Source organism: Haliotis rufescens, unplaced genomic scaffold, assembly GCF_023055435.1.
Source record: "Haliotis rufescens isolate VD_foot unplaced genomic scaffold, xgHalRufe1.0.p SCAF_10, whole genome shotgun sequence".
Classification (NCBI taxonomy): domain Eukaryota; kingdom Metazoa; phylum Mollusca; class Gastropoda; order Lepetellida; family Haliotidae; genus Haliotis; species Haliotis rufescens.
In genome coordinates, this window is record NW_025963780.1 from 9,114,302 (window position 1) to 9,186,390 (window position 72,089).

General features: G+C 38.5%; 3 protein-coding genes and 1 long non-coding RNA gene across 4 annotated transcripts; 1 reads left to right on the forward strand and 3 right to left on the reverse strand.

Annotated features, from left to right (window-relative positions):
* Nucleotides 1-1,913: 1,913 nt before the first annotated feature.
* On the reverse strand, nt 1,914-3,534 carry LOC124116212 (FMRFamide receptor-like). The gene has a single exon (XM_048391648.1). It carries the CDS (start codon nt 3,532-3,534, stop codon nt 2,566-2,568), a length of 969 nt encoding a protein of 322 aa, XP_048247605.1. The 3' UTR covers nt 1,914-2,565.
* Nucleotides 3,535-3,619: 85 nt separating this feature from the next.
* On the reverse strand, nt 3,620-26,065 carry LOC124116216. The gene is made up of 3 exons (XR_006858088.2): nt 26,001-26,065; nt 8,115-8,167; nt 3,620-3,687 (listed from the first exon to the last, which is right to left on the reverse strand). It is a non-coding gene; the product is annotated as an uncharacterized LOC124116216 (long non-coding RNA).
* Nucleotides 26,066-33,479: 7,414 nt separating this feature from the next.
* On the forward strand, nt 33,480-35,521 carry LOC124116215 (spidroin-1-like). Its single transcript, XM_046477472.2, has 3 exons — nt 33,480-33,519; nt 33,827-33,889; nt 34,328-35,521. The coding sequence occupies exons 2-3, from the start codon at nt 33,838-33,840 to the stop codon at nt 35,179-35,181; spliced, it is 906 nt and encodes a 301-aa protein (XP_046333428.2). The 5' UTR covers nt 33,480-33,519; nt 33,827-33,837; the 3' UTR covers nt 35,182-35,521.
* A 32,517-nt stretch (nt 35,522-68,038) lies between these two features.
* Nucleotides 68,039-70,197, reverse strand: LOC124116217 (spidroin-1-like). The gene is made up of 3 exons (XM_046477474.2): nt 70,153-70,197; nt 69,782-69,838; nt 68,039-69,177 (listed from the first exon to the last, which is right to left on the reverse strand). The coding sequence occupies exons 1-3, from the start codon at nt 70,166-70,168 to the stop codon at nt 68,363-68,365; spliced, it is 888 nt and encodes a 295-aa protein (XP_046333430.2). The 5' UTR covers nt 70,169-70,197; the 3' UTR covers nt 68,039-68,362.
* Nucleotides 70,198-72,089: the final 1,892 nt, after the last annotated feature.

The window sequence follows — 72,089 nt, forward strand, 5'->3', positions numbered from 1 at the left end:
GTTTAAGATTACGTAAGAGCACACCCACTAACAAGCTATATGGCGAGACAGGTCGCCTACCACTCGATATTATTGTTAACAAACGAGTATTGGCCTGTTGGTGCAACCTGATATTGTCACAAAATGTAAATAAGCTCTCTGTTGTTATGTATAAGACTTTATATCAAAAACACTGTAATAACATTTTTCATTCACCTTGGTTGTTATATGATCATACAGTAAACAGTAAAGAGTTATTATTAAATCTAGTTGAACACAGATTAAAGGACCATTTTATTCAAAATTGGCACAGTGCCCAAACGGCATCATCAAAAGGTTTATTTTATAGTTGTATAAAACCCAACTTTAGTCTAGAACAATACTTAGATTATAGTGTAAATATCTCCATTCCCTTGCTAAAATTTCGAACAACTAATCATTTTCTACCTGTAGAAACAGGGAGGTGGAAAAATATACCATTTAGAAGACGACTATGTCATTTATGCAATTCCTCTGTGGGAGATGAATACCACTACCTGCTCAAATGTCCATATTTTACTATTGAACGAGAACAATATCTCCAAAAATATTACTATAATACTTATCCAAACTATTATAAGCTCCAACAGTTAATGACTTGCCCAAAGATTTCAACTGTAAGAAAATTGAGTAAATTTATCCGTTGTTTATTTAATGGTGTAAACATATATCAACAGCCTCTGTAACATATTTGCTACATATTGTAACTGTACACCATGTACCGCTGTGAGCGGTCTTATTGGAATAAAAGATGATGATGAGATGATGAACAATGAGTAGCTGGGTGTTATTGTAACAATGAGTAGTTGGGTATTGTAACAATGTGCAGCTGGATGTTGTAACAATAAGCACCTGAATGTTGTTGTAACAATGTGTAGCTGGGTGTTGTTGTAATAACGAGTAGCTGGATGTTGTAACAATGAGCAGCTGGATGTTATTGTAACAATTTGTAGCTGGGTGTTGTTACAATGACAAGCTGGGTGTTATTGTAACAATGAGCAACTGAATGTTGTAACAATGAGTAGCTGGGTGTTGTTGTACCAATGTGTAGCTGGGTGTTGTACCAATGCGTAGCTTCATGTTGTCACAATGAGTAGCTTGGTGTTGTAACAACGAGTAGCTGGGTGTTATTGTAACAATGAGAAGCTAGGTGTTATTGTAACAATGAGAAGCTAGGTGTTGTAACAATGAGTAGCTTAGTGTTGTAAAAATGAGTATCGGGGTGTTGTAACGATGAGAAGCTAGATGTTATTGTAACAATGAGCAACTGGCTGTTGTAAAAATGTGTAGCTGGGTGTTGTAACAATGAGTAGCTGGGTGTTGTAACAATGAGTATCTGGGTGTTGTAACAATGAGTATCTGGGTGTTGTAACAATGAGAAGCTGGGTGTTATTGTAACAATGAGAAGCAGGATGTTGTAACAATGAACAGCTGGATGTTGTTGTAACGACGAGTAGATGGGTATTGTCGAAACAACGAGTAGATAGGTGTTATTGTAACAATGAGTAGCTGGGTGTTGTAACAATGAGTATCTGGGTGTTTTTACAATGAGTAGCTGGATGTTGTAACAATGAGCAGCTGGATGTTGTAACAATGAGTAGCTGGGTGTTATCGTAACAATGTGTAGCTGGGTGTTGTAACAGTGTGCAGCTGGGTGTTGTAACAATGAGTATCTGGGTGTTGTAACAATGAGCAGCTGGGTGTTGTAACAATGAGCAGCTGGATGTTGTTGTAACAAGGACTACTAGAAGTTCCTGTGGTTGTGGAACAGCTGTAAATACATTATCTATAGTATACTAAAGGTGAATTCGAAGCCATATTCTATTTAATGATCAAGAGACACAAAAACCATTTCCAAATTTAACTGCAGTTATCATTTATTTCTTGTCCTTTATCGAAACACATCAACATGAGTGAAAACCATCAAACGCACCCGCAAGCACGAGCTACGTTCTTGGGGCTTGTTAAATCAAGACAAGGGCTGAAACGATTCACTGAAATCAATAGTGCTTAAATCATAGTACGATTAGGTCCTATTTCGACATGTGACGATACTATGTGTGTGAGTGAGTGAGTGAGTCAGCGAGTGGCAATGATGTCATGCCGTTTTTGGAAATACCTCATCCACATGACGACAGAGGATACTATGAATAGGCTTCAGATAATGTACTCATCAGTGCCTTATAGAGAGGACATGAATATAATGTCATATTGAATGGAATTATTCTTAGTAATAGTATACAGTTTTTTAACAGAACAAGTATTTAAAATTCTTTGAATTCGACCGTATAAATGTAGCATAACGACCAGACTACTGATATATAATGAAACACCTTTAAACCGAACAGTTATGCTTCCCGCGAACAAAAGCTTTTCCCTGCTTAAGGAGTTATGGTTACGAGATATATTCTTTCATTTTTGAATATTCATGGATGTTTCAATCTGGCATCGTCCTGAAGACAGAGGGTCCGAACTAAGGACATATGTGTATTGACAAAGCGAAACGTTACAGTCCAAATCTGGATTCCATCGCGTTATTAATTGCATTTATCTTCTAGAGCAGGACAGAAACTTCTTTGCGAAGACCCCACGGAACTTCCGTCCAAAAAAACAGAAGAGAAGAAAATTGATAGATGAGTTGGTGACAACTGCCAATTGTCCGATTCCGCTTATGTAACCACAGATCTCCGAACACTCTTCCAAAACCATTGCCGAGTTGACTTCATACATGATCAGCTCCAGACAGGCTGCTGCGAGTGACACCAGGAAGACTACCACCACTGCCAGAACCATTGCTGTGAAACGTTCCTTCTCACTTCCTTTCCGCTCCTGTTTCTGAAGGTTAGGCTTTGTACGGTAGAGCTTGCGGACCATGACCGTGTTAAGGGTGACCAATAGGACTCCAGGGATGACAAATTTGACGATGACGTTGATGTAGACCAAGTAGACTGTCATGTACCAATAGTTGTAGGACATATCAGAGATGCCCACTACTAACATGGTTTGGTTGAACTCGGGTACCCAGTCCCATTTGAGATACATTTCCAAATAGCGTGGAGAGGTGTATATGAGGCACATTATGAAGACGGCGATGGACGTTTTTATGGCTCGGGAGATTGTACAGAACGATGCTGCTTTGAGAGGATGGCACACGGCAATGTAACGTTCAAAGTTGACTGCAACAACGGTGTAGATGGACCCCGTATGGGAGATGTTTGTTACGGCGTACATTGTAGGGAGTGCGGGCAGCATGAAGTAATGGAAATATGTGGAGCTGTAAGCTGAATACAACAACATCCACCTTGTGTTAGCAATGAGCATATTGATTAACACACAAACATCAAACATCGCTAGAACTATCAGGAAGATGCTTGTGGAGCTTTTCATCTCAGGACTTGATAGAACTATAATCGTTACGATATTTCCTCCAATTCCTACAAAGGAAATGATACTACAAACAACCCCGCCTAGGTAATGCCAGTAGATGTATACACGATCGAGGTACTTATCTGGCATGTCAACAGGAGTTTCAGAAGGGTCATCGTCGGAGTTATTTCCCTTTGACTGGTAATTCTGCGGTCTTCCAAAAATTGACGTACTTGGGATTTCAGTCGATGAATCATTCCCAGTGCCGGTTGTATTTTGCAACATGGTGTCATCCCCCTGGGTCTGGAATACGTTAAACACATATTTTACGTCATTCTTTATCACATTGTAGAGTTGTCGACATTTGTCTACTATAATGTAGTTTTTTTACATCTGCCTTAGTCCAATGTTGAATCCTGTCATATTCTACTATTTTATCAATAAATTGTCACAGGAACATACATAATTCTTCCTTGGTATTGAAGAATGATTGAATCTGATGAGTTAATGTCTCAATTTTCTCTGATTTAAGTACTCGATTACATATAATAAATGCGATCGTATCGATTCTATGGTGAGACGATCTCATACTTCAATACACACTAGGTATATCTCCCAAATGAATATCGTGTGTAGCACAATAGATTGTTATTTTTATTCTGATTGAGACATACCTCATTTTTCAGAAAGGGTAGTCCTAAAGCACCTTGAGAAAAATGTCATTAACGCGAGTTAACTTAATTAGCATAGTGTAAGCACACTTTATTGAAAATATCTAAGGACATTATTTAAAATAGTTTGTGTGAGCGATCCCTGTGTTTCATGTTCTCATTGAGTATATGAAAAACCTTGTAATTACATATGGATAGCTGTGTCCCATGTTTTGTTTCATCAGAAAGATTGTTAACAGAACATGGCATATACTGTACTGTCAGCAGATTGGTTCTGGCCCTTCAGAAAGTCTCGGTCATCGCGATGATTCTAAGAACAGGTACTACTCTCCTGTTTTCAGGTTAATACGCGTTTTTCTTTCTTCATGAATACATGATCAGGGGGCATGGGTGTCCCCGTAGTATCTATGTAGAGAGTGTTGCGGCCCTTAGATGACGGGTATCCTTGGCGATGGGATCAAAATGCAAGATTCGGCCCAATTAGGATCCGCGGTTTGTCAGCACAGCCTACATGTTCGTTGCTTTCAACAAAGTGATAACGCCTGCTACCTGCATCCCATTTGGATGTACTCCCACATCAAGCTGACACGCCGTGATATAACTGAAATACTATTCAAAGCGGTGTTAAACCCAACTCACTCACTCACTCTCAACCACTTTCTTGAATCATTGATAGGTTTCTGTAAGAGATATAGAACTGAGATTTGAATTTGCAAGCCATTGTATATAAGTATCTATCGCCAAGATAAGTTGGTTTGTTGACATCGCTAATGGTATTTCATCTGTTAAAACAAAAAATGCCTGGTTCTTGGAAATAATGGCATAGGATATGTATAGGATATAACGTCCTTGGATATTTATAGGAAATAATGGTATATGATACACCCTTCAAAAAAGAAAGAAACGCACAAGTAGTATGTAGTTCATTGAACCTGACTACTAAAAAAATCCGGTGTATAAATTGGATATATGTGATTGGAAAATGTTGGTGGCCTGATATTGGACAAACGGTATGTCAAAACGCAGACATTGTCGATATGCAACGTCTTAAACGGCATTGTTTTAACTCTTGTTAAAAAATGCCATAGAGGAAAACAGTAAAGAAAAATTCACGTGCAAGTTATGGCATTCGTAACTGTGGTAGTGGCTATAAAAAGGCAAGCATAAGCCAATAATTTGTCATTCAATTGTCAACATTTTTCAAGTTCGAAAATCCCGAGACTCAGCGCTGCCGATCGGAACATCGCCATAGGACGTATTCAAAGAGGACAATCGCAGTCTTCTGTTGCGAGCCACTTCAACGTCCACAGCAGTACAATTTGCCGCCTTTTGTGACCGATACACACAGTTCAATTCCACTGCAGACCGTCCGAGAAAAGGCCGACCAAGAGTTATCAACCCTGCACAGGATCGCTACATTCTCCTGTTCCACCTACGTCATCGCAATGCCACAGCTACGGAGACTGCAGGACGCATCCCTGGTTTGAGGGGGACCTCGGACCAGACTGTCAGGAACCATCTTCGCGAGGCTGGAATCCGACCCAGAAGACCAGTTAGCGATCCATCGACAGAGGCGCTTGCGTTGGTGCCATATCTTACTGCCTTGGAATTTGAGAAACTGGAGACGAGCGTGGTTTAGCGATGAATCACGATTGTAAGACAACGTGTTTATCGCCGTCGAAATGAGCGTTTTGCCCCACATCGTGTACGTGAAGGTAGTGTCATGTAGTGTGTGTGTGTGTTGGGGGGGAGGGGGGGAGGGGGGGGGGGGGGGGGGGGGGGGTCATATCCTACACCACGAGATCTAGACTTTCGCCAGAGGGAGCTGTTTCAACAGGACAACGCTCCACCGCACACAGCTCGTGTCACCGTAGAGACTACTTCTATAATGCCAACATCAACGTCTTTGTTCCGTCGATATCTCCAGATCTCGACCCAATCGAACACCCCTGGGATGAACTCGATTGACGTGTACGTCAACTTCAGAACACGCCGCAGACACTCCCACAACTGGCCAACGCGTTACAAGCAGAATGGCGCAGAATTCCGCAGGGCAGAATTGGTACAATTATCTAGTCAGTGCCGAGGAGATGCAGGGCTGTGATTGCTGCCCGGGGCGGTTACACGAGATACTGAGTTCAGCGCAACCTTGTAGCCTTATGTGACATGACAATGAACAGTTTTCAATGCCTTTGTACAACGCCAACATGTGACTATTGAGCTCCAAAATTTCATATTTGTATCTATGATATTAAATAAAATATATCGACTTTATTAGGTACAATATCATAGGATATGTATTGGATATAATGGTATATGACATGTGTAGGAAATAATGTCATATGAAATTATAAGAAATAATGGTATATCATATTATAGGAAACATTGGTATATGATATGTTTAGGCAATAATGTCATAGAACATGTGTAGGGAATATTTGTAGATGATATGCATGGGAAATAATGGTATATGATATGTATTTGGACTTATGGTATTACTAATACTTCGGAACAATCGGAAACGAATTCGGAATGAAAATATGATAATTCGTTTCTTATCACTTCTCCTTTTTCACAACTGATGTCCATTTCAAACACAATAACCTTGATAGGGTATATATATATATCAAGGAAACCTAAAAAGTGGTCAAAAGATTCTGATAAAGATACTTAATCACTTGAGGGATGGATGGATTTGGGTCGTCATGTTAGCCGTAGAAACATTCCTTCCTTCATGTTCCTGCTTGCAACACCTTCCTGACCCTGTGGCGCAGAACAGTGTGCTGGGGACATACAGTGTGATTCGGTAAAATCATTATTAATTACATTCGTGCGGAGTGGTGAGGTACACTTAAAACAATATCTTTCATTGGTCAGACAGGAATAAGTTGACATGTATAAACTGTCATGGCGTATGACTTCTTGTCGACAGAGAACATGAACTGAAATCATATGACAGCGATATCTGTAGAAAAAGAATTCACTTTGTGGTAATGTGATAAGAATGTGAGTGAGTTGGGTTTTACACATCTTTGAACATTGTGTTAGTTATATCACGACATTAAAGCCTAAAGTTTTCAGGCTAGCCTCTAACACAGGATTCACAACCTCATCTGGCACACGGTGTCCCGTATATTAAACACGAAATATGGGAACGGAATGAAAGGGGGATATGTTTTTGACATTACACGTCGTATGTACCCTAAATATATATGCAGTTATTTTTAAATGATATAATATGTAGTGATACACCGGGTTCTCGGTGCCTCGTGTCCATGTAGCTGCAGTCTGCATCTGTATTGAAGGCAGCTGTAAGTTTTCTTCTTTTCATATTCACTTGACAGTATTTTCTCCATCGTGCATTTGTATTACCGATTAGTGCTGCTAACACGGCATGTAGGTTCTGCATGTTTTTTTACGAACCCGATGCATTTCCCCATCAAACAACAAGACTACCCATTTCGTACTTCGAATATGCTTTTCAATACTGTTATTCGTGCTGAACCATCACGGGTATGCTATGAAAGATGCCATGTGTGTACATGTACTTGAATTATTATATCCTATTCTTTTACTAAAATGTCGTCTGTTTACAACAAAATCAACAAAGTCTATAAACATGTCAAAAGACCTCGCATCAACAGAAGATTTTTCTCCACTGGACTTTCATCATTCATCACCAACATCTAAACGTCTCTTTAGAAAACAACAATATTTTCGCTTCGGTCCAGTAAACCATTTTCTGGACAATTCACAACAACACACGGTCCCTCTTCAAAACGTCAAGAACACTTTTCCCCCTTCGTGGAAAACGTTAACATTAAAATTTTCCTCCTCTTGTAGCACGTCAACAATCACGTCTCCCCCGTCTAGATAAATGTTATAAATAAATTACCCTCGGTGAAATAAAACAAATCATCTCCCAAGGGGCATCAGGCCAACAATAACTAACAGCCAAGTACACATAAGTGTTTGAGGAGAGGGGCAGCATTGTGGCCTGCAAGCACATTCATGTTGCCATCAGTTTCTAGGCTAACTACGACAGGTACGTGTACTCACCTTGATGGGGGAGATCAGAAGCAGAAGGAGAAACCACACAACCTTCATGTCTGCTGTTGTTGAAACAAACAAACATAGTATTAGTATTTCTTACTTCTCACGTAAACCCAAATTTGTACAATTGTCGTGCTTTCATACATATATAATTGCCTGCATATGTTCATTAGGACATCCACCTCATTATTAGTTACAAGACATTGTTGTATTAATACACGATGAAAAGGACTATTATCTGCAAAATTCAATAAATACCGCTGTGTGAATGGTGTTACCATGGTTGACGTATGTACTTGGGTAGATCACACATACGTAGAGAGATCCTAATTATTGTGATCACTAGGTTGATAACAATACGAAATGCATTACTCCAATCTGGCTGATACTCATTACGCATTTGTAGCAGACACATACACTTCAATTTTAATATTATTTCAAAATAACAAACGACTAGTTATGCATTTTTCAATGTGTATCATATACTAAGTTTCATTCTGATATAGTAATAGAGTGAGTGAGTTGGGGTTAACGCCGCTTTTAACAGTATTCCAGTTATATCACGGCGTGTCAGCTTAACGTGGGAGGAAAGCCCGAAGTGATGCAGGTCTTAGACGTTTACCACTTCGGTGAAACACACGAGCACGGATATGGTGCTGACAAATCTAGAAACATAATCGGGGCGAACCGGGACTCGAAACCACAATCATAGGTTTGTGGCGTGCCCAAGGGACGCAACCCTGCACAGCGAATTGCGGCGCCTTAGACGACTGGGCCACCCGTGCCCCTTGTAATGAGGAGATAAAAACCTTCTTCATGATTCATTAAAATATACACAATTAAACAAATAATGGTATTCATCTGCTGTGTCATTTGATAGACATAATGTACAATTCCTTTCCATGAGAGGAATGTTCTGCCATCCACCTGTTTCAACAGGTAGACGGAGACAAGAAAGTCTTAATTGAACTAAACTAGTTTTACATTTGTTAGATAAATATTGTAGATAAAATTCAATGTCAGTATTTTCTTTAATTTTCTTTTAGAATCTGCTTTTACTCGATGTTTCTCGGTCAGAGTTCAAATTTTGAATATATACGTGTAGGTCAGTAAGAGTATTTTTTTATTTTATGATGAAGCTAATCACTGTCCGGATAGAATTGGTCAGTCCAGATGTTATTATTGCCTGTCGTAATTAAAGTGTCATTAATGCCGGAAATCCATTTGTTTGGTTGACCCTACCATCTTATACGTCTTTTGGTGTGACGCGGCCAGGGATCGAAACCCGGACTTTCCGCTCTCCAGGCGGACGCTCTACCACTAGACCACGGAGGCGGTCACAACACGCATGCAATATTTTAATACATTGACCCTTAAGTTTGAAATCGAAAACTGTTTAGAAAAAACCCAGCTATCTTCGCTATCTACGCTATCTTCTGGGGATTTTGCCAGAAGGACTGTAGCGTGACAATCCAGACCAGAGGTGGCATCATCACCACTAACAGAACCACCACAATGATGTCTGGTGACAATTAATGTCTTCGCCGCCATGAAGGCAACACACTGGGGGAACTAGAAGCCAATCCGTTCACCGGGAAGATTTATCAGGTGGTATGTCATCATACCTTTTCATAATATGTCACAATCACTCGTCATTCAATAATGCTAGAAAGTAAAGAATACCTATAAAGATATATTATGTTTTGGAAATTATTTCCGTTACCACAAATTTGTTTTTGGAACATTCTTTCATTAAACTGATAATTTCCTTTATTCGTAGGTCTGATGTCTGAGTAACAAGACTTAGCCAAAGACAACCCAGCCCTGCCACGACACTGTTCTGACAGATCTACCCGAAATATACACTAACGCCACCACAGGCGATAACTCTCTATTGAAATCTGATGGAGATCAGAACAAACCCCTTATCATTGAAAAAGAGAAGAAAACCTTCACCTTCTGTCCCCAACATCATACTTTTATGGTGGAAGTGACTTTGAGCCGGCAGCTCAAAACACTATTCGTTCTTTGTTCCCTGATTCTGATCTCAAGGGCTGTGTTTTTTTTTATTTTACTCACGCTATTTGGGAAAAAAACGCCCAGTATCACCGTCTTGCCAAAGAATATTATTTCAACCCTGTTGGTCGACTTGTGCGGCGTGTCATTGCCTTAACATTGGTACCCCTGCATGTTGTGAACGATGTCTGTTTTTTGGCTCTGGAAGATGCTTCAGGTGGTGCCAACCCTGAGAGGTTTACGGACAACGTGACAAGTTACTGGGTAGTAGGTGACCATGACCGAAATGTACGGAACCACTAAGAAACAACAAACCAAGTGGAAGGGTGGCAGCGTAAACGAAGTGAGCGTAGCCCTGAATGTCATCCTAATCTGTTTAAGATGATAGACTTGTTTATGAGAGTGCAAGTTTGGGTGGAGTTCTGCTATCTTCATTTGGGAGCTAGTGCCAGACCACCAAAATGAAAACGTCAGTACATCGGGATCGTCGACATCCTTGCCACACACAAGAGACAGAATCTTCATGGGCAGACATCTCTGAAGGAATACGCGGATGGTGAGTCTCATCTCATTGTCTATTGAAATGATTGCCAAGATGTGTTATATGTTTGTGATTTGTAATGAATGAAACATAAGACATAAATGTCTGTCTTGTTTGTCTCGTTTGATACCCTGATATTATTTCACAGGGTGTCACAGGGTTTCACAGCACAGAGGGAGCTCCTTTTGTTCTTAGGGATTAAACCTTAACTTTTAACACCTTAATAATACGTGCCGGGAAGACCCCCACACGACTACCTGACATCCCAAATGATACTAGTATTTATATCCGGTATAAGGAATATATAAAGTTACCTGTCCTAAACTAAACATAAAACGTCAACGCCAGACAATAACCAGTCTCGATGTAAGCGTTTCCTGTCCTGCCGGTAACACCCGCCACTCACACAATTTGCATAAAAAGGTAAGTGTTTTGTTGCCTGACGCCTCACAGACATAGTCCATGCCAATAAGACGGCGGCCTATAAATAAATGCAGAGACCCATGGACCAGAAAATCATTTTGATAATGATACTCAAGCAGAAAGATTTTTGAATTTTGTACTTTGTGACATTTTCAGTGGAAATATGAAAAGTATATGACAACCTGTATCACGTTATGCGTCATGCGAGTTTCGAGCGGGTGATGTCAACACAGAAGATACGAATGATTGCACGGAAAAGAAACATCTAGTTATAGCACCATGTCAGTTTGTCCCTCCTGTCAAATATGTGCAACCTTCGGTGAGTCACAGCTTGAATTCCTTTTTTCACCTATACAGGGAAACACATGATCTATTGATTGATTCAGTTCTTTCCATATACTAAATGGTTATTCGTGTAGCATCTGGTGCAGGTGTCACCTAATAACAGATGTCTGCGTAACAAGGAATCCCACTGATCTGTGCGAGTGAGTTAGTGACATGGTTTAATTTACTGCTTTGAACATTATTTCCGGTGTTTCACAGCATTTCAGCATATTGTTTATTACACAGCATTTCAGCATATTGTTGGAGAACACACTGAGGTAGGCTTGGAAATTCTGTTTAAAATAATATACTCTGTTCCTTAAAATGTTAGAAGAAGAAAAGAATGTCTTAATTGTTCACAAAAAGAAATCGTTCACTGCACTATATATATTGAGATGCATTGGATCTTTTCGCCCGTTTATTTGACAGTCAGGATTCAAACTGGAAGATCCACTCGCTTTTTTATTTCTATATATTGGCTAAACGGTCCTGTTTTACAGTTCTACTAGACATAAAAATTCAGGAAAAATAAAAATAATTATACCACACTCTGAGTTATGCAATCTGTGGAGGCCTGATCTGTGTATTATATGATGGTTATGCCCTGAAACTGTATTACCGTCAAAGGTAGTTGCATATGAACAAAGAATACCTCCCATCCGTTCTTAATTGGTTTAGGGGCGGTCGGGTAGTGGTGTGGTTAAAGTATTTTAAAGTCACGAAGACGTTCGATTCCCGACATAGGTACAATATGTGACGCCCATTTCTGGTGACCCCCGCCGTGTTATTGCTGGAATATTGCTAAAAGCGGCGTAAAACAATACTCATTCACTCACTCACTCACTCTTTATTGGTTTTCGCCGTAACGGCTTTAAACCCAACTAACGCCATGGTTTCCATCAGTAAATGTTGATATAACATATCAATACTGTGATGTGTACACTCAAGATGTTGCGCCCACAGATGTACACGCACTATAACCACGTGCACGGAAAATACTACTGTTTTAATTCACTCACGCGTAGATCAGTGACTACTACTTCTACTAATAATAATAATAACGACGATGATGATGACAATAACAAGTATGCCAACATAATAACGACAACCAATGAACATTAATACCTTAAAACACCAGCACCGAGGAACACAGAAATGGTGGAATCCAAGACTCTAAGCTACACCATTAACCCTCTGGATGCCGAGGGTTTTTTTCTGACGCACATTTTCCTAAGATCGGAAAAGTAAAGGTTGCGCGAGAATTGCTCTCACGCGGCACTCGATCTACCCCTGGCCATACAATTACGCAGAGGTGGAGAATATTAAATTTCCTATTCGATGGTGTAAAGTTAACTGCAAATATTAAAACGGTTTTAAAATAAAAACACTTCTAAGTGTTGTCCGAGAATTTATTCTGCTTTGAAAAACAGTAAATTTATCGTACACCGATAAAAGTACTGTGCGACGATTTTATTTTATTTAGAAGCTTTACGGAATCTGTGAGCGAACAAAATATTGCCTAATATCTGAACGACATAACTATATATCAAATGGTATCCTCCCATCAGTCATACAGGCCATTTGTCATACAGCTTATAACAACATAGGATATGCATGACTGGACCACTAATCCTCTGCCTTCTACCTATCAATATGGACTGTTCCACACACTGTGTTTATGTTTAAGTTTGAATTATAGGGAACACCAGGATTATAATTATGAATGATCTTTTGCTAATACATTTGCAGATTGTAAGAAAACAAATTGTAAAGCAGAAAAGTAATTAATAAATTAGTATGGTTCATTCAACATAATATTATAAATATGAACCATGTTTAACAAGAATTAATACCATAATTCAACATTCAAAGCATCATAATGGCGGATAATGGCTATCCATGCTTCAATAGGTGACCTGCAGCATCAAGGAACTGAATTGGTCTTTTCCTTCCTTGGGTCAGTTGATCTTCCAGTCTCTGGAGTCTATTGTCAACCTCACGGTAGACCCGCTTTCTACTTGGTTCAGGTGCACCGAGGTTGATCTGCGCCAATTTGACCTTGTCAGCTTTCTCAATCATTCGGAAAACTTCTATCAGACGGTAGATGTTGGAGTGTTAGTGAGGAAGACTGCTATTCAGCTTGTTGTAGAAGCCTTCCAGGTTGGTGTTGGTCCTCGGACCAGTGGTGTCATGGTGTCATAGGAGAATCGGAAAGCGAGCATCATAATCTACTCAAGTCAATGCCATGTAGTCGTTGAAGGTCTCAGCTCTGGGTAGATCAGGTGTGTGCTGCATCGCTTCTAGCCAGGCGTCTTGGACATCATCTGCAGGGAGAAGCGCTAGACCTGCTGCCCGTCTAATCCACTGTTGCACTGCTGGATCTTCTTTATAGGCTACAGCCAACCCGAGGTCTTGTGTTTTCCTCCATATGGCTCGGCTGTAGTGGGAGAAGCAGCCCTTGACTTTAGCGTTGGGGAACTCCAACTGGATGGCACGGATTGCTGCTTGTTCAAAATCTGTCTGCAGGCGAGTGGGGGCAAGTTCTCTGTTCAGTCGCAGAGCCATGATTATGAATGATGTAAAAGCAATTGATGCCAAAAATAGCTTGCCGTACATGACGAAAACTGGTTTTTCTCTCTGACCTCAAAAGGCGACAAAGAGGTTACATGCGTACAAAGAAGGCACCGCTAAGCTTAGCACTAGTTTATAGCACTAATATCAATTGGTGAGAATTGGCTGTGGGTAAGGATAATATATTTCCGTAGTCTTTTGTTCACGAGGAACCAACCTATTCCAACACAAATATCGATAAAGACACTGTATACGTTTAGTTATAAAAAAAAACAAACAACATAAGAAATGATGAAATCGTACTTCACAAAAAAGAGGTAATAGAGAAATGGATGGCCCTATCTAACCTATAACTTAGTCCTTAGCTTACAACATTCTCCTGAATGTGTAAGTGTAATTTGACTAATGTTACACAATTATTAATGGAGCACTAGCCTTATCATCAAATGTAATGAAATACCAAAATAATAATACCATTCCTTTTGACGTCATGGCTGGATTTATGTCTTTGATAACGTCGGAGAAAGACGACACTGGTATTTTGATTAATATATATCTCCCCTAATTTTCGTTCATGGTATGGAACATCTCGATGTGTAAAACGGAATTTGACGCTTTTTCGACACAACATAAAATGACTGCTTTCACCAAGTAAATAATGTCTTGAATATGTAAACAATTAGATAGTTTATCGTGTATCTTAACTGGACAAGACTCGCACCTGTTTGGCATCAATGTAGGTAATGAAATACCTAAAAGAATATTTCAAAACAACCAAAATTATATTCAATATTGGACATATATTTGTTCATTATTATGTTATTATTTCTCTTCATCTCGTCTCAGAATTACACAATAAAAGATGCGAAGCTAGCTCTATAGGTATAGAATTATCAGGATAATCGTATAAGGTTGAACCAACGGAGTACCTGACATGGATTTGATTTTATACATTTTACAATTCCTTGAGAAATTAAGTAAGCAGTTTAATATCTTGTGATCACAATGTTGAAAAAAAAATGAACCCATTGATTATATAATGCAAAACGAGAGGAATAATTCGTAAATTGTTTATGACTAACGCGCACCTGGAGAATCGTTAGATATCACTGTTCTGTGTATCAAACGACATAAAAAAGACAATTCTTTCAGAAATGTGTGCATATATTTTACCGAAAAATTATTTTCCATTTTGTGAAAGTAATATATTCAGTTTGGGTTATAAAATAAAATGAAACGGCTATTCATGGACATTGCTGGTGTGAACTTATAATATTGATTATTGCACATCCCAAGAAATTCGTACATGCTGCAGTTACATTTACACTTCATCTTGTAACACTTGTCCAAAGGAAAGGAATATCGTATTCGACACTTAAAAACAATATTCAAACAAACAGGAGATTATCAAAGGTTCGTTCATACATGTTGTGGCCTATATTTACGTATGATATCATTTTGAGTATTGACAAATGTCCAAAGTGATATTAATTGTGTGAAAAAATGTATAAAAGATATGCAAAATCTACATCATAACTGAAAATGAAAACAGCATGTTACAATAATTGTGTGCACTCCAATTCAAAGACCTTCACCTCAAAGAAATTACCAAATATGTACAACAATATTGACGTATGACATCACTACCGGTGACCGACTTTTACAAAATGGCGTGTTCACTGTTAACAGTACGCGGGATTTTACGAGGGGACATTCGTTGATTCAGGGATCGTATATAGATAAATGTGAATGTAAGTAATCAGAAACATTCTGACAATCTATGTACCGTTATTTGTTGTTATAATTTTCATTGAAACCAACGGAAATAGTCAGAAATTCCGATAAATACCGTTGTCGTTTTGTGTGATTTGCGTCAGTCATGGCGTCACACAGGACAGTAACTTTGCAATGATTTGATATTTTTGTCAATGTATCTATTTTAAATTCCCTAATTCTTCCTACGATTCTCTTCCCATGCATATTATGAAAATGTCGAGCCAATATATTAAACGAATAGACGAATGGATAGCTCAAAATAGGAGAAAATGCTACACTGTGTAAAATCTGTATTCAGCTTTGTTTTACATTTCAAACAAGTGCAGTCTTTCGAGCACAGCGTTCGTTTTCACACCTAACTTATTTTGCTTGATTTCATCTAGCTACTTTATTTGGGTTGCAAAAAACATTGGTCATTCGATTCTGTAATGTATGAGGAATTCAAGGATGTGTGTATCGCAGCTAAGTTTGAAATATACGTAATGTTACAGGCGCCTCATAACCGATGTACCTGAAACGTGATTTTGTAAACACTATCCAATATGGCGTAAAGTTCACTTCGGCGTTCGTGTTTGCGTATTTTCCAAAACATTCTAAACGATTCTAGGGTTATAGGAGACGTTTTGGAATGATCATTGGTGATTTCATAAAAGACAGATACCCGTGATCACGAATTTGTTATTTTTGAAATTCATTTATCCGAGTAAATATCCGAAATTTAGATTTCAAAACATGCTGTAAATAACGCGGTGTGTGGTGATTTAGTAATGTGTAAAAAATAGCGACATTTACGAAGTAACTAATTTTCAGAGGTCATTTTCAGTACTTTTGCTTGGCCTAAAATGCCAGTGGATGATATCACAGAACAGGGAATTTCCTCCCGTAGTCACAACTGTAAAGCGTATTGGTGTCCATGATGTAATTTAAATGTTATTCGACTTCAAAGTGATGGTTGTAGAGGTGGGACATATATGTCCCTGTGGCATCCAGGGGGTTAACTGACAGCTTGGTAGCTGGGCAGGTGTATTGTAAGGCTATGAAAACTACTCTTTGTATCACACATGTCCACTTGTCTACTTAAACCAACTAATATAGCTCAAATGTAATCTCACAATATACCTTCATACATGTAATGTTTTTTTATAAGTACAGTATCATGACAGAAAAGATGGTAGGTTGTCACTCTGTGTAGAGGGATTGTCACGCATGATAAATGAGAAACACTATTAAATCTTCAAGGGCAACAACTGGGAGGGAGTCTTCGTCGACATCTTGTTTTAGTCCAACGCATATACCTTGGACTTACTTGCAAGTACACTGAAAGGCAAAAGAAACGTAACTTTGGAAAATACTGATAAAACTTAACCCCCTGCATGCCACAGGGACATATTTGTCCCTCCTCTACAACCATCACTTTGAAGTCAAATAAAATTCAAAATACATCACCCACACAAATACACTTCACAGTTTTGAATAAGGTGGGAGATTCCCTGTTCTGTGCTATCATCCACTGGCATTTTAGGCCAAGCAAAAGTACTGAAAATGACCTCTGAAAATTAGTTACTTCGTAAATGTCGCCATTTTTTACACATTACTAAATCACCACTCACGGCGTTATTTACAGCATGTTTTGAAATCTAAATTTCGGATATTTACTCGGAGAAATGAATTTCAAAAATAGCATATTAGTGATCACGAATATCTGTCTTTTATCATATCCCCAATGATCATTCCAAAACGTCTCCTATAACCCTAGAATCGTTTAGAATGTTTTGGAAAATACGCAAACACGAACGCCGAAGTGAACTTTCCGCCATATTGGGTAGTGTTTACAAAATCACGTTTCAGGTACACCGGTTATGAGGCGCCTGTAACATCACGTATATTTCAAACTTAGCTGCGATACACACATCCTTGAATTCCTCATACATTACAGAATAAAATGACCAATGGTCTTTGTCACCAATACAAAGTGGCTGGATAAAATCAAGCAAAATAAGTTAGGTGTGAATTCGAACGCTGTGCTCGAAAAACTGCTCTTGTTTGAAATGTAAACAAAGCAAAATTCAATTTTTATACAGTGTAACATTTTCTCCTATTTTGAGCTATCCATTCGTCTATTCGTTCAAGATATTGGCTAAACATTTTCAGAATATGCATGGGTAGAGAATCGTAGGAAGAATTAGGGAATTTAAAATAGATACATTGCAATGATTTTATATTTTCAACAGAAATTGTCAAAGTTACCGTCCTGTGTGACGCCATGACTCACGGAAAATCACGCACAACGACAACGGTATTTATCGGAATTTCTGACTATTTCCGTTTGTTTCAATGAAAACTATCACAACAAATAACAGAACATAGATTGTCAGAATGTTTCTGATTACTTACATGCCACATTTATGTATATACGATCCCTGAATCAGCGAAAGTCCCCTCGTAAAATCCCGCGTACTGATGACAGTGAACACGCCATTTTGTAAAAGTCGGTCACCGGTAGTGATGTCATACGTCAATATTGTTGAACATATTTGGTAATTTCTTTGAGGTGAAGGTCCTTGAATGAGAGTGCACACGATCAATTACCAAGCTGTTTTCAGTTTCAGTTATGATGAAGATTTTGCATATCTTTTATACATTTTTTCACACAAATAATTTCACTTTGGATATTTGTCAATGTTGAAAATGATATCATACGTAAATATAGGCCACAGCATGTATGAACGAACCTTTGATAATCTCCTGTTTGTTTAGATAACAATTGATAAATTTATAGTGTCAAATACGATCATATATCTTTCCTTTGGACAAGTGTTACAAGATGAAGAGTAAATGTAACTGCAGCATGTACGTATTTCTTGGGATGTGCAATAGTCAATATTATAAGTTCATATAACCAATGTCAATGAATAGCCGTTTCATTTTATTTTATAACTAAAACTGAATATATTACTTTAACACTTTAATGAATAATATTTTTCGTTAAAATATATGCACACATCTGAAAGAATTGTCTTGGTCTTGAAATCATTTTTTATGTCGTTTGATACACAGAACAGTGATATCTAACGATTCTCTAGGTGCGCGTTAGTCACAAACAATTTACGAATTATTCCTCTCGTTTTGCATTATTTAATCAATGGGTTCATTCTTTTTTTCAATATTGTGATCACAAGATATTAAACTGTTTACTTTATTTCTCCAGCAATTGTAAAAAAGTATTAAAACAAAACCCATGCCAGGTACTCCGTTGGTTCAACCTTATACGATTATCCTGATAATTCTATACCTATAGAGCTAGCTTCGCATCTTTTATTGTGTAATTCTGAGACGAGATGAAGAGAAATAATAACATAATAATGAACAAATATATGTCCAATATTGAATATAATTTTGGTTGTTTTGAAATATGCTTTTGGGTATTTCATTACGTAAATTGACGCCAAACAGGTACGTGTCTTGTCCAATTAAGATACACGATAAACTATCTGATTGTTTACTTATTCAAAACACTCTTTACTTGGTGAAAGCAGTCATTTTATGTTGTGTCGAAAAAGCGTCAAATTCCGTTTTACACATCGAGATGTTCCATACCATGAACGGAAAATACCATATTAATCAAAATACCAGTGTCGTCCTTCTCCGACGTTATCAAAGATATAAAACCAGCCATGGCGTCAAAAGTAATTGTGTTATTTTTGTGGTATTTCATTACATTTGATGATAAGGCTAGTGCTCCAATAATAATGGTGCAACATCAGTCAAATTATACTAACACAATAAGGGAATGTTGGAATCTAATTAGGACTAAGTTATAGGTTAGATAGGGCCACCCATTGCTCTATTACCTCTTTTTTATGAAGTGCGATTTCATAATTTCTTATTGTTGTTTTTAATAACTAAACGTATACAGTTTCAATATGGATATTTGTGTTGGAATAGTTTGGTTCCTCGTGAACAAAACACCACGAAAATATATTGTCCTTACACACAGCTAATTCTCGCCAATTGACATGAGTAACAATAAACTAGTGCTAAGCATAGCGGAGTTATGCACCCTTTTCTTTGTACGTGGGTAACCTCTCTGTCGCCTTTTGACGTCATAGAGTAAAATCAGTTTTCGTCATTTACGGCATGCTATTTTTGGCATTGAATGTATGTCGTTATACATACGCATATAACTCCGTTTGGTATGTAGTTATGTCGTTCAGATATTAGGCAGTATTTTGTTCGCTGACAGTTTCCTTAAAGCTTCTAAATAAAAAGAATCGTCGCACAGTACTTTTATCGGTGTACGATAAAAAGCGGAGAACTTTACTGTTTTTCAACTCAGAATAAATTCTCGGACAACACTTAGAAGTGTCTTTTTTTAAAACCGGTTTAATATTTGCAGTTAAATTTACACCATCAAATAGGATATTTAATATTCTCCACCTCTGCGTAATTTTATAGTCAGAGGTAGATCGAGTGCCCCCTGAGCGCAATTCTCGCACAACCTTCACTTTTCCGATCTTAGGAAAATGTGCGTCAGAAAAAAATCTCGGCATCCAGAGGGTTAACCGGACACTGGCAGTTACATGTTCTGTGGTCACTAAACTCATTTATCGTTCTACTGCTTCTTTTTGTTGCCTTAAAGTCCATTTAACAATTGAGTTTAAAATGGAGTGCTTTGCCCAAACGCAGCCTACAAAAGTGCATAGGGACTCAGTTGCGGAAAAGTCTTGTCAAAAACATGATGCACGTGCATATCGTGGATGGTATGGGTATAAAAGACACCCAAAAATGTTAAGCTGGCTTTCGGTATTTCGATTCATCAGCCATGCCAAGATTATGAGGAAATGAGAGACAACAAGCGATCGGAAGACTGCAAGCAGGCCAGAGTGCACAGGTCGTTGCAAATGCATTCAATGTCTACGTCAGAACGATATATCGTTTGCAACATCACAACACCACCAACACCACCGACGGCCGACCGCGTAGTGGTCGTCCTAGAGTCACTACTCCCAGACAAGATCGGTTCATGATACACCAACATCTGGAGAACCGATTCCGAATGGCCACTGAAACAGCTCGGCAAACCATTGGCAACCACCAGCGTGCCATCAGTGATCATACAGTCCGACGTCGCCTAACTGCCAACAACATCTCGTGCCACCGTCCTGCTCGTGTACCCATCCTGAGAGATCGTCACCGACAGGCCCGACTGCAGTGGGCCAGGCAGCATCAAAATTGGCGTCAACAGCAATGGAGAAGAACCATCTTCACTTATGAAAGTCGCTACTTTGTTTCAACGGTGGATGGCAGAGTCAGGCACTGGCGAAGGAGGGGCGAACGCTATGCTGATGCTTGTGTTATGGAACGAGACCTGTGGGGCGGCCCAAGCATCATGGTTTGGGGCGGAATCGGACTGAACCAGAGAGTGGGACCTGTGGTCTTTCAGAATATTGGTCCAGATTGACAAAGTCCTCAGACCCGATATCGTGCCTTTTTTTGCCCGTCATCAAAACCACACCTTTCAGCAAGACAACGCCCGTCCCCACACTGCCAAAGTCACCAGGGACTCCCTCCAGCAGCACAACATCCAAATCATGCCTTGGCCTGCCCTCAGTCCGGATTTGAATCCCACTGAACACTTGTGGGATGAGATCCAACGCCGACTCAACGACGTACGACCAAGGCCCACAACTACAGCAGAACTGCGTGTAGCGTTCCTGAGGTTATGGGCCCATATCCCAATGGCCTTCATCAATAGGCTAGTCCACTCCATGTACAGGAGATGTGTGGCTGTAGTCAACGCCCGTGGTGGCCACACCAGGTACTGATTTTGAACCCCCCAGCTGTGATGTCTTCGGGTGCCTCCCCAAATTCATAATTCGCCAAAACATTCCCCAGACTGTTAATTTCATGTGGGTCAAACACTGACTTTCTCCGATGTCTTTACTTACATATATACAGCTGCTGAACAAAAGTTTGTGACATTCACAAATTTCGTAACAGTTGTTGCATTCGTTTCCCCAAAAAGTATTAAAGATGGTCTTTTCATGTCAAATGCATTACAATTACTGCTCAAGTTGCGGAGGTAATTTCTACAGGTATCGCCAGTCTGTCTCGGTGAGTACATTCTTTTTGAACATGTACTTTCTAATGTTTATGAAACAACTAAACTGCATAATTCTTCGAAACATTAATTCTTTTTGAATGTAATATACTCATTTTGGAATCTAATATAAAGATACTTACAAAATTCCTACACTGTACAAAGGGTTTCATGACTTGATGTCCGGTGCCATTAAAAATTGGCATTACCCAAAAAGATTTGATCTGTTTTCTTTTGCAGAATTGTCTTAGATAACGGATTTTTTCAATATCTGCTGCCGCAAATATGACAAAGCAAAGAAATTTAACTTTTAGTGAAAGAACCCGGATTGTCACCCTCAGGCACACTGGACTGAAATGGAAGGAAATTCAGAAAGTGATGGCCGAAAAATACAATTGCAGTTCCACAATACATGGTATGATAAAGTTGATGAAAAAATGTGATGCCACAGGAGATGTTATTGATGCACCCAGGTCTGGCAGACCAAGATGCACAACAGAAGGAGAAGACAGATTGATACGCAAACAGTGTATGATAAACAGATTCTCAACTCTCAACATTTTGAGGGGTATTGTGCGGAAAAGTGTTGGTTTGCGGATCAGTCACATGACAATCTCAAGACGTCTACAACAGTTTGGGTTGAAATGTTACGTCCCTTGTAGAAAACCCCTTCTGAATGCAAGGCAGAGAAAACTGAGACGGGACTGGGCAAGAGCACACGCACATTTCAGAGTGTCAGATTGGAACCGTGTACTTTTCTCCGATGAATCTATTTTCAGATGTTTTAGTAATAGGCGTAGGATGAAAGTAAGGCGTCTCCAAAATGAGAGATACCGCACTTATTGTTCACAGGTGACCGTAAAACACCCACCCCAGGTTCATGTTTGGGGACTCATGTCAGCAAATGGTACCGGTATTCTTAAAAAGGTGCATGGTACTCTTAATTCCCAGAAATATCAGACTGAGATCATCAATGACCTCAAAACACATTGTGAATGCCTTGTATTTCCGAGTAAAACATTCCTATTTCAGCAAGATAAAGCCCCTGCCCATTTTTCCAAGAGCGCTCGTGTGTTTTTGGCTGCCAGAAACATACCATTATTGGAATGGCCTGGTGATTCCCCTGACATGAGCCCTATTGAGACTCTCTGGGACATTATTGGCAAGAGAGTTGCTAGGGAAATGCCTACATCAAGCCAGGAGCTCTGGAATTTGGTAAAGAAATATTGGTATTCTGTCTCAAAAGATACCTGCCGTGGTCTCTTGGAATCGATGCCTAAACGAACAAAGGCACTACGAAAAGCAAAAGGGGGTAATACTCCTTATTGAATGTACTTTCTTCTGATACCAATTAGCGCTACAATAAAAGTATTAATAACCTTGTAATATGTGTATAAAGTCTTCATAGCCATGTAAACATAGCAATGTAACAAACTTTTGTTCAGCAGCTGTAAGCATTTGAAAATAAAGATATTTATATGATACATCCACATGACGTTTCTTTTGCCTTTCAGTGTAGATATGAAAAGAACGATTATTGTGAGGCTTTGAGTACACTGCAAATTAAATGTAACTGCACCAAAGCTGCACACAACGTTCAAACACAGCGTGCAGCTTTGATGCAATACGGTATAATATGAATAATACCCATTATGCCCTCTGTTGTGGCTGGGCACGAGAGAAGATGGTATATTCAACCGTTAATCAAGAAGTAGTAAAACATTTTTTTCTGAAACCAAAGTCACATTGTATTTCAGCGTTGATTTCTCTTTTTCGGAATTTAAGGGACATATATAAAGTGTAATATGAGCTACAGGAAACCCAAATAAGCAAACTGTATCCTTGTGAAACGATCAGACAGATATCCATTTCAAAATACATTTCCAGGTTTGCCATCAGTTTGTATACTTCGACTAGCTTTTATTTCTGTTAATATTATCTATCGTAATTAATCGACGTTGCATAGAAGGTACCGATCCTATGTGCTAGAGAAAGCGATTGTGATAACTTTGATTGTGTAACTGACATTGTAAACCTATAGAAAGTGTGTTCTGTGTTGTGATTGGCTAATTTGGGTCACATGACCAAATGTCAAAGGGTGAAAATATTATTTGAATTCCCTGAAGCAAGCGACCGAATCACTGTGTAGGAAATAGAGATTACTAGACGAGTGTCTGTCAGATACCATTGATCTTACAAGTTGTTTCAAAACGTATCTAACGAGCGAAAGCGAGTTAGATACGCTTTGTAACAACGAGTTGTAAGATCAATGGTATCTGACAGGCACGAGTGCAGTAATCTGTTTCTTTCACACCCCAAAATAGCACCTTTTTAGCATCGAACCGATGGATTTGTCATGATTGCAGTAGTGCATTATACATGACACCACTGTCATAAGTGACTTCATCCTATGTGCTGCTTACTACTCATAAATAATGTGACCCGACACAAAAAGGGATATCTGGATTATCAAGGCGATGATAAAAATGCAAACTAGACAAAAACCAAGAACACGCTCGGTGCCGAGTTGAAAGTTTACACCTCAAAGAAATTACCAAATATCTACAACAATGTTTACTTCCGTATGACATCACTACCGGTGACCGACGTTTACAAAATGGCGTGTTCACTGACAACAGTACGCGGGATTTCCAGAGTAGGATTTTCGTTGATTGAGGGATCGTATACACATAAATGGGTCACGTAAGTAATCAGAAGCTTTCTGACAATCTACATACTGTTATTTGTTTACCGTGTTTTCCAATGTAAGAATGAGAGAATTAGTCAGAAATGCAGATAACTACCGTCATCGTTGTGCGTGATTTAGCGTCAGTCATGGCGCCACAAAGGACGGGAACTTTTGTAAACGGCTTCGGTTGAATTTACCACATCATTGTGACGCAAAAGATATGACGTCACAGTCGTATATACAAAAGCGCCAAAATCTCAAGCTCTCTTTTGTCTCCAAAACGTAAATACATTCCCTTTGTTGATTTCTGTCGTGTTTTTCTGCACGAAATGTATTGCCACACGTTCTTTGAATATTGTAGTAACCGCATCTGTGCATTTTGTAACCTGTAATTGTAGATATAGTTATTTAAATATGCCTACCGACAATGACTGAAAATAGTACTATTTTATGAATATTAGCTTCCGCGGTGATGCGGCCGTCAAACCAGCTGTTTCAATCAGAGGGGGTTTATTGTGATTTAATAGCCTCTGATTGACCATCCGAATCGAGTTAATTCCAAATTAATGGTAGAATTAGGAATTGACCTTCACCTTGTGTGAATTCATTGGAGTATGAACCTTCATAGAGTGAGGGCCAAACTGTATGAACGTCGGAGCTTGCAAAGGGAAAGTCAATTCTTATAATTTTTTTATCACAATTTCTTACCTCAAATTATATAGGCCAAGATCTAAACACAATTTTATTTAGTACGTGTGACTTCATGTTTACACTGACAGCCATACAACAACCAGCTATATCGCGGAGTAAACTGTAAGTTCCTCAAAAAGAAAGGGGACATTGGCGTATGGATGCACAACTTGCTCTTCAGAAACATCTTACACAGCACATCTGTTCAAATCATATCCTCATTAGATGAGAAAGGTCTGTAAAGAACTACCTCAGTAAGTCAGTCACAATGACAGAGCGTCGAAATACATTTACATCAAGTACAAGACGTCAAAATGGCCGACACGATAAATGTGACGGGAGAGATTTCCGAAGTTGTAAATGAACCTGTGGCGGTTACATGTGTTAGTCATTGATCAACTGGCCGATCACTGAAAGGTGAATAAAGATGCGTCAAACAGACACTAAGGCAAATTCATAGATTGCTGGAGACGGTCAATGTCAGCCTAGGCACGGATCGAGTCGATACTACGATAGTTTAGATGTGCCTTTGATCGTTTGTTCACTAGGATAGGCCGCAGCGAGGATATTCGTGAACAATCATGCATGCAGTCACGCTCTGACATTTCTCAATGTATACTGAAATGCGGAGACCAAGAATAAAGGTTCCAAATGATCAGAAAGAACGATTATGTATATATATCTGCTCTTAATGTATTGAAAATGAGACACATAAGAATAACACATTAATATTCAAATAGCAATTTTAAATTAAATTCTCACCTGTCAATTTGGGAGTGACGTGTATTTTCCACGGTACGACCTCCACTGACACTGATGAGATGAGCTATCTGCCGCGGTAGTAACACGGAGTACGGAGAACAGCAAGCAATATAGAAAATAAGCATGCGAAATTAATTATTAATATCCCGAATTATGAAATATAAGTACAAGTGCAATTAGACTTTGATTTTGCTACTTTTACACCTGATAACAGCAGATTTGTATCTCAGGGGTCTCAGTGCAGTAAGGAATAATGCCCAACATTAATTAGTACTCTGCGCGGATCAAAGGCGTCATACTGAGCCACTGATGCAAGATATTTTGTGAGATTACATTTAGGCTATATTAGTTGGTTTAAGTAGACAATTGACATGTGTGATACAAAGAGTAGTTTTCATAGCCTTACAATACCCCTGCCCAGCTACCAAGCTGTCAGTTAACCAACCCCCTGGATGCCACAGGGACATATTTGTCCCTCCTCTACAACCATCACTTTGAAGTCAAATAAAATTCAAAATACATCATGGACACTAATACACTTTACAGTTTTGGATAAGGCGGGAGATTCCCTGTTCTGTGATATCATCCACTGACATTTTAGGCCAAGCAAAAGTACTGAACATGACCTCTGAAAATTAGTTACTTCGTAAATGTCGCTATTTTTTACACATTACTAAATCACCACTCACCGCGTATATACAGCATGTTTTGAAATCTAAATTTCGGAGAACTGAATTTCAAAAATAGCATATAAGTGATCACGGGTATCTGTCTTTTTATGAAATCACCAATGATCATTCCAAAACGTCTCCTATAACCCTAGAATCGTTTAGAATGTTTTGGAAAATACGCAAACACGAACGCCGAAGTGAACTTTCCGCCATATTGGATAGTGTTTACAAAATCACGTTTCAGGTACATCGGTTATGAGGCGCCTGTAACATTACGATTATTTCAAACTTAGCTGCGATACACACATCCTTGAATTCCTCATACATTACAGAATCGAATGACCAATGTTTTTTGTAACCCAAATAAAGTAGCTAGATGAAATCCAGCAAAATATGTTAGGTGTGAAAACGAAAGCTGTGCTCGAAAGACTGCACTTGTTTGAAATGTAAAACAAAGCTGAATACAGATTTTACACAGTGTAGCATTTTCTCCTATTTTGAGCTATCCATTCGTCTATTCGTTCAAGATATTGGCTCGACATTTTCAGAATATGCATGGGAAGAGAATCGTAGGAAGAATTAGGGAATTTATAATAGATACATTGACAATTTCTGTTGAAAATATCAAATCATTGCAAAGATACCGTCCTGTGTGACGCCATGACTGACGCAAAATCACGCACAACGACAACGGTGTTTATCGGAATTTCTGACTATTTCCGTTTGTTTCAATGAAAATTATAACAACAAATAACAGAATGTTTCTGATTACTTACATGTAGAATTTATCTATATACGATCCCTGAATCTACGAATGTCCCCTCGTAAAATCCCGCGTACTGTTGACAGTGAACACGCCATTTTGTAAAAGTCGGTCACAGGTAGTGATGTCATTCGTCAATATTGTTGTACATATTTGGTAATTTCTTTTAGGTGAAGGTCCGTGCATGGGAGGGCACACGATCATTGTAACATGCTGTTTTCAGTTTCAGTTATGATGTAAATTTTGCATATCTTTTATACATTTTTTTCATCAAAATTAATTTCACTTTGGATATTTGTCAATGTTCAAAATGATATCATACGTAAATATAGGCCACACTATGTATGAACGAACCTTTGATAATCTCCTGTTTGTTTGAACATTGTTTACATAACAATTGATTGTTTTTTAGCGTCGAAAACGATATTCCTTTTCTTTGGACAAGTGTTACAAGATGAAGAGTAAATGTAACTGCAGCATGTACGTATTTCTTGGGATGTGCAATAATCAATATTATAAGTTCATATTAGCAATGTCCAAGAACAGCCTTTTCATTTTATTTTATAACCCAAACTGAATATATTACTTTCACAATTTTTCGGTAAAATATATGCACACATTTCTGAAAGAATTGTCTTTTTTTATGTCGTTTGATACACAGAACAGTGATATCTAACGATTCTCCAGGTGCGCGTTAGTCACAAACAATTTACGAATTATTCCTCTCGTTTTGCAATATATAATCAATGGATTCATTCTTTTTTTTTCAGTATTGTGATCAGAGGATATTAAACTGCTTACTTAATTTCTCCAGGAATTGTAAAATGTATAAAATCAAATCCATGCCAGGTACTCCGTTGGTTCAACCTTAAACTGATTATCCTGATAATTCTATACCAATAGAGCTTTCTTCGCAACTTATATTGCGTTATTATGTGACGAGATGAAGAGAAATAATAACATAATAATGAGCAAATATATGTCCAATATTGAATATAATTTTGGTTGTTTTGAAATATTCTTTTAGGTATTTCATTACCTACATTGATGCCAAACAGGTGCGAGTCTTGTCCAGTTAAGATACACGATAAACTATCTGATTGTTTATATATTCAAGACATTATTTACTTGGTGAAAGCAGTCATTTTATGTTGTGTCGAAAAAGCGTCAAATTCCGTTTTACACATTGAGATTTTCCATACCATGAACGAAAATTAGGGGAGATATATATTTATCAAAATGCCAGTGCCGTCTTTCTCCGACGTTATCAAAGACATAAAACCAGCTATGACGTCAAAAGGAATGGTGTTATTATTTTGGTATTTCATTACATTTGATGATAAGGCTAGTGCTCCATGAATAATAGTGCAACATCAGTGAAATTACACTTACACAATCAGGAGAATGTTGGAATCTAAGGACTAAGTTATAGGTTAGATAGGGCCATCCATTTCTCTATTACCTCTTTCTTATGAAGTAAGACTTCATCATATCTTATGGATTTTTTTAATAACTAAACGTATACAGTTTCAATATGGATATTTGTGTTTAAATAGTTTGGTTCCTCGTGAACGAAACACCGCGAAAATACATTATCCTGACACACAGCTAATTCTCACCAATTGACCTGACTAACAATAAACTAGTGCTAAGCATAGCGGAGTTATGCACCCTTTTCTTTGTACGCATGTAACCTCTCTGTCGCCTTTTGACGTCATAGAGAAAAATCAGTTTTCGTCATTTACGGCAAGCTAATTTTGGCATTCAATGTATGTCGTTATACATACGCATATAACTCCATTTGATATATAGTTATGTCGTTCAGATATTAGGCAATATTTTGTTCGCTGACAGTTTCCTTAAAGCTTCTAAATAAAAAAATCGTCGCACAGGACTTTTATCGGTTTACGATAAAAAGCGGAGAAATTTACTGTTTTTCAACTCAGAATAAATTCTCGGACAACACTTAAAAATGTCATTTTTTTAAAACCGGTTTAATATTTGCAGTTATCTTTACACCATCAAATAGGATATTTAATATTCTCCACCTCTGCGTAATTTTATAGTCAGAGGTATATCCAGTGCCGCGTGAGCGCAATTCTCGCACAGAGGGTTAACTCGACCTCCAGAGGGTTAAATGATTAACACTACCCTTAACATGAACTGTATTCGATCAAGTTAAAATGACTGCGTGACTAGACAAATCAACTATTTATACCCGATAAAAGAAACTGCCTTATTTTAGCAACAGTGCTTTTACGTGACATTTGAAATTTTTAACTAGCAGATACATTACAGACAATGACTATATGTACGTAAGCGGTATCAGTCAAAGGTGTCAAAAAACTGAAAATCATATCGGTCGGAGACCCACCAAATTACCAAGTTTTATTAATTACTATATTTATTACAATGCAAATACGTTAGTGATACATTTTTTTCAGAGGAGGGGGCATACACACAAGAATGTTATTGCTTGTGTGTGAATGCAGGTTATACTTGGCATCTCAGTTCTCAGTTTCTTACCGGTGGTATATCTGAATTTGTATATGGAACCATGCATACAGCATGACAATGACTTGCTAGTCGTCAGTCTACACCACCAAAAATACGCTCAAACAATTTTGGGCACCGCTTTTGCAAGTTGTTAGTACAATATTTTATTAAAATCTATTTCAATTTGTTTTTGAGGATTTCTATGGAGAGTGGCGGACGTAATTCAAACTCCTTCCACACTGACACCGCATCAAAGATATTTGTGTACCGATTACATCACTCTTACTGACAGGGTAGGGTGGTAGTTCACGCGAAACGGACGGCACTGTGTTTATTGGGCGGCGCCTTTGATATCGCCTCCAAACAACTTTTATTGAATGACCCATTGAACGATGATACACATCTCGTTGAATATATCAAGGCACCAATTTATCTTTCATAAACCATTTGTGTCTTTGTGCTTAATATATCCACATATCAAAATTTATAATACACGTATCCACAAAAATATATTTATATACATGCCAGGTATTTGGCCACAACACCTGCATAGCTGTTTATTCACGCGTGGTGTGGCAGATTGTAATTGAACAAGAGCAGGTATTGTAGACTCACCTGTAAATAAGGCAGACACTGTAATTGGATACAAGGTACTAGAGAGAATATGAGAATTATCATAAGGAGGCTGTGTTTTTTTTCTCCTTCTGAACTATTCCCACTTTTCATTCTAAAAGTGGCAATGCATTTTAAAAGTTGCTTTCGTGTCTCAAAATTAACTCAAGTTTTCATCAATCGCCTTTATGCATATAATTCCCATGGGTGCCATTTGTCTGTTCGACGCCGCATATAATTGAATAATTACTTCGAGATTTCGTGAGAATGTGATATATTCTGCCAGACGTTATGCAATGAAAGACGAATCTTTTTTGTCCAATAAAATACGCGCACGTGTACCTGTATATTGCACACCTAGTGTCACTTAATAGCCCAGTGTGATTAATGGAACATATCGGGAACGCAAAATCCACTGGTAATCCGCGGTTAACATTTTACTACAATACACAAGACCAAAGATGCAACAGGCCGGGTTCTTCCGCTCTGTTGCCTCGTCTTTGTAAGTCATCATAAACAATGTAACGAATAGATATGTAACAACGAGACATAAAATGGGAAATGAAAAACAAACTAACTAAACTTCATTGTTGTGGAAAATAACGCCAATGAATTGGAGTACACTCGGATGAATTCGTATGATAAGCTATAAATATGTTTTGAGAGGTGAGGCCGGGTTCATTAAAGATCGTTACAATATGTACAAAAGGTGAAATTTGTAACATTTCTATAGAGGTAACATCCAACCAAAGGGGGCGGTCGGGTAGCCTAGTGGTTAAAGCCTTCGCTCGTCACGCCGAGGACCCGGGTTCGATTCCCGACATGGGTACAATGTGTGAAGCCCATTTCTGGTGTCCCCCGCCGTGATATTGCTGGAATATTGCTAAAAGCGGCGTAAAACCATACTCACTCACTCCAACCAAAGGCCCTTTTTATATAGTAACGTAATGATATAATATCAAGTCTATTTCACATAATACAATATACTTTGCACACAATTAGTTAATGCGTTAAAGTGACTAGAGAAAACATGGGCGAAATATTTTAATAACGCCACAAATTAGTTGAATTAAGTTAAAATGAGTTGAATCATGTCTCACGATGCTTGTAGAAAAAAAACCTTGATGTATTTGCCAAAGAAAAAGATGAGTTTTGAGCAAAGGAAAATATTCTCGCCCATGAGCGAAACCTTTTCACATCAGGATGTTTTTTACATTAATATAGGCCAGCATTTGTAATACATCTGTGTCTGCCATGCATGATACAGCGCAATAACAAGAAGAATCTTCATGATCGGCGCACCAATGCACAGTGGACAGCATCTTGTGAGGAAGGTATTATTTGTCAGTGTTACTACAGGTGAACTGGCTGTCTGCCTGTCAGCCTGTCTGCACAACCAACGGACGAATGGGTTGTTGTTAGAACAATGTGGTCACTGTTGTCCATGCCCGAGGCGATGCTCATCCGTATAAGGGTCTTAACAAATATTGGTCAAAATATTGTTTCCCCAGGCTAACATTAGCGCCAGTTCACGCATGCTCGAACTATGATGGACTTTTTTAGAATAGTTTCGACAAAAATGTTATTGCTTTTGGTCTTTATTTCAAATAGTAAATTATGTTGGCAAAAGTTCACTATGTATGTTCTGATCTGCTTCACTGCTATCGTTTGTGTACGGCAAGGGCGTGTTCTCATCCCATATCTAGTTTCTATGTTTGTTAACTGAAGTATGAATTAGCGTGGCTACTGAATCTATTTACACCAGCAAACACTTTACGGTGCCAACTACCAGTTGATATTTGCAATGTAAGGTGGTTGTCTTTAAAACAGCAATCGAGAATTAAAATAAGATATGTAAATGTGATCGCCTGGCATATGTGCTGTTTTACTTATACTTGGAATTTGTTGTAGCATTCAGCAAAACAACAGATTCGGCAAAAGCACTTCCAACGTCCTTTGATTAGGATACTAAGTATATGACTGTATAATATTTAGTATATGAGTGTTAAATATTCAATATTTTTTAACGCTTTGAGTTAGATAATGTAACAAATACCCTCTTGCTAATATTTTGGTATAAAAACTGTTAAACTCCATATAGCACGAAGTTGTACCAATGTTGCAGATATCCATTGCATCATTTTGTATCTATAAATGGATTAATTGGCCAGATGCTAGTTGTCACATTAAATAACCCATAACGGTGGGACGTATGCGTTCGGTCTCTGAAGAAAAATACTTACTCTTTAGAATTGGGTTTATAAACGATCGCTAAACTTCGAGTTAAAATTAGACGTTTTCAAGTTTTGTGTGGGCTTGTTGAGTTTAGTCGTCATCCATTGGTGACAATAAAGACTTGTAAAGTAGTGAGATGTCAATGCTGCTTACAGAACATACATTTAGCAATAACATGCTGATAGACATGTTTTCTGACAAGCTAATTGTCGATTTGGTTTGGCAGCTTTATTCGATATACGATTTACCATATATATCTGTGTGAAAATGAAGATATAGAAGAAAGAGTTGATATGAATCGTGTCGGAGTATTAGAGTTATCTGAAGGAAGTGCAATGTACTACGAATAACAATAGCAAGTCTATTGAGTAGCCATAGAAGGTTCCAAATGAGATATAGAAATAAACAGATCAATGCAAATGTATCTGTATCATTTATATAACATACACGGACAGTAGAAAACTAATATGTCGGCCTCTGTCTCACCCCAGTGGCATGTTGATGATGTAACAAAGTTACATTAACTGGACAGATGTGTCTTGTTCAAAGTCTTGGCTGCTGTCTATTACATGAGATATGAATGTGATGGACTGTGTCCAGGTAATTAATGAATCACCCTGTCAAGAACAATAGATTATACTCAGAGTCCTGACACCCGTGTTGGCTATATAAACCGTAGATAGCCTCTCTTTAACACACTGACCACTCTTCCTCCAGTTCCACACGTTGAGCACTACAACAGGTGAGTTGCTTCTATTGTTTTGTTATTTGTTTGTACGTTCTCTAATTGCATTTGGCCCTATTTATCTTAAGCATCTACAACACGTGTTTTGTCGTATGTAACATTTTTTACTTAAACCTATAACGATTCCATATCGTGAAAACTCCTTCGCAACCATAACGTGTATGTTTTCTGTCACATCTCGAATCGTTGGTATCACATTTATCTAAGAATCCAGTCAAATTATACACAAGACAGTTGGAAACTACACAATAAACGTTCCATATATTAGTACTTACATTAAAATACTATACGATATCTGTTTCAGAAGACAACAAAATGACGGCATTCAAGTTTGCTGTTCTTGCGCTGTTTTGTGTCGCTACCAATGGTGAGAAGCTTTACCTTTCCTTGATACAATCCTTGTCTAGATACATTTTTTGTTTTGAAATGTGTTTTATCGTGGCAGGACAAGTCAGTTTATACACACATCGTCTATATTCTATCACAACGGTACGCTGAGCCATATATTGCTTACACAGACACAAATGTTTGCAGATGAAAATTACACTATATGTAGTTTTAAGTAATTCATGATAAACGGTTGTTGGATTACCGATATTTGAGGTGAAAATGAAAACCCTATCGAGAACACAGCTCCAGGTTACACGAGGGTGTACTTGGATGCAGGTTTCCGACATCTCACATAAATAAATGATACTTGAGTTGCAGATACATCCGTATTTGTACACATTTCTTTACATCTTATGTTGCAAACATTGAAGAATATTACTTCATATTCATAAATCTTGTTCTTTTCGTCTTCCAGCACAAACTCCAGCTGTCTTGGGAACTGGAATGACAAACCCCACAGGCACGAGCAACACAGGCGGCACAAATGGTGCAGGGAGTACGGGGGTAGGAATGGGTGGAATGGGTGGTATGACTAATCCAATGGGTGGTATGACTAATCCAATGGGTAGTATGACTAATCCAATGGGGGGTATGCCTAATCCAATGGGTGGTATGACTAATCCAATGGTTGGCATGAATAGTCAAATGGGTGGCATGAATTATCCGATGGCCGGTATGGGCAACCCTATGGCTGGTATGGGTAGTCCTTTCGGAGGTATGAATAGCGGGTATGGCATGGGAAGTCCTTACGGCGGTATGGGTAGTCAATTCGGGGGTATGGGAATGGGGCCAATGGGAGCAGCAATGGCTAATATGGGTGGAATGATGGGAGGTATGAATGGTCAAGGTTCTGGACAGTCTCAAAGCTCTTCTGGTAGCAATATGATGCTTCCTCTGATGATGGGCGGTGACCAAGGAAGAAACATGTATTTGATGTCTCAAATGATGGGAAGACAAGGCGGCGGCAGCATGCTTCCTTACTTCGCCATGAATGGTGGACTAGGAGACAACATGATGAACATGCTTCTCTTCAGCGGTATGGGTGGAATGGGAGGCGGCCGTGGTGGTCAAGGATTTAACCCCATGATGGCCATGGCTCTCAGCGGCGGTGAAATGAACAACATGCTCCCATTGATGTTCCTTAATCAGGGAAGAGGCCAGGGACAACAAGGCGGTATGCAGGGCGGTATGCAGGGCGGTATGCAAGGCGGTCAATCAACAGGAATGAACAGTGCTCTTCCTTTCTGGCTCCTTGGCGGACAATTCTAAATTAACAATCATCCAGTGGACCTCGCCTGACTTTACTGATTGCGTGTGAATTGTCAATTCTTTGAAGAAATCTCAGATTCATCATCCCGACACTAGAAGATGCCCAGCTTGTTTTGACGCTCCAAACAGTTACCAGATAGGGTAGATATGTTTCAGTGTAGTTTTTGAATGATGCAACATGAATGCATGTATAATAATATTTCCCAGTGCACCTGGCACCTACAGTACTTACTGAGAGATGACAGTGTTAAGAATCTGCCTCTGTTATGAGGCAGTGTTATGACACTTCATCTGCTCACACCGTGTGTCTATTGTTCTGAAATAAAAATTTGCATTCTAACATTTTTTTGACATTTTTGAATTTTTTAAATTATTCATCCTGTCTTTGCCCCTTTTCATTGACATTGTAAAATAGCATTCTTTCTCGTGTGCGTTGTTTAAATTTAGTCTTCCATAATGAAGCTCGATATTCGTTAAAATCTTGGAACTGACGGTGTATATATATGTCTTCTTGAAAACAAACATTCCAGATTTCATTCATATAGGTGCAACTAATAAATGAACAATTGTTATTGTTTATAATTTTATTATGTGACACCACAACACCTGGCCTGACTGGTTGAATGTCTGCACTGAATACAAAACACACCTATACTTACTAAATGTCTAATCTGACCACTAAACTCACAATTTACTTGGTGAAAACCTACCCTATCTACCAAACACACATATACTGACTAAATGTCTGAACCGACTACAAAACACACACAACATACAGATTGAATGTCTTCCTCGACAGTCTTCAACCGACTTCAAATCACACTATATACTGAGTGAAAACCTACCATGACTTAAAAAACACCTTATTGACCGAATGAAGACAGACAGAATACGATTTGATAAAATCTGAGCCCCTCCTCATGGAGTTACGAACGACTTCTAACACGATCAATACAAAAATAACACACTCACGATATAATACCTTCAAATTGAATGAAAAATTCAGCTACAATATCAGATATTGTACCTAAATCCAATATCAGCTTGCTTGCCACACATATTATATAATATAGGGCATGACAAAATGTAACACACTTTCTGCATCTTTAGCATACATAAAAAATCCAAAACATCCCATCATTCCACCCTTTTCTTAACTAGTTATTTCCTACAGACGATATATAAAGTACAGTTTATCAACAAGTGCAACTCATATTCTACAACATTTCGTCAGTGAAAGCATAAACTATCTTCTAGTAGGGTGTTGCAATAATAACCAGTTTCAACATGGATCGGGGCGACTCCTCAGCAGAACAACGATAACGCTCTGCCTGTCTTGTATACACGCAGCAGGTCTCCTCCACTTCCCCTTGCACCCTCATGTGGTTGGTTGGTTGGTTTGTTGTTTAACGCCGCACTCAGCAATATTCCAGCTATATGACGGCGGTCTGTAAATAATCGAGTCTGGACCAGACAATCGAGTGATTAATATCATGAGCATCGATCCACGCAATTGGGATCGATGACATGATCAACCAAGTCAGCGAGCCTGACCACCCGATCCCGTTAGTCGCCTTTTACGACAAGCATAGTCGCCTTTTACGGCAAGCATGGGTTGCTGAAGACCTATTCTCCACCCGGATCTTCACGGGTCACCCTCATGTGGAGAAATCGATGTCCTATAAACTTCTTCAAAACGATGATAAACTGCTTTCCTGTCAGAAGATACAGTCTGTTTAATCAATTGACCATTCGAAATGTTAGACACATATTCCAGATCAAGAGAACGGAATTTATCTCTAACTCGAAATAATTTCATACTTTAAAGTTTACACTGCTTCTGTCATGCTGATTGGCTGAATGGGTAGTCTCCTGAACTGATATTTGGAGTCCACAAACCTGTGAACGGACAGGAAAGTTCACACGATGTGAACAATATTTTGTGAAACTGATCGTGTGAACTTCTGCCGGTACTACTTTCTGGGGTTTTCCCGAACTCTCGGTGTTTGGAAATCAGCTCATCTTTCTTTTTTTCTTTATCTTTTATAATCCCTTCATTTTCAGTATTATACTTATTTTAGTATTTTTGCCTGGTTCTGTAACATTTTATCTGACTTAAAAATGCATAACTGCTTTGGTTCTGGTGTTTTTTGTTCTCTTCTAAAACAAATGGATTGTCCTTGCGGTGATTTGGATGGCTATGGAATGGCTTTCTATGAATACTAGTAACGCAAGTGAAGAAAATGCAAAATTACTAAGGTGAACCAAAATTGATTTATTGAGCGATAGTTACTGATGCCTTGTTTTCAGGAATGACTGAGGAATCTAGCACCACGACAATTGCGAATGACGTGCCCCCCGACACAGAGATCAAAGCGACTGATCCTGATCAACCCAAACCATAAAACCTGATTCACTGTTCTATATCGGAAGAAAACCTCCACGATTTTGAAAAACAAAGGCACAGCAAATCTCCAATGCAAAACACCTAAATGGGCTCTGAAAATGTTCAGTGGTAAGCCAAATGAAATAAATCTTGCTTTTAAAAAAATAAGCCATGAAAAAGTACGAAAAGAAGCTTATAATTACAAAAAAACAAAACTTGCCTACATGTACCTGTTTATAGATTGGTCATCGGGGACGCGAAAAATATCCGTAGGGTGGATTACTATTCCGGTTTCTGAGTTGGCCGACCTTCTCCGTGCATTCTTCGAAAAAACGCGGCGGCACATGAGGAAGGAAAGGGCACAGAAATGGCACTAGCATTAGATCGTACAGTAGGTCCATTTCAGGTGACAAGAAACATCAGCTAAGCAAAGTGTAACAGGAAATCACACACGACAAATCCAAAACTCTAAATATAACACACATAACATGACGTTCAAACACAGAACACAAGTTTCAGAGCACTCAGTTCAATCCCCACCAGTCCATTCCACTTCGTCCGAATTGGCTTGCAATTATCAAAAACACAAGCAACACCTTCACAAATCAGTCATAGTGCTAGTGCCATGGGCTGGTTCATGCCTCGGGTGTTTTCCATAACTATTAAATAAACTTCACTTGAAACAGAACTAAGTTAATTTCATCCTCATGCTCCCGTTCGATTCGAAATGCACCTCTGTACAAACTTCTGTGACGTCATATATAAATCCGCACTTGAAGGTTGACCTTGCCTCGGTGCATCGAGTCATGTTTATATTTCTATTCACTTTCTTGTTGCCTTTTGTTAAGATTAGATTAATCTCAAACATTATTTGTCAAAAGACTAAAATTATTTTTCTTTACATATCTGAGTTGGGAAATGATTGATTGATTGATCATTATAAGTTTTATTATAGGTGTTCGGGCAACTAGGCCAATTTACACCTTGCCCATAATAAAGGTTTGCTAAGTACCAAGCTATTTCATAAAGTAGTAAAACTGCCACACGCTTAAATATAAGCAAGAATGACATTCTGAACTTCATGAAGAGCGATATTCCTAGAACATAAAAGTCCAGCTAATGAGAGGTTAATATTGAGAACTGAGAAAGAATCCACCATTGCCTCACGCTGATTGACATACGTACTTTTTGCAATGCAGTAAATAATGAGCAACATTGTCAAGCTGATGATAACACACTGTACAATGTGCAGAAATGTCTTTATTAATAACATTGAGTTGGGGAAAGTATGCGACCGAGAGCCGGCAAATGCTCTGTTGCAATGTTCTTCAGCAAAACCAGAGAACTTCAAAGTAAGCAATAATTGCTTCGATATTGTCGACAAGACCAGTAAATTACAAAGTATGAAATTATAAGCGCTGGTTAAACTTTCGTGTGAACCTCCTCGCAAGATGGGAGGTTCAAACTCTTTAACCAGAGCTTTTAAATCGTTCACACTTAAATGAAACCATCCACACTGACGTTCAATTCTTAAATGACCAATTTTCCACTGTAAGTTCACCTGGTATGGTAACCTCCCAAAACCCCTACATCCCATTTCCCCTACAGCTTAAGACAACAAAGTTCACGGTCCATGGCACTGCTAATCCCTAGTCTGTTACCTATTTCATACAATGGAACAACCCCAAGAAACTCGAATAGATTGAGATAAATATTTAATTACGATTACGATATTATTCAAAATTCATAATACATTACAATAAAATGTTCATTTTTCAAAATTCATAATACATTATAATAAAATGTTCATTTTTCAAAATTCATAATACATTATAACAAAATGTTCATTTTTCATCCCAACTGTAAATCGTCTCATCTCAGTTTCTCAGTGTAATAATTGTTTCTTCCTATTGTTATTTTTGTAATTTCTAAAAATTGTATTCTCATCATACAGGCATCTTTCATCACACTTGCATTAATTCTTTTTTGTTTAAACTTTCCTTTAAGTCCCCTAATCCCCTAAAGCTCTACCCCTTTCATTTCTACTACCTCTACTCCAGACCTTAATCTCTCCTTTAGGTGAGTTCCTGGTATCACTTAAAGCCCCATCTGCGGTAGTAACTACCGCACTCTAGTGGGCGGAGCTTGTACGAGTGATCTGACAGGTCAATATGACGTCATGATAACACACACATTTCATTGGTTAATGCGTAAACGGGTGACGTCATGTAAACACCCACCAACGTGGGCCGTTTGACAACATTGACGTATGTTTTAATGGTAATATGAATATCTATCAAACGATTCCAAGACTTTTCAACAAACACGAAGGTCTTTGGTTTCAATACCTACCTGCCATGTCGTCTTCACATCTTGATAAAACGATACCGTGGAATGTCCACGATTTATCCAACACAGTCCAACACACAATTTATAGCTATTCTAGATCTCTGGACGAGAACGAAATACGTTTGTCGTGATGTATAAGAGCAGTGTAATTGAACAAAAAACATAATATGTGTTACGGCACCAATCGTTTTCCTGTGGTGTACGGTATATCGGCAGTTTATAAATAGCCTTTGTCACAATATTTTCGCCAATCAATGATTTCAACAGTGTTTTTTCTTCGTTGTGTTCGTCTTGCCTCATCTGGAATCTGGATGACAACGATCGTGTAAAAAACCCTGGTAATGATCAAAAATATTTTCAAGTAATCAAAGTAGTTTTTTGTCTTTTCCGTGACATGTTTTCATTGCCCAGTAGCAATGTATTTTGGCAAAGTCACACTTGTCCGATGAAGCTCCTCATGCCGAAGTAACTCGATCCGTGAAACTCGGCGGGTCCCAGTGACCCAGATCCCTGTTGATTGGCATGCCAAGAGTCATTTGCAGAAGGCCATCCATATTTTTTGTATGTGTTTCTCCCCTCAAGCCCCAACTAACCAGAGAGCGGGCGGACGAAATATAATATACTGCTTATCAAAAAATGTCTTTCAATAATTTTGTAAGTTATTCTATGACATTTTGAAAAAAAATTCAAACACTTGGTACTAGAATCTAGTCTATGAATTAATTTATGATGTTGATCGATTCGCTTTGCTTCGGAATCGAATTTTTAATAAACAACGGAAGAAAGATAAAGTTGACCTGGTTCTTTTATGACGGTGCAATGGTAGATCTTGTAGTATTTCATTTATTAGATCGGTGATCAATTTTCCACAGCGGCAGCAAAATAGAGACCCGAATACATTATATTATTTCACGTCGGAATGGAGATAAACATATTAAAAACGGCCAGGCTCACAAACTTCGAAACGATGTTCAAATAAATATGTGTACACATTGATTCTGTCTGAAATGGAAAATGGATTTCAACATTATTTTCTTCACGCTTATTCAGGCCGCTGGCTCCACAGATCATATCCTCTCTTATAAACTACTTCGGCATGAACACGTTTTGTCTCGAAGCTCAAAGCAACAATTTTTCTCTCATATGAATTTTTTTCTCCATCCACGACGAGCATGTGTGATAATGCCAATGCCTTGACAATCTTCCTGGTGAGTTGAATTCAACAATGTAATACACACGGCCTCATTCACGGCGTCATCACAAGATTCCTTCCAAATACCCACCACGTGATCAGGGTTACGACCGTGGGATGAATCAATAAATTAATTTGCATTTTTATTAAAGAAATGTTTTCGTGAATATTATTATCAAAAAATATCCTGTACATGGTACTTTTGGATTGCACTGCGGATTTCTTTTATTACTTTCTAAAACTCTTTGTTTTCCCCCTTTCTGACCACGCGATCTCCTAGCAACCACGCACCATGAGCGCATCGAGTTGCTGCTTACAACCGTCAAGAACTTTGCAATTTCGCTTGTCTTTAATATGAGCAACAGAACATTTTCATGTGAAGCCTAATTTAACGAAGAGTTGTTCGAGATGATCAGGGAGCCTTTGGTCATTTCGATTATGACATTGGTGACTTTATCGTTGAGAAAGTTCCAATTCAAGATGACATCATTCTGATTCACAACTCGCATTGACAAAATAGCGCAACAGAAATTTTGCCAAATTCAGTGCCGATTCTTATGATTAGTGAATCGGTGTCACAGCGAGATTTCATTGTGGAACCAGATGTAGCCGCATATGTATGTTCACACTTCTTTTGTCAACTATGCACGGGCAATGGCAGTTAGGGAATGGTGAGGCCACCATGTTGCAGAAATTCGCCGAACACATTGCTTCTGGACTGAGCAAAATAAACGAAGTGTTTGGAGAGATCTTACATACTTGGACTTGAAGAAGATATCAAACGTTGCAGCAGATGAAGGATTGGTGTGGACGAAACGGGAAAGGGATCCCAGATTGTATTTTAAAACTTGTGCTCGAAGTGCATCCAGATACCCCGAACAAAAAATACATGGGACAAGTGTGGATCTAATGATCAAACTCAGTTTTGTGTGTGAAAATTCTGTGAAAGTAAAGGAAATCCATGATTAAAGTTGTCTTGGAATATGTGTATTGGAGAACAATATTATCTGGATTCGCCTTATGTAGGTTAAAACATCAAGTATATTTGGTTACTTATTTATCAGTTGCTTATGTGCATTGTTGTGTTGATACACATGTCATATTCATCTATTGTAGTCAAGCTGAGAAATATTGGCGCAACTTCTGGTGCTTCAAATTAGGCCCCTGCCTAAACACTAGTTGAAAAATCTGTGTAATAATTTAAGTTTTATAAATATAATCTGATTATTGTGTGGCACAGATCTAATTGTTGAATGCAAATGACCAAAACTAAGCACATATCTGTAATTTTCGGATTAAATTTCGTATTTATGTATCGTTACTGTTTCATTAACCGAGTCGATGTTCTACTGCTGTTCTGCCGTAAAAATATACAACACAATACACTTTGACCATAAATGCATAAACTGTGTCACATGTTTTTGTTTGTTTGTTTGTTGTTAAACGCCGCACTCAGCATATTCCAGCTATATGACGGCGGTCTGTAAAATAATCGAGTCTGGACCAGACAATCCAGTGATTGACATCATGAGCATCAATGTGTCACATGTAGACATCACCATGTGCTTTGCTATTTATAGCGCAACCATAAATAACCTCCGCCCACAGATGCCAAACACGATCGATTCGATTTTTTATGATAAAACTACAGAATCTTTTTAACTTATATTTAGATATGGAGCCATTTGTGGTATCCAGGGTTTGTCATTCAAGTTGATAAGAAGTTTGACGGTCAATGGTGATCTTGTTTGCGTACGGTTTTCAAAAAGCTTCTCCTGACACTCGGTTGTGTTTACATTGTCAATCATTGTTCGAAACACCGCCACCTTGCGGGCTATTTATAGTCAGAGTTGGGCTTTAAGCAGTTGAGTCTTATGTACAGTCTTGTCACACCTCCCCACTGTCTCACAATGGGTGGACACCAACCCATGTCGCCAATTATTGTCCTGTTTGGTGCAAATTTGCGGAGACCCTTGAAGAATTGGATCTCTCTGTTTTGCATGGCATTCATCGCGGATTGTTTGCATGTTCCCTGGTATATAGATCCACTACCAGTATATAGTATGATTTGTAGTCAGTGCGGACAGGTTGGTATATTCTGAACCGCAAAGGATACGTCACCATGGATAGATGGACTAGCGAGAACGAGGCTCCCAGGCGGTTAATCTGAATTTCTGCTCCTCCAAAAAAATCTGAATCTACCGATTTAAATCCATCTACGTGCTCAACTGTCAGGCAATTTGAAAATGGGAATATCCATAGAAGTATGGAGAGCAAGAATTGGAAGTTTCAAGAAGCCAGCGGGCCTTAAACAGATTGAAAAGATTCAACCCTACACGACAACAACAACTTGGTCATGGTGGAATGAACACGCTTATCGCTTGTTGTTATGTACAACGATGCTGATGACCATCTTCAGCTCAGGTATGACTCTAGCTCAATCTTTACGCGTGTGTGGACCAAACGCGAGTGGGATCTGTGCAGTTTTTGCATTTGAACTCTCTTTATATCAATATATTCTCGATGGAATCGATATTCGTTACCTGTATGACGTCACAACATTTAATCAAACGTGTCAGCGTGTTGACATACCTGTATTCACTGCAAACACGAAAACGTCGTTTTTTTCCGTATATGGTCATTGGACGGAAAAACGACGTTATTTGGACGTTTTCAAACCATCGTTTTTCCGTCCAAATAACGTCGTTATTTGACATCGGAATTTACTTGGAGAGAACGATAGCGTTAAGCTCCTCCCTTTCTTGATTGACATTGTCAATCAAGCAACAGCGTCTACCGGTGTTTCTACTTCTCAGATTTCATTGGTCAGTCCCCGCGTGTTAGATTTCAGGCCCGCGTTTGACGCTGCACTCGAAGCGCTTAGCGGAAGTACTGAAATCAATCGTTCTGCGCATCCGGGTTACTTAATGCCTTGACCAAATTTTCCGTTCTGTGCATGCGCGATTTCGCGTATTGTTTCCTAGATTTAATGTCACCACTATTTGACAATGTTTCATAAACACAGTCACGTGAAGGTTCGGAATCGTAACGAGTAACTCCATTTAAATTGAAGAGGATCCCCAGTGATATGGGAGATTCCAAGATGAAACTATTCTATGGCTATCTAGGCTGCCACCCAAACCGATCTAAACGGGACCCGATAGCTTATTGTATGCTATATAGTCATATGGAAGTGGACAAGAACTATACATTGTATTCCGGCCGATTGTTCTTGCATTTACTTATAAGTCAGGAAAATGGACTTAAAAGGGGAGTTGTTGAATGTAATTATTTTAATTATTAAATGTTGCCTATACACTAATCTGGACGAACTTCTCATTGTTCTGTTTATGTCATCCTATATACTATTAGTATGTTACCGTTCTAAAGTCAACCTCTCACATAACATTATATTCTTCATAGTATCAAAGTTTAATCAACAATATCAAGAGCAGCGATTTAAACCACTGAAACACCCAAACACAAGGCTGTTATCAAGCGCTAGTGCAGACGTGATGCATCGTAAAAACTGTATCGTGATGTCTTCAGAAATTCAATTATACTACGAGATAGTACGGCTAACGGTGACTCACCGGTGGAACAAAGACAACAACGCTAATACAGATATAACGTATTTGAATGTTAATACTAAAGACAAACAATCATTATTTTTGCAGTGACGATATAACACGTATACACGTTTATTGTTAACTTTCATCAATTTTGCTCGTCATTTTAATAACTTTGTTTTCACATATATATGTAGCAATACCCGACAAGCATGTCATACATAATTATGGGGCAGTTTTCAATCTTGTACTGACTTACTCTGGTGTTAATGAGCGAAGTTTATTGGCTTGTGTGTAAAACCCGGTTTTTCTGGTAATCCTATTATTACTTAGTTTATTTCTATCTAATGGCACCCTGTTCTCTGGATCATGGCTCCGTGACTATCCATAACAGTTAAGATGAACATTCAGTTCAAGTAAATGAATGAGTTTGTTTTGACGCTACAGTCAGTCAAAAAACCAATGATGTGAGGTTTGATAACACACTTCTACCAGGTCGAACATCGTGGATCCTCATTTTCTGCCTAAAGAGAATCATAGTTCATATGCTAATCCATCTGCGAATACCCTCCCACTCAAGATGACCTTACATGTTGCTAAATCTATCATCTATCCCCCCAATCTCACCCCCCCACACACACACACGCACGCACGCACGCACGCACGCACGCGCACACACACACACACACACACACACACACACACACACACACACACAAACAACTGACCTAAATAACCTCCACAGGAAATACTGCTGATAGCCTCTGGTCAACTCAGCCGCGCCACCGCAGAATGTTCGGCCAACTCTGCAGGGGGCATTCTCAGTGGCTTCAAACGCGCTGAAATGTTTTCGCCTTTGCATCCAAGATGGTGGACAAGTGAAATCGTATGAAATTTGGCTAGTTTAGGTCCTATCTCTTTTTTGATTACCCAATAAAGTCAATTCATAGTTACACGGTTGTGAAGAAGCTTACAACTTTATAAGACTTATTCATCTCATTCCAAAAAAGCTACTCTCGCTCACATAAAGTTGTAGTTATTATGTCACTGTTTTATTTCTTTAAAAATATATTACATGTTCAACAATAACAATTAAGATGAACATTCAAATTCCGATATAAGTAAATGAATAAGTGTGTTTTACGCCACAATCAGTCAAAGACCAACGTTGTCCGGTCTGATGACACACAATCTACCAGGTAGCACATTGTGTACACCCTATCCCCATTGAAGTCTCCACTGTGGGTATTCCTGGGGACGAAAAGGCCCCATGTACCTAGGAATTTCATGCGCGGCATTCTCTGCCTAAAGAAGATCATATAGTTAACATGCTAATCCAACTCGAACTACCATCCCGCTCAAGATGAATGTTTATGTAACATCCAACAGGCCCACATTTACGCACGCACGCACGCACGCACGCACGAACGCGCACACACATATTTGGATTTACCAATCCCTGAATTGAGAAGACGTGCGTTACGAAGCTCCTCCAAGTCATCATCAATATCCATATATGTCTGTGATATCATTACCCATCCAAAGCCGAATATACATTTATTGTGTTTTCTTGACAACAAATGTTATAATTGGGATAACACTTTCTGAGTAAAGTACAGATTCTCGTACTTTCTTGGGTTGAGTCCCGTCCGGGATTTGAACCCACACTGTGAGTGAGGCACCCAATCGCCAGAACACAAAGTTGGCGATCTAACCCAGCCACCGAACCAAAAATGTTAGTCCAGATGACGTATACTTTGTGTACTCCTCTGACAAGAGAAAAATGGCACGGCTTCTATGACCGAAAGCTTTGAACCAATACAATGCCTTTAAGAAAGTGGTCAACAGTAACACACATTATATTTGGATACCACTTTCTCAGTAAACTACATATTTTTAGGGTGGAGATAATAGACGTTGATGGTTGATTATCAATGGACAAATTAAAGCCAAAACTTAACTTATGAATGATTGGTAATGGGAAATGGACAATGGGCAAACGGGAGGCGGGGTAATCAGCGCCATGCCAGTTATCTGTTGGCTTCCCTTGTTGCGTTCCCTTCTTTGCTATCTTTTTAATTTTGTTGTTCTTACAGGTACAAATATATGTTCTCTGCCTCATAGCATTTAATAATATGCACCTGATGAAGGAGAAAGTATATATATTCCGAAACGCAGTGTTCCTCCGTTGACATCCATAAATATTTTTCCTTGTGTGTATCAGTTCTTAATGCCCTTCAAAGACTCAATCTAGCTTTGTTTTTAAATGTGGTGATATTTGCGTAGAATATAATATGGTCATGCCTATACACATTTGGGTCTTTGTCTACATAAGCATTTAGACATACAATTTAGAGCTAAGGACATTGCTAATTCTGCAGGCATGAAGTACACGTCATAGCAAGCTGTGATCTTTATTCATACTTTAGATATTCGTTATGGAGATCTGTAACTGAAGTTTACCGTAATCTTCCGCAACTCTCACCTCCTGACCAGTTGAACGTCTTAGTGCATTCAGATGCCATTGTAAAATTCCAGGCTGCCCCTCTTTCTGTGATGTTTTGACGGATGAAATCTATTGCGTTATAATAATCTCTGTTTGCTGATATATAATTTGTACATGTTGTAAAATATTTACGATATGTTAAACGTGTAATTCGATGCATATGCAATGCAATGTGAACATAAGTGCGGATGCACGAAGGCGGTTATAGTCATAGTTATACTGCGATGGATGTAGGGGAATGGTAGGGGGGTGTATGTATGTATGAAAGCACGAATACCGATACATGAGGGCGGATATAGTTATAGTTCGATGGATGTTGGTGAATGGTGGGAGGATGGATTATGTATGAAAGCATGCGCATGGATCCATGATGGCTGACGTAGACATAATGGTGGGGAAAGAAGAATGTGATGTGTGTGTGTGTGTGTGTGTGTGTGTGTGTGTGTGTGTGTGTGTGTGTGTGTGTGTGTGTGTGCGTGCGTGCGTGCATGCGTTGTGATACGAGGGTTGGCGAACATGTTGTAAGATGATTGTGTGAGTAAGTTAAGTGGTTGAGGATGTGGCAGGTATGCAGACTTGGGGTTGGGGGACTGGGTGTGCCTGTACTGAGGTCTTTTGTTTCACTCACTTATAGTGTTTTCTTTCCCTCAAATACTGTTTAACGCATTTTAATGACTGAAACTGTAGTGGCTCAAAGGTCATACTGGCCGGGCATTCAACATATCTACCCCAACTACATACGTAGCCATTTTTATGGTGTACAATTCTTCTTCTACCTCACACACACACACACACACACACACACACACACACACACACACACACACACACACACACACACACACACACAAACACACACACACACACACACAAACACACACACACACAAACACACACACACACAAACACACACACACACACAAACACACACACACATTAATTGTTTTATTAAATATATCTTCGAGAGTCAGTAAGAAACTAGAAATAACTGCCTTTGTTCGGTAAACCTCACCAAGTTTCAATTTTCGCCTCTTCCTTTGTGGACTGAGGTTTCACATTTGTAAAATGATCTCTCTTATCTGTTTGTACCATCAACTTAACTGCCCTCACCCCCTGCAGTTTTCCCGTCCCATATTGCCAAGCAGGTGACCCACAAGCAGGAATACCGCCCTCCCTCAGTCTAGTGATACTGTGCCTATCACAATATGTTGGGGATACGTAGCCTTGCTGTGGGCAAACATTTGGTTACAATTTGGCAAACTTTGATATGTAAACAGCAAATATTATTCAGTTTTATTTCAACAAAAACGGAAAAAATCGGATCCTTCTTATTTTGTGGATACCATAACAATTTTTAGCATCGGAATTGTTAACATAATTCTTAAATATATTATGTTTTGTTTGTTTGTTGTTAAATGCTGCACTCAGCAACGTAAGGATATTAAAACATTACATTTAGGTTCAGTTGTATTTTTATATTTGTATCATTTTGCAAATGTTACAGAGACCTGATAAGGGATATATAATAATGTATAGTCGCTATTCTTAAAGTAAGAATATGTTAGATTTATCAACCAGAAATATTGCACACAAGAGGATAATCAGATTTCATGACACTATTCAACGTCGAAGTCAACGATATTTGTGTATGTTATTGCTACATGACACGGATACGTCATGATAAAGCAATTATAAATTGGCATTTGATGATATAAGATAGCTACGCGATAAATCACAAAGAACAAAGAAGGAAGCGATATTTATTTCACGATAAAACATTTTTCTATCATGACGTCATTTATGGAGATTCGAACATGCACTCGCAACTTGAAAACGTCAAAAATTTGACCTTATTTTGGTGAGGTATGTATCTAGTGTGTTGTTTCCAATAGATGTAGCTGGGGAAGGTAGATAAAGGCTGCCCGAACAATCGCATCCGAAAGTGAGAGCGAAATGGCAATCGGTATTGGGAGAAAAGGTACAGATAATCGACGAGAAAATTGTGAGAATATGACCAAGAGCCATGCTTTCCTGATGTGTTATCATTCTAATTTGAAATAATGACATAAATAGTTACCACTCATCTTTCAATATTTTTCAAGGTTGGGTTATCATGAACATATTTGAATATATACAACAGCTGTACTTGCTTATCTTTATACTTTAAAGCATCAGGTTTGTCTGTCATACAGACCCCGAAACAAATATGTCCAATACAGCCCAATATTTGGCAAAATGAAGAAGGTCTCTCGGCTCCTTTTTATTATATTTTATAACTTTTGTTTTGTTTTGTTTTTTTCTGTCAAATATGTTCCTTTCAGAGATTAGATGTTATTCTAGCATCAGATCTGTGGTACGTTCACTACATCAGCGTTGACATTAAAACGATATTTACATATATAAATACATACAGAGGAAATGCTTAGCATTTACCTTTTAAGAAAGACTTGTTTTATACATATATATCTGGACATATATGTATGGACATTTGGATGAATATAGATATACCTCCTTATAGATAGTGTTCGTAGATGATTGTAGAACGTGCATGAAGAAAATGGAATAATTATGTGAGTTATCGGGATAATACCACGTTTAACAATATTCAGCCATATTGCGATATTGGTTTCCAACATACAAGACGGACCATGAAATAATGACTTGAATTTGGAACTGGCTTTCTGGTGTGATGTAACACCCCATGATCTCCTGTAGAAAAAAAGTTTAAAGCACGAATAAAGATCACGAGATGATACTGATGTACATACATCTGGACATATATTTGCGCAGTATTACTACGTTAATTCATCAGTATATATGTATTTTGCGCAAAAAGGATTTTGTAGGATCGACGCTGACATGCGCATATAACCTATTCACCAGTGCTGTAATGTTTAATTCATTTGTATTTTGACACATATCGATAGGAACATTGAGAGTCTGTCTGAAGATATATAGACATGCATGGGATCTTTTGGACAGTTGTACCTCACGTCTTGAAACATGGACTTGTAACAGAACCCATCATTGAACCATTTGCAGTCTAACCCATCTAATTGCCGTGAATGGATATATTATCCATCTACTTATACACACTTATTATGGACATATACATAATTTCATTGTACCTTTTTTTTTTTAAAAATACCCGTGAAGATCGGGGTTTGAATAGGCCTTCAACAACCCATGCTTGTACAAAGGCGACTTACATTATCGGGTGGTCAGGTTCGCTGACTTGGTTGATGCATGTCATCGTATCCGAATTGCGTAGATCGGTGCTCTTGATGATGATAACTGGATTGTCTGGTCCAGACTGGATTATTTACGAACCACCGTCATATAGCTGGTATATTGCTGAGTGCGGCGTTTAACAACAAACACTCAAACAGAAACTATTATTAAACTCCTTCCAACAATGAGAAATTAAACTTATATTTTCTATATATTCTGTTATATTTAAAACATAATTTGATTCATGATTTAATTATTGCGTTGCTTTCTTGTCTGTCATTCAAGGTACATGTTCAAACCCCTAAACTTTGAATATTTGATTTTTTCACAAATGGTTACGTTAGTGAGTTGCCTAGATCTCTCGTTACCTTCTCACACGAACAGATTAAAATAATTTGTTTTTACCATCATATTTCAGTTTATTTAATTCATAATACGAAATTAATCATTCATTTATCACAGTATTGATCATATTCGTTTATATCACTATCTGATGTTAAGGTTTAATTGCAGAAATTATAATGAATTCAAAATGTAGAAAGATACACAATTTGCCATTATTTGACTTTTAAACTATACAAAGTATAATATAATGATGAGAATTCCTGTAACGGACAGTATTTAAGAAAGAAATATGAGTCGAGTAGTCAGATTGCCCTTCAGTAGTATTATTGTATATCTCCAGAGAGAGGTTTACGTTGTAGTTCTCATTATTTGTGGATAATTCAACAAGCAGCATAGCAAAAATAAATATTCTACCATAACGAAAGAATACAGAGTATACAATAACTCGCAATTGTTCAAAAGAGATTTCAAATCACAATAACATATCTTATATGAACAGAGGTGCTAATGGTTTAATCTCTACATTGTGCCCATGTTCGTGAGCCCTATTCAGCAAACAGCCCAAACCCGAAACTCCACAACATATCCGATTACACTGACCCAGTTCTCCAGTTCTCCATGCGATACTGTCGCTCTTGTACGTCTCCCAGTCCATAGAGAATAAATTTAAAAGGAATCCAACTCAAGTCTAGAACTATTTATTAAGACTAGATTGCCTCAATTATATCCATGAAAGTAAGCGTTAATAAAAAATATTGTTCTTGGCTGCTTCAGATTATATTTTGTAGATGCATATTTTTAACTGCGAAAATTGTACTGACATCGGCACTGTCCCTGTTGAAGCTATTTATAGCTCAAATAAGACTTTCGAATTGTCGTCCATTGTTCGATGTCAATACATCAATGAAAAGTGAGGATGATATAGTAATCGTTGATGCTGCGCTACACTATAATAAAAATATAATCAAGTTGACTAGTATGTACATTACTACAGTGAACATGTACATGATCATGCCCTAATAATCAAATGTCGTAATATTAAATACTAATATATTATTATGTGATGAATTTGACTGAATCAGTGGTAACATGTGATATTAATATTCCATCAATTTCTTTCCTGGTTGGTCTATCCATGTCTACAAAATGAAAATAATGCAATTAAAAAGGAGCACAGAACAATTCTTAATTTCAGACTAGAGCTGTTGAAATCTAGACTTTCCCAATCATTATAGACTTGAGTTGGTCTCATTTTTAACATTATTCTCTTGGGTCTACGTCACAGCTCATACCACACAATACCAAGACCAGTTAGTCCCCCGCCGGAGCGCCTGGATTTTGGTTATATCATCTAACATGGCCAACTCTGCTCTTAAGTAAACAAGAAGCTAATTAGCGAGTGGTCCTTTATGATCATGCTGGGTTTTTGTCCTTTGCTTGAACAATAATGTAACTTAACTTCTTTTATTGAGTCGTTTATTGGTAGATAATTTCGTACACAGATATTTCATCTAACATGGTAATCATAATCATAACTATTTTTCAATAATGATGGTATGCACATTTCTTTAAGTTGTTCTGTACACGGATTCCCCAGTGGCTATATTGCATCATATAGAATACTCATGGATGTGTATGCCACTGTACTAAATTAATTATGATCATATTCTTTATTATTATCCCATTCAGACCCGATATTTTAACAAGAACTAATTAATCCAATATGATTCCAAAATTATTAGTTATATTTATGATTTATTTCATTGTGTAATAAGAAAACAAATGTCAAATAAATGGATTTTCATGTGAATAAAATCCAGAGGCCAAATATCGGAACCAATGACAGACCCTATCATTAAACACGATTGTTAAGGATACTGGGCGTTCAATAATTCCGCTAAACCACCATTTCACAATGGTAAAATACGGGGCATAATCGGCGATATTTACTTCATCAAATTTACAAAATGGAGATCGTATCATGTATACGATTTCGTGATAACAGTGAGCTGACACGAAATATTAACGCACATATCACTGTTGAAAATGTGGTGTGTGTCATTGTTTAAATTTCACCGATGTGACAAACACTTTCGAGTCTCGAAACAGCTTAAATAATGTTTTCCTTCACTAAAAGTAACAACGGACGTTATTCTCTTGACATATACATTGCAAGAGCATTCATGAAAATGCTAAGAAAAATATTTAACCACCCGTTCTAGCGTTTTTCTATAGTAAATACATGGCGTGTCCGCCATGTTTGTTCGTCTCGTGGAGGCGGCCATTGTGCAGTCATTGCCTGGGTCAGTGTAGCGCCAGCGCAGCATACCCGGGGAACCAGGCTGCTTCAATTATCCAATTGATTTGATTAGAATATACTTGCGTCAGTGTATTTTATTAACGCCCAAAACAGTAATTTAAACACATATAATAACCGATCATATACACGCATGGTGCCTTCACTTACTACTAGCTTTAATAGGCCATCCCGGAATAAAATAGTTCCCCCAAAAGCGAGGAACATCCCTTTTAGTCTGTTTATAAGAAATGAATTCCAAACAATATCCTCAGTAGATGAGAAGATCTGTTACAGAATTGCCTCAGTAAGTCAGTCACAATGACAGAGCATCGTAATACATTTACATCAAGTACAATACGTCAAAATGGCCGACACGATAAACGTGACGGGAGATATTTCCGAAGTGGTTAATAAACCTGTGGTTATTTCAAGCCTTTGTCATCACTGATCAATTGGCCGATCATTGAAAGGTGATCGTAAAGATGTGTCAAATAGATACTAAGATAAACTCATAGATTGCTGTAGATTGTCACTACGATAGTTTGGATGTTTTGGTTTTTTTCGTTTTTATTTCTCTAGGATGGGTTGTAGCGAGGGTATCCTTAAACGGGCTATGCAACCAAACTCTCTGACTTATCCCAGAGTAAGCTAGGACGCTAAGTTCAAAACTAAAGGGTCTAAATGACGAGAAACAACGCTTCTGTATGAATTCGTACATGTACCAGGAAATTCCCAGGGATTTCCCCAGAAATGTGGAAGTGGTCAGTGTTTATGTCATTTCAAGAATATAGTCACGTGAAAAACGTCATGTGACCGACCTCTCGTCCAATGGAAAAGCCGTATATCTTGTAAACTTCACATAAATAAATAGTTACTGTTATAACCAAATGAAACACAACCCATTATCCGATAGAGGTAACTGTGTAAGCGGAGGGATATGTTATCAGAATAAACTTGGTAACATGGTTTGGTTTGACTTCTTGCGCGTGTCTGAATTCCTTTAACATGTTACGTGTCCTAAAACTGGCTTATCAGCAAATCTCTCTCCACTACGCGCGACAGATACTAGAGCAAGGCATGCCAGAAATACGAAACCTAATGCTTCCGAAAGGAAGCCTTAGGCATCACGTGCGTCGGGGGACCAGAGCCATCTCATTGGCCGTTAACAGTTGTACAAGGCGGGGCAAAAAGCATCGTTTTTCCGTCCATTTTACGCTTGAAAAACTCGACCCTTTTCCGGACACTTTCTAGACGCTCGCCAATTAATCAATTTTAATGAATTTTTAGTCGTTTTTCCGTCCAATGACCATATACGGAAAAAAACGACGTTTTCGTGTTTGCAGTGATTGTCCATGCACCACTTGGCCACGAAGTGCACGAGCCCCGTGATACTGACAAGTGTAATTGACAACTTCAGTTTACAAAAAGAAGGACCGGTGTATAGGCTGTTTGTCCCCCTTCTGCTTATCATGTCTGGTGACGTCGAACTAAATCCCTGACCCCCAAGCAATCAGGATCTTTTGGATTCTATATTAAGTGTCAAAAAAGACTTATCGAGCGAGATCAAAGCACTTAGGGATGAGATCCAAAACGTGAACAGCAAGTGCAGCAACCTTGAAAGTAAGTTCTCAAAGCTTCAAACTACTGTGAGTGACATTTAAGTTAATCAAGATGTAATTGTCTCTGATATCGACGCTACAAATGAGAAACTTGAGCAAATCGAAAATAAAGTCACTTCTATGGATAACAAAATTGATATTAAGCTCAAGGCCTTCAGTAGACGAGACAGTGTGATTATCTATGGGATTCCCGAGGGAGACGAGAATACCGTACAGTGTAAAAAAAAGGTGGTGGATATTTTCAACCAGTGTGTCACCGATAAAACTTGGTCAAGGACCTGATCAGAGCCCATCGACTCGGCAAGACGCCCCAAGCCGCCGATAAACCGCGTCCAATGATCGCGAAAGTACGCGAGAGTGACAATAAAATCCTGATCTTGAGTGCGAGACCCAAACTGGGAGATTCTGGTTATGGCGTTGCAAATGATTTGACTAACCGGCAGCGACAGCAAATCAAGGTCTTAAAGGGCACCGGTATGCGAGGCTACTTTAAAAATGGGCGGCTTGTAACTGAGCCCATACCGGATCGAGTGACTATCTCCGACACGGCGACTCGACGTCGTAATACCAGGTCAAATGCTCGGAATCAGACTGCCTGAGATGTTGGCCGGGCCACGGACACTTTCACAGAGGATACAGATTCACTGTACACCGATGTCAATAGCCAAAATGAAATTGACAATCGTTTTTCTCGTTTTCTATGCTGGAATGTTCATGGGTTGTTTAGTAAGCTGTCAAATGACAAGTTTAATACGTATTTGGAAACATTTGACATTGTTTGTTTATTTGAAACGTTTCTTGACTCAGTCGACTTCAATTGGTTACCTGGTTTTAAAGTCTTCTACTCCCCGGCGGTAAAGCTGTCCGGTCGTGGGAGAAAATGTGGTGGTGTTTGTTTTGTCATTAGAAAAGAGTTTGCTCAGTTTTTTAATGTATTTAATAGTAATTCGGTTATTGATAATTTCTTGTCAATTATATTGAAGAAAAACCTCTTTGGAACGCCTATAGATGTATTGTTGGTGGTCTGGTACCGTTGCTGGAGCCTGTATATGGTCCTTACGTGGTTTTGAAATGCATTTGCTACTTGTCGGGCGGTTTGTTCAGCTTGCAATCGTCCAAGGGCTTGGTGTCACTGATTTCTTGTCAATCTTGGCATTTGGTAGCAATTCAATAACGAATGAATTTTATCCGATCTGGGTGGATTTTTATAGGGCAAGAAATGGGGGAACGCATGTGCATTTGAACGGAACTTGTGCATCGGGTTACCATGACCGTTGCCTTGATGCGTTTGGGCGATCGGTTTTATTGACATCTGTTTTGTTTTTTTATCATCAAATTTCATTTTTTCCGGACAAGGTCATGTTAAATCATGCCAAAAAATACCCAGATATTTAAATGACAATTTTTCATGCAGTGTTACTTGGGGTGTCGTTTCTTTTGCGGTTCAGTATAGATATCATAGGTCATCAAACCTGTGGTCTTAAAACTGGATATGAACAGACCCAATGCCGAGCTGTTTGTGAATGATGCCTCAAAATTTTGAAATGTCGTTGTCACATCTGCCATAAAGCGTTTTTAATAGCACTAACTCGGCAGATAGATTTGTATGGAATGAATTGCATAAAGGTGAATTTGTACACTGTCTTAGTGATCGTTTGGCTGAAACTTCACAGACTCTTCTGACTACGCTAAACACCAACATAAACGATGATCTTTTTGTAAATCTACTTCTTGAGTCAGGGCAGTGTATGAAAAAAACAGTTCTTGGAAATAAACCACGTAAATATATTTTCAATTTAAACAGCGAGTGTAGAGAACATAGGAGATAAGAAAGTTCCGTAAAAATAGATCTGAATCTAATAGGAAAACTTATTGTCAGTTACGCAACACATATAAAACAGAATGTAAAAGCTATTTAAAATCCCTTAAACTTACCAAATTAAATCGTCTAAATGCCTCATTATCAAACCCAAAACGGTTCTGGAGAAAAATAAATTATCTACGCAGTCCATCATCTGTTCAGAATAATATCACAGGCACAGAGTGGCTGACTCATTTTAAGCATGTGTTTGGCAATGATCTTATATTCCATGATGTTATTGAAAATGAGCATGACGATATTGCTGTTTATAACCCATCAGATGTTGAGTTTGACATTCTTGAGTCCGAAATAACAAGAAAGGAAATTCTCGATGCTATTGACTCGCTTAAACCTGGAAAATCTCCAGGCCCTGACAATATCTTAGCGGATATGCTGAAGAGTTCCAAACACATTACTGTTCCATTTTTGCATTCTCTCTTTAACGACATATTCAACAAAGGTATATTTCCGTCAACTTGGTCAAAATCTATCATTGTTCCTCTATTTAAGAAGGGTGATACAAGCGATCCTGATAATTATAGAGTAATTTCATTGACAAGTATTTTAGGTAAAGTTTTTGCTATAGTTTTAAACAAGCGTTTAACGCTCTTGTCTATGTTTATGATAAAATTCCAGAAAATCAGGCAGGCTTCAGACGATCATATTCACCTATCGACCATATTTTTACACTTTATTCTATTGTACAAAAATATCTTGGATGCCGGAAACGAAAACTGTATGTTGCATTTGTGGATTTCAAAAAAGCTTTTGATAGTGTTAATCGTTGTAAACTTTGGGATTGTTTGAGAAGAACGGGCGTTGGGGGTAAAATGTATAAAATGTTACAATCTATATATGCAAATGTCAAATCATGTGTTCGTCACAAAATGGTGTCACTGATTACTTTGATTGCCCTATCGGTGTGAAACAAGGCTGCATTTTAAGCCCTCTCCTTTTCTCTTTCTTTATCAACGAATTGTCCCTTGAAATCCAACAAAACGGAAAACACGGTGTCCAAGTTTATCCAGATATGTATGAATTGCTAATATTACTTTTCGCAGACGATGTTATACTAATTTCTGATACTGTTAATGGGCTTCAAACACAAATAGACATATTGTTTCAGTATACCTCTCCGGGAAACTGACTGTTAATACAGATAAAACGAAAATTGTTGCTTTTAGAAAGGGGGGTCCTCTTGCATCCAGGGAAAAATGGTATATAAATGGGCAACAAATTAATTTTGAAAAAACTTATAAAAACCTTGTGTAATTTTTCCTTTTAATCTGAAACTAAATCACCTCGTCAACGATCTTGCGCTACGAGCTAAGAGAGCCCTCATTACTTTATTTGTTGTTCTTGATAAACTCGTTGTGTCTTCCCCGTCTGTTTTCTTCAAACGTTTTGATTCTCAATTTAAACCAATTCTGTTATATGGTTCAGAGATTTGGGGTCTCGAAAGATATCACATCTTAGAAAAAAATTCACTTAACTGCTTGTAAACGATTCTTAAATGTTGGCAAATCTACCCCAAATGTTATGGTGTATGGTGAATGTGGAAGACATCCCTTATAAATCTGTTCTTATGTACGCGGTCTAAAATATTGGTTAAAGATTACAGAAATGACACCTGATCGTATTCCACGTAAATGTTATGAAATACCGCGACAATGTTGGTTATATAACATGCATGGGTCACTAAAATCAGATAACTTTTATTTCTTCATGGATTTGGATATGTTTGGATTTACCAAGGTGTTGGAGATAAGACAGCATTTCTTAGTGTATTTAAACAAGTTGCATCTGATATGTTTATCCAAGAATGGAGAGCTACTTTGGAAAATAGTTTAAGATACGACCTTTATAAAACATTTAAATCCTGCTTATCTCCAGAACAGTACTTAACAAGAATTAACAGACAGAAAACTAAGAGTGTGTTTTACACGTTTTAGATTAGGTTTGAACAATTTAGTATGTAATACGGGTCGTTTTTCCTCAGTTTAATAAAATATGCGTTTTTGTCCTTTTTGCCCCACATTTATTGAAAACGAATACCATTTTATGCTTATCTGTCCATGTTATGAATCGATCAGAACAAAATATTTCCAAGGTTTACCCCAAAACATCAATACACTAATCAAGCTCCTCCGTTTTGATGAAATATCTAACGAGCAACAAAAGAATACTATCCTAAACATAAATTATGGTTTACGACTTCGCAACCGTCTTTGTACAAATGATGTTTAATTATTCTTGAGGTTATTTGCCTTTATTAATCAAATGCTTTAATCTCTTCTTGTGTTGTGATGCGATTTAGTTTTCACAAAATTGTACATGTGCACATCTCTGTGCATATAAGTCGGCATGTTTATACTTGTACATGTACAAAATTGTATATATATATAATATTATTGTATGTATATGGGCCTATGGCCTGAATACAATAAATGATGATGATGATAGATATATGAGTTACCTCATTTTTCCAAACACTGTAAACATACTTTGAGACATATTAAAATGACGAAATTTGGCGAAACTGATCATCAAGGTTGAAATTAAAGTGTCAAATGTTCTTAAAGTGAAACACAACACTAGTCTCTGAGAAAATGGCATCACAAATCAGTATATCGTGTGTCCGCCATATGCATTAATGACTGCCGTGCAACGTCGATATATCGAATGCATGAGGTGGTTGATGAATGCCATAGGCACTTGAGCCCACACTCTGAGGAACGCGTGATGCAGTGCAGCTGCAGTTGTCGGCCTTGGCCGGACGTCATTCAGCCGTCTTTGAATCTCGTCCCACAGGTGCTCAATGGGATTTAAATCGGGACTGAGGGCAGGCCACTGGATGGTTCTGATGCCATTCTGCTGGGGGGAGTCTCTTGTTGCTCTCGTAGTGTGGGAACGGGCGTTATCATGCTGAATCTCCTGGTTGCGCCGACGTGCCCAATGAGGTATGGTGTGTGGTCTCAAGACTTGATCAATGTACCGAGCTGCTGTGACACCATTGCCTCTCCCGTGACCGATGTTCTGAAAGACCACAGGGCCGACCCTCTGTGCAAGACCAATTCCACCCCACACCATGATGCTCGGAGCACCCCACGAGTCTCTCACAGCAACACAAGCATCCGAATAACGTTCATCACAGTGTCGCCAAACTCTCTGTCTGTCATCTGCTGTTGAGATACAGTCACGGCTCTCGTCTGAGAAGAGGACTCTTCTCCACTGCTGGTGGCGCCAATGTTGCCCACTGAAGACGGTCCCGGCGAAGACGTGGTGTCAGAATGGGTCCTCGGTGTGGCCTGTGACAGTGGAGGTGTCTGCTCGTCAATCGTCCACACTAATGTGTCGCTGGTGTGTCCCAATGGTCTGTCGAGCAGTTTCCGTAACAAAGCGATCTTGAAGATGCTGTCGCACAATCTAACGATCCTGACGTCAGGTGGTGTCCCTTGGTCTACGTTGTCGGTCATCTGTAGTGTTGGTGGTCTGGTACCGTTGCTGGAGCCTGTATATGGTCCTTACGTGGTTTTGAAATGCATTTGCTACTTGTCGGGCGGTTTGTTCAGCTTGCAATCGTCCAAGGGCTTGGTGTCACTGATTTCTTGTCAATCTTGGCATTTGGTAGCAATTCAATAACGAATGAATTTTATCCGATCTGGGTGGATTTTTATAGGGCAAGAAATGGGGGAACGCATGTGCATTTGAACGGGACTTGTGCATCGGGTTACCATGACCGTTGCCTTGATGCGTTTGGGCGATCGGTTTTATTGACATCTGTTTTGTTTTTTTATCATCAAATTTCATTTTTTCCGGACAAGGTCATGTTAAATCATGCCAAAAAATACCCAGATATTTAAATGACAATTTTTCATGCAGTGTTACTTGGGGTGTCGTTTCTTTTGCGGTTCAGTATAGATATCATAGGTCATCAAACCTGTGGTCTTAAAACTGGATATGAACAGACCCAATGCCGAGCTGTTTGTGAATGATGCCTCAAAATTTTGAAATGTCGTTGTCACATCTGCCATAAAGCGTTTTTAATAGCACTAACTCGGCAGATAGATTTGTATGGAATGAATTGCATAAAGGTGAATTTGTACACTGTCTTAGTGATCGTTTGGCTGAAACTTCACAGACTCTTCTGACTACGCTAAACACTAACATAAACGATGATCTTTTTGTAAATCTACTTCTTGAGTCAGGGCAGTGTATGAAAAAAACAGTTCTTGGAAATAAACCACGTAAATATATTTTCAATTTAAACAGCGAGTGTAGAGAACATAGGAGATAAGAAAGTTCCGTAAAAATAGATCTGAATCTAATAGGAAAACTTATTGTCAGTTACGCAACACATATAAAACAGAATGTAAAAGCTATTTAAAATCCCTTAAACTTACCAAATTAAATCGTCTAAATGCCTCATTATCAAACCCAAAACGGTTCTGGAGAAAAATAAATTATCTACGCAGTCCATCATCTGTTCAGAATAATATCACAGGCACAGAGTGGCTGACTCATTTTAAGCATGTGTTTGGCAATGATCTTATATTCCATGATGTTATTGAAAATGAGCATGACGATATTGCTGTTTATAACCCATCAGATGTTGAGTTTGACATTCTTGAGTCCGAAATAACAAGAAAGGAAATTCTCGATGCTATTGACTCGCTTAAACCTGGAAAATCTCCAGGCCCTGACAATATCTTAGCGGATATGCTGAAGAGTTCCAAACACATTACTGTTCCATTTTTGCATTCTCTCTTTAACGACATATTCAACAAAGGTATATTTCCGTCAACTTGGTCAAAATCTATCATTGTTCCTCTATTTAAGAAGGGTGATACAAGCGATCCTGATAATTATAGAGTAATTTCATTGACAAGTATTTTAGGTAAAGTTTTTGCTATAGTTTTAAACAAGCGTTTAACGCTCTTGTCTATGTTTATGATAAAATTCCAGAAAATCAGGCAGGCTTCAGACGACCATATTCACCTATCGACCATATTTTTACACTTTATTCTATTGTACAAAAATATCTTGGATGCCGGAAACGAAAACTGTATGTTGCATTTGTGGATTTCAAAAAAGCTTTTGATAGTGTTAATCGTTGTAAACTTTGGGATTGTTTGAGAAGAACGGGCGTTGGGGGTAAAATGTATAAAATGTTACAATCTATATATGCAAATGTCAAATCATGTGTTCGTCACAAAATGGTGTCACTGATTACTTTGATTGCCCTATCGGTGTGAAACAAGGCTGCATTTTAAGCCCTCTCCTTTTCTCTTTCTTTATCAACGAATTGTCCCTTGAAATCCAACAAAACGGAAAACACGGTGTCCAAGTTTATCCAGATATGTATGAATTGCTAATATTACTTTTCGCAGACGATGTTATACTAATTTCTGATACTGTTAATGGGCTTCAAACACAAATAGACATATTGTTTCAGTATACCTCTCCGGGAAACTGACTGTTAATACAGATAAAACGAAAATTGTTGCTTTTAGAAAGGGGGGTCCTCTTGCATCCAGGGAAAAATGGTATATAAATGGGCAACAAATTAATTTTGAAAAAACTTATAAAAACCTTGTGTAATTTTTCCTTTTAATCTGAAACTAAATCACCTCGTCAACGATCTTGCGCTACGAGCTAAGAGAGCCCTCATTACTTTATTTGTTGTTCTTGATAAACTCGTTGTGTCTTCCCCGTCTGTTTTCTTCAAACGTTTTGATTCTCAATTTAAACCAATTCTGTTATATGGTTCAGAGATTTGGGGTCTCGAAAGATATCACATCTTAGAAAAAAATTCACTTAACTGCTTGTAAACGATTCTTAAATGTTGGCAAATCTACCCCAAATGTTATGGTGTATGGTGAATGTGGAAGACATCCCTTATAAATCTGTTCTTATGTACGCGGTCTAAAATATTGGTTAAAGATTACAGAAATGACACCTGATCGTATTCCACGTAAATGTTATGAAATACCGCGACAATGTTGGTTATATAACATGCATGGGTCACTAAAATCAGATAACTTTTATTTCTTCATGGATTTGGATATGTTTGGATTTACCAAGGTGTTGGAGATAAGACAGCATTTCTTAGTGTATTTAAACAAGTTGCATCTGATATGTTTATCCAAGAATGGAGAGCTACTTTGGAAAATAGTTTAAGATACGACCTTTATAAAACATTTAAATCCTGCTTATCTCCAGAACAGTACTTAACAAGAATTAACAGACAGAAAACTAAGAGTGTGTTTTACACGTTTTAGATTAGGTTTGAACAATTTAGTATGTAATACGGGTCGTTTTTCCTCAGTTTAATAAAATATGCGTTTTTGTCCTTTTTGCCCCACATTTATTGAAAACGAATACCATTTTATGCTTATCTGTCCATGTTATGAATCGATCAGAACAAAATATTTCCAAGGTTTACCCCAAAACATCAAGACACTAATCAAGCTCCTCCGTTTTGATGAAATATCTAACGAGCAACAAAAGAATACTATCCTAAACATTAATTATGGTTTACGACTTCGCAACCGTCTTTGTACAAATGATGTTTAATTATTCTTGAGGTTATTTGCCTTTATTAATCAAATGCTTTAATCTCTTCTTGTGTTGTGATGCGATTTAGTTTTCACAAAATTGTACATGTGCACATCTCTGTGCATATAAGTCTGCATGTTTATACTTGTACATGTACAAAATTGTATATATATATAATATTATTGTATGTATATGGGCCTATGGCCTGAATACAATAAATGATGATGATGATAGATATATGAGATACCTCATTTTTCCAAACACTGTAAACATACTTTGAGACATATTAAAATGACGAAATTTGGCGAAACTGATCATCAAGGTTGAAATTAAAGTGTCAAATGTTCTTAAAGTGAAACACAACACTAGTCTCTGAGAAAATGGCATCACAAATCAGTATATCGTGTGTCCGCCATATGCATTAATGACTGCCGTGCAACGTCGATATATCGAATGCATGAGGTGGTTGATGAATGCCATAGGCACTTGAGCCCACACTCTGAGGAACGCGTGATGCAGTGCAGCTGCAGTTGTCGGCCTTGGCCGGACGTCATTCAGCCGTCTTTGAATCTCGTCCCACAGGTGCTCAATGGGATTTAAATCGGGACTGAGGGCAGGCCACTGGATGGTTCTGATGCCATTCTGCTGGAGGAAGTCTCTTGTTGCTCTCGTAGTGTGGGAACGGGCGTTATCATGCTGAATCTCCTGGTTGCGCCGACGTGCCGAATGAGGTATGGTGTGTGGTCTCAAGACTTGATCAATGTACCGAGCTGCTGTGACACCATTGCCTCTCCCGTGACCGATGTTCTGAAAGACCACAGGGCCGACCCTCTGTGCAAGACCAATTCCACCCCACACCATGATGCTCGGAGCACCCCACGAGTCTCTCACAGCAACACAAGCATCCGAATAACGTTCATCACAGTGTCGCCAAACTCTCTGTCTGTCATCTGCTGTTGAGATACAGTCACGGCTCTCGTCTGAGAAGAGGACTCTTCTCCACTGCTGGTGGCGCCAATGTTGCCCACTGAAGACGGTCCCGGCGAAGACGTGGTGTCAGAATGGGTCCTCGGTGTGGCCTGTGACAGTGGAGGTGTCTGCTCGTCAATCGTCCACACTAATGTGTCGCTGGTGTGTCCCAATGGTCTGTCGAGCAGTTTCCGTAACAAAGCGATCTTGAAGATGCTGTCGCACAATCTAACGATCCTGACGTCAGGTGGTGTCCCTTGGTCTACGTTGTCGGTCATCTGTAGTGTTGGTGGTCTGGTACCGTTGCTGGAGCCTGTATATGGTCCTTACGTGGTTTTGAAATGCATTTGCTACTTGTCGGGCGGTTTGTTCAGCTTGCAATCGTCCAAGGGCTTGGTGTCACTGATTTCTTGTCAATCTTGGCATTTGGTAGCAATTCAATAACGAATGAATTTTATCCGATCTGGGTGGATTTTTATAGGGCAAGAAATGGGGGAACGCATGTGCATTTGAACGAAATTGTGCATCGGGTTACCATGACCGTTGCCTTGATGCGTTTGGGCGATCGGTTTTATTGACATCTGTTTTGTTTTTTTATCATCAAATTTCATTTTTTCCGGACAAGGTCATGTTAAATCATGCCAAAAAATACCCAGATATTTAAATGACAATTTTTCATGCAGTGTTACTTGGGGTGTCGTTTCTTTTGCGGTTCAGTATAGATATCATAGGTCATCAAACCTGTGGTCTTAAAACTGGATATGAACAGACCCAATGCCGAGCTGTTTGTGAATGATGCCTCAAAATTTTGAAATGTCGTTGTCACATCTGCCATAAAGCGTTTGAAAACCAGACTCAAGCCTTGAATGATTAAACAACTTTTGAACAAGACTCTTTAAATTCTTCGTTGAAAGAGTCCGCTCAATTGTACTTCAACAGTTCAGAAATGTAGACAACAAAGGCTGGAACATTAGTTTTATGGATATTTTTTTGTCACTCAGTTTACATCACCGTCAGTTCCCCCTTATAGTTATGACCGAGCTGGCTACATCAAGTGATTGACAGGGAATATACACGGGTTCTCAAGAGCACTAATTAGATCCATCTCCGCGCGGTACACTCAATCAGTGCATATCCAATCTTCTATATATTTTTGATGTCCAAAAGGACACTATCATGACCGTTGTATCCTCATAGTGCCACTGGAAGTTCTTTACTAAACATTTAGGTAACAGAAAGACTTCATGAAGAGTTGGAGACTGACAATAATCATTGTGCATCTAGGGTCACCCTAGGCATAACGACGCCCGTAATATAATAGTTGTTAGAGAAGAATGTTAAATGTGTAAAGAGACCTCAGGGCGGAGGACTATCACCGCTTGTGGCATTGTATAAAACTCTGTATGATATAAGTGTTTGTCATCATGTTTGTGACAATGTTATATGAGATTTCTTGTATAAGCATCTGACTGCGACTGCCATAAGCATCTGAGTGTGCGACTTATTGTATGACAGTGTGTCATCTTTTATCAGTGTATGACTTTGTGAATGAGGGGGCAGTGGGGTAATCTGGTGGTTAAAGCGTTCGCTCGATTCCCCAAATGGGTGATGAGTGAAGCCTATTTCTGGTGTCCCCCGCCGCGATATTTCTGGACTATTGCTAAAAGCGAGGTAAACCCATACTCACTCACTCAAATTATGTATGAGTATGTGTAATACTGTATCAGTGCGTTTCATATTGTATGAATGTGTCATCTTGCATGAGTGTGAAATCGTGTATGAGTATGTGACATCTGGTATGAATCGGTGACATCCTGCATGAGAATGTGATATCTTGTATGAGCGTGTGACTATGCGACATAATACATGAGTGTATGACATATTATATGAGTACGTGACAAACTGTATGAGTGTATGACATCTGGTACCAGTGTGTGACATACTGTATGATTATGTGGCATCTCGTATGAGCGTATGGCATCTGCTATCAGCGTGTGTGTGTGTGTGTGTGTGTGTGTGTGTGTGTGTGTGTGTGTGTGCGTATGGCATCTGCTATCAGCGTGTGTGTGTGTGTGTGTGTGTGTGTGTGTGTGTGTGTGTGTGTGTGTGTGTGTGTGTGTGTGTGTGTGTGTGTGTGTGTGTGTGTGTGTGTGTGTGTGTGTGTGACATCTTGAATGAGAACGTGACATACTGTATGAGTATGTGATATCTGGCATGAGTATGCGACATCAAATATGAGGGTATGGCATTTTATATGAGTATGTGAGATCTCGTATGAGTGTATGATAGCTGGTATCAGTGTGTGACAATCTGTATGAGTGTGTGACATCTTGAATGAGAATGTGGCATACTGTATGAGTGTGTGTCATCTTTTATGACTATGCGACATAATATATGAGTGTGTGACATCTCGTATGAGCTTGTGATATCTTGTATGAGTATTTAACATCCTGTATGACCGTGTTGCATCTATGTAGTATGTGTCATCCCGCATGAGTGTTACGTCATGTATTAATGTGTGGCATTCTGAAAGAGAATACGTCATCGTGTATGAATGTGTGTCACCTTATAAGAGTGTGTGTCATTCTGTGTGTGTGACATTCTGTATGGGTGTGTCGTCATGTACAAGAATGTCATTCTGTAAGAGTGTGTGTCATTCTGTGTGTGTGACATTCTGTATAGGTGTGTCGTCATGTACAAGAATGTCATCGTGTAAGAGTGTGTGTCATTCTGTGTGTGTGACATTTTGTATGGGTGTGTCGTCATGTACAAGAATGTCATCCTGTAAGAGTGTGTCATTCTGTGTGTGTTACATTTTGTATGGGTGTGTCGTCATGTACAAGAATGTCATCCTGTAAGAGTGTGTGTCATTCTGTGTGTGTGATATTCTGTATGGGTGTGTTGTCATGTACAAGAATGTCATCCTGTTAGAGTACTAGTGTGTGCTATCTTGTAAGAACACTATATCTACTCGTACGAGCCTGTGCCATTCTGTTAGGTGTGACATCCTGTATACATGTGTGAACCAACCTGTACGTGTGTATCATCCTTTTTGTATATATATATTATCTACCTTCATTATTGCTATTGTGAATAATTGCTACTTAAAGCTACTGTAGAGCATTACAAACAGTACTCTCCAATTTAGCCCATTTGGTTTTAAATAAACAATTCGTTGGCAATTACAGTGAAAACTATCCATCGTGATGTTACCGTTTCGAGGTTAATCGACTGAATAAAAAGGTCGGGATTACTACGGTATCGTGGTTTAAAATTTACTTACGTTCTCAAAACAGATATATGCAGGCAAAGGATTGTATGAATAGCTTTATTCATAACTTAACTCTTAAGATCCTAATATATGAAGTCAGATGTTTGACTACATATAATACAGGAGTTGCCAAATACGGGAAGCATCAATAAAGAGATGTGAAAATTGCGTTTTGTAAATATGTTCTCAGTCACATCGAAATTCGTGAATGAATGAATGTTCTTTGTTTCTTACAGATTAGTGATGTCTCTGTGTCTCATTCCTGTCTATGATTCGATCATGAGTAAACCTTTTAAACAGTGTTATGGTAGACACATGGAGGTCATTACCAAGTTTGAGGCATCAGTAACAAAAATGAACGATGATGTGACAAAAAAAATGTCTGATGCAATTTCCTTTTTTGACTAGTACCATATGTTCACGTGCTTTTTCGGGTGAAAAACTGACCTGTCATTGCATGTGTTTGTGACAGGTGCCATTGATGGGACAGGATACACTCACCTTTATTCGAACATCTGGTATCATCACTGTTTGATATTGATTCATAAACACATGCTCATGATGTAGTCGGAATCGTACAATAGACTCTTCCTTTAGCAGATATTTCTTATTATTATAGAAAAGGTTTTGTCGTTTCTATTGAAAAAATATGGCTTAGGACATATATGTTGTATGTAATTCAATGAGTGAAAAAAGTCGGAATGCAGTTTGACAACTTTTTATTGCAGAACATATGACACATGGTGCGATCCGAGAATCTAATACTTCCGTCTGTCTGTAGGTGCTGTAGCTGTCAGGTGCATAGGGAAATACATTTTAACATGTATGCGTTTGCTTCATTAAAAATGTGCAAAAAGCGTCTACTCTAAATAATAACTGATAAGGGTTTGAAGGCAAACCAAGCTTGGCATCTTGTAGTGCTGGGAGTATGAATCTGAGATTCTATCAAACAAATATACAATGCAGTCGTTCTTTGCTCACATGAGATCAGTAAAGTCGAGGGAGGTCCACTGGATAATTGTTAATTTAGAATTGTCCGCCAAGGAGCCAGAAAGGAAGAGCACTGTTCATTCCTGTTGATTGACCGCCTTGCATACCGCCTTGCATACCGCCCTGCATACCGCCTTGTTGTCCCTGGCCTCTTCCCTGATTAAGGAACATCCATGGGAGCATGTTGTTCATTTCACCGCCGCTCAGAGCCATGGCCATCATTGGGTTAAATCCTTGACCACCACGGCCGCCTCCCATTCCACCCATACCGCTGAAGAGAAGCATGTTCATCATGTTGTCTCCTAGTCCACCATTCATGGCGAAGTAAGGAAGCATGCTGCCGCCCTGTCTTCCCATCATTTGAGACATCAAATACATGTTTCTTCCCTTGTCACCGCCCATCATCAGAGGAAGCATCATGTTGCTACTAGAAGAGCTTTGAGACTGTCCAGAACCTTGACCATTCATACCTCCCATCATTCCACCCATATTTGCCATTGCTGCTCCCATTGGCCCCATTCCCATACCCCCGAATTGACTACCCATACCGCCGTAAGGACTTCCCATGCCATACCCGCTATTCATACCCATACCGGCCATCGGATAATTCATGCCACCCATTTGACTATTCATGCCAACCATTGGATTAGTCATACCACCCATTGGATTAGTCATACCCCCCATTGGATTAGTCATACTACCCATTGGATTAGTCATACCACCCATTGGATTAGTCATACCACCTATTCCACCCATTCCTACACCCGTACTCCCTGCACCATTTGTGCCGCCTGTGTTGCCCGTGCCTTGGGGGTTTGTCATTCCAGTTCCCATGACAGCTGGAGTTTGTGCTTGAAGAAGAAAACAGCACACGATTTAGGAATATAAGTGTATATTTTTCAATGTTTGCAACAAAAGATTAAAGAAATACATACAAAATCGGTTTTTGTAATTCATTAATTATAATCATGATAGAAAATAGAGTCCTGCCTTCCCTTATTATAACTAGAAATTGTGTTGCACCTGTTTTGCAAGGGCTAGGCTACTTCATTCTACACAAGCTCTTATACCATCAATTATTTAATAGTATACTCAAATTAATTCCTTTTAGTTATTTGTTTATGAAACGTATTCCCCCGTTTAAATGAGATAATGTATCGAAGTACTCAACGTGCCTGATGCCATCATTAATGTGTTCCCATTGGACTCCGTCGTAACAATGTGAATGAATATATACGGAGTGTGCATAACCTGCCCTTTCCTTCCACGATATAATGCATTTCGTAAATTTAATTATCAATTATCGATAATGTTATTAAATAAATAGCGCTATTTATAAATCATTTCAAAGTGTATTAGTTATTTGTTTATGAAATGTATTAGATGAGAACCTGGTTCTAATAGACTAGGATTGTATCGAGAAAAAGTCATTGATTACATATAAAAAGTTCTCACCATTGGTAGCGACACAAACCAGAGCCAGAACAGCAAACTTGAATGCCGTCATTTCTTCTGAAACAGATATCAGGTGGTATCTTAATGTAAATATTGTAAGAAACGTCTGTTGTGGGTTACCTCATACCTCAACGGTCTTTTGTATCATGTGAATGGATTAACAGACAAATGTTCAGTCGATACCAAGGATTCGAGATCGCCTGTCTCATACAGAACACATATGATTGTGAAGGAGTACATTGAAATAGTACTAGGTTTAAATAAAACATGATACATACGACACAACTCGTATTGTAGTTGCTTAAGATAAATGGGGCCAAATGCAATTATAGAACGTACAAACAAATAACAAAACAATAGAAGCAACTCACCTGCTGTAGTGCTCATCGTGTGGAACTGGAGGAAGAGTGTGTTAAAGAGAGGCTATCTACGGTTTATATAGCCAACACGGGTGTCAGGACTCTGAGTATAATCTATTGTTCTTGACAGGGTGATTCATTAATTACCTGGACACAGTCCATCACATTCGAATGTTATGTCAGTGACAGGGGACATGCCTTTGAACAAGATACATCTGTCCAGTGAATGTGATGTATAAGTCATCATTACGTATCCTTGTTACATTGTCACATACCACAGGGGTGAGACAAAGGCCAACACTATTGTGTGTCCTACTGTCTGTGTATGTTGAATAAATCATACAGATAGGGTACATTTGCTGAGAAACCGATGTGTTAGTAGTATATATTTCATTTAAAAACTTCTTTGACTGCTCAGCATACATGCTGTGGCAAATTGTCGTAGTACATTGTTCTAACTACACTCCATAGACTGCATTTTCTGTAAATAAACATATTATACTGTGAGACAGAGATAGACGCTGTGATCACTGATATTCTACAAGCTGTGTAAAACAATTCCTGATACCATACATGTCATAGCCAATTATATACGTCTTACAGCTGCTTCATAATTTCAATTAAGACTATCAAGCATATTTGTTAATGTGCACTGAGACATAAATTTTGTCAGTAAAGTCAGTCATTCCGAATCCAGAGGAGCGGGTAGCATGCAGTCCTACCATTCCTTCCTGACCTCGTCATCACTGATTCATGAATGTACACTGGTACTGATTTCTTCTCGTATGACTAACACAAAAGGAAGTAAAACCAGAATCACATTCATGTTACATAAGTGGGCTTTCAGTGAGTATATAAATTGTTTTATCAATCTTGGATTATTATCTGGTATCTGTTTGATTCAACCATTCATTGTGAAAATATACTCGTTCACCCAACTTAAACATCTCTGGTGAGCCCTTGAGTTAGTGACTTCCCTGAGATACTCATGACTACAATATCGTGTTTCTATCACAAAACTAGTCTAAATGTAACGCTCTTCTTCGTATTGCGATACTATGTACTATGTAATCTAATGAATCAGGTAGATGAACGTATCTTCATAATAAATCATAAAGTTTAGTTCGGAATGATGTATTAAATAGAAAATGTCTTAAGTACAAAGTAATAAACATAGATGGAAGGGGACACGGATGTACATCACCCAGCGTTGACATAAGATGTGAGCGGGTTTACAGTCGTATGGAAGGACAAAGCCGCATAATCAACACTTTGACAGAGGACAACATGTGTTTTCAAGGAGCATGTGTCAACTATACTACTAATGTTTTCTATGGCATTTTAGTTGTCAAGTCTATTTTGTTGATACATTATACAATTCATTTGCTCTTCCATGTACCTTCCGTCATACCTGTTTAAGCTATAATTAGTTTTATTACTGTAAGGTATGTTTGTTGTTTAACGCCGCACTCGACATTATTTCAGCTATATGACGACGGTCTGTAATAAACAAGTCTGGACCAGAAAATCCAGTGGTTGATATCAAGAGCATCGATCCACGCAATCACGCAATAGGGACACGGTGACTTGCAATCAACCAAGTCAGCGATCCTGGCCACCGATCCATTTAGTAGTCTCTTACTACCAGCATGAGAGACCTGAATTCTTACACGGAATCCACACGAGTAAGTAAACATATACAGAAAGTTTGATGTATAAGCTGGCAAAATCAATTCGTTTAATACTTGAACCAATACATACTAACTGTTCGTCGGCATTACAAAAGGCGCACGTCAGTGAATAATTACAAAACATGTACATATGTCTGGAAACGCTAGTCCCAGAAATGGACATACTCGCATGTCTACAGTGTGAAAAAGAACCTGAAGAATCTCACAACCAGTCTTATCTTTGAATATTATTGTGCAGTCAAACTGATTAACGCGACA

Bases quoted from the DNA above. Each gene is read 5' to 3' on its own strand.
- LOC124116212 (XM_048391648.1), bottom strand. From the start codon at position 3,534: ATGCCAGATAAGTACCTCGATCGTGTATACATCTACTGGCATTACCTA.
- LOC124116215 (XM_046477472.2), top strand. From the start codon at position 33,838: ATGACGGCATTCAAGTTTGCTGTTCTTGCGCTGTTTTGTGTCGCTACC. The intron at 33,890-34,327 runs GTGAGAAGCTTT...TTCGTCTTCCAG, and splicing joins GTTTTGTGTCGCTACCAATG to CACAAACTCCAGCTGTCTTG.
- LOC124116217 (XM_046477474.2), bottom strand. The intron at 69,178-69,781 runs GTGAGAACTTTT...TTCTTCTTCAAG, and splicing joins GGTTTGTGTCGCTACCAATG to CACAAACTCCAGCTGTCATG.